General features: G+C 44.9%; 1 long non-coding RNA gene and 5 pseudogenes across 1 annotated transcript; 3 read left to right on the top strand and 3 right to left on the bottom strand.

The window, feature by feature from the left end:
• Positions 1–4,333: 4,333 nt before the first annotated feature.
• On the bottom strand, positions 4,334–5,068 carry LOC119175589 (cyclin-dependent kinase 1 pseudogene; annotated as a pseudogene).
• Positions 5,069–24,743: 19,675 nt separating this feature from the next.
• Positions 24,744–27,921, bottom strand: LOC142777456 (uncharacterized). Its single transcript, XR_012888104.1, has 2 exons — positions 27,648–27,921; positions 24,744–26,677 (listed from the first exon to the last, which is right to left on the bottom strand). It is a non-coding gene; the product is annotated as an uncharacterized LOC142777456 (long non-coding RNA).
• A 4,583-nt stretch (positions 27,922–32,504) lies between these two features.
• LOC119175588 (cyclin-dependent kinase 1 pseudogene) lies at positions 32,505–33,194 on the bottom strand (annotated as a pseudogene).
• Positions 33,195–37,585: 4,391 nt separating this feature from the next.
• On the top strand, positions 37,586–42,106 carry LOC119175587 (cyclin-dependent kinase 1 pseudogene; annotated as a pseudogene).
• A 9,096-nt stretch (positions 42,107–51,202) lies between these two features.
• Positions 51,203–51,937, top strand: LOC119175586 (cyclin-dependent kinase 1 pseudogene; annotated as a pseudogene).
• Positions 51,938–61,373: 9,436 nt separating this feature from the next.
• LOC142776797 (cyclin-dependent kinase 1 pseudogene) lies at positions 61,374–62,105 on the top strand (annotated as a pseudogene).
• Positions 62,106–72,089: the final 9,984 nt, after the last annotated feature.

The raw sequence follows: 72,089 nt of genomic DNA, 5'->3' as shown, positions 1-72,089 counted from the left end.
CTTTCCTTAGCGGTTAAGCTGTCAAAAATGTTGAAAATTAGCGCTCGTGTTGTGCACACTCTACCATTATCCTCGTTAGTTTTGCGACGTTTCGCTTATACGCTCGCTGGTAGCATAATCAGGTACTTTTCCAGATTGTATACATGTAATGTTGTTAGGACTAAGTTAATAGCGGACAGGCGTAGGTGGACTGTTCTGGCTTTGCACATTTCTTACTAATAATGCATGCACGTGTATACGCTTAGTTATTGTATTTTACGGGCTGCCGTATTGTGTTCACGCGGTCTGGTGTATGTCACAATTAGAGCGAGGTGTATCTGAGATTAAAAGTACACACACATGTGACCATGTTGGGTCACGTTTTCAAGGGCGTAGCCAGTGTTTATTTCTGGGTGAAGCATCGAACCCACAGTGTGGCTGAACCGGTATTATTGTATTGAACTGTATAGTTTGAACCCAACCTTGTGGCAATGCCTAGCACCTTATACTACCACTTAATTTAATTAGGACAAAAATTGTGCGCTTCTTCACCTCTTTACGGCCATCATTCTCGCTTGGTATTTACGCGTCATTCTCGCACGTACAACCGTGGCTTTTCACGCATGTTGAGTTCAAGACTACTGCAGCTGCATACCATCCGGAACTCCGGCATGGTGAAATGAAATATATGCTGCAATCGGATCAGCTGATGCTGGTTTTCACCATTTTGCGAGGATCGCCTGATTTTGCTTGCTGATGCTTTGTAACGGTGTCTTTTGATTGTGATCAGACCTCTCAGGTTGTGTTTGGCGCAGATCACGCAAACGTTTGGCGAAGACGTTTGCTAAATCACGGCCTGAGAGTCGGAAATTGCGATGCGCAGGTCGCAACCGCCTTATTTCCTCTGCTATGATAGGTGTCCGTGTGACACGCAACGCAAGCTTAGCACAGTCGTAAGAAGTAGTACGCTTGTTTTGTTGGTTATAGAGACAGCTGGTGCTGCATAAAAGCTATCAATTGCATGCTACTTCATTGAAAAAAAATTTTGTTTCACAGTTTTTTGCGCCAACCACGACCTTGGTCGTGATACCAGCTCGCCAAGCTGAGTGACCGTAGATTTTGACATTTGCTGGTTGTTTACGCCATCGCTGCCTTTCCGAGTGCTAAATATGACTTTTGTTAAGGAGGCTTGAAATAATTTTTAGTTTTTTTGTGAATAAATACTTCCCTGGCCACATTTCGGGTGATTTTGTCCGATTTCGTCGACGCTTCCTTACCAATACCTGGCAACACTGATTTTGTCATCTTGGTTTTGGGCAGAGAAAAGAAAATTTCAGCTGCCTCAGCAACGCTAGCGACGAGCCACATTAAATTTGTGAGTATAAGTTACTGTTATTCTGTACAAGTGCCTTCTTGTTCATACCTTTTTCGTGCACCGTAATCAACCGCTCGCCGTGTGCGAGTAGTCGGCGAGTCAGTAGGACGAACAGTTGCGGCTAGTCGCGTACGTACGACCCGAGTGATCGATCTTTTTTCTTTCGATTCGAAGGTATATAGTAGAGTACAAGTAATCTTTTAATTTGCAATTTGTCAAAGCTTACCGCAACATGACGGAAGCCTATGTCGTCTGCCTATGTCTCGGGTATCTTTTAGAAAAGTGCCTGCCTGTCATCAATGCTAATTTTATGTGCCTTGGTGTCAAACTTGTGCAGTGGATCGGCAGTGTGTGCTAAATGGTGCATGCACGTAGAACATGTCGCACCGTTTCGCATAACCGCATCTTTACGATGCACCTAAAACAAGGCCAACTACTGCAGTTTGCCGTGGGTTCAGCGTGGCCATTATGTGGAGCATGGCCCATTGCAACTAGAGGCAGTTCTCTGTGTAGGAGGTTACAGCGCTAGACAAGGCTAGTGTAACTTGCTAGCCACATTAGATAAAACAAGCAGTGACGTTTAAAAGCTTCGTGACATCAGTACGAGTAAATAAAAGTAGCATCAACATTTATGTCAGTTACTTCGCAGTAAAAAAAGTTGTGGTGGTGATTATGTTGCTTTTAGTGGGGTTAGCTTGGAAAACAACAAAAGGAGGTCTGAGTTACTTTTTAGTTTTTTCTTGCTTTGCAAGCCCAACCTTTCAGTTCGTTTTGAAAATTCACTCGTGGCGAGTCAGAAACAAAGTATGAAATTTCAAGTATTAATTCATCTGAATTCCTATGTTTGCCTTGTCAGTTTGCTTCATGTGGTTTTAATAATGTAAACGCCCCCCCCCCCCCACCTCCCTCATCGAGTGATGCTGCTTCTGCGCACAAATGTGCCGAACTAAGTTTCCTGCACCATCCTAATAAAATCAATGTAAATTATGCCATGCTGCACCAGAGTCGCACGTTTGACAGTGTGTAACAGTGGAAATATCATTGTTGGTATAAACATTTGCCGCTTGATTTGGAGGCCACCAATCTCACAGTCATACACCAAGGATTATTGTAATACCTGAACAGTGCTAGCACGCAATATGTGCTATACTGCATGCAGCCAGAAACGTGATGCAATATTTAACCACCTAGAGGTGGAAATTCAGTTGTGATTGATTGATATGTGGGGTTTAACGTCCCAAAACCACTATATGATTATGAGAGACGCCGTAGTGGAGGGCTCCGGAAATTTAGACCACCTGGGGTTCTTTAACGTGCACCCAAATCTGAGCACACGGGCCTACAACATTTCCGCCTCCATCGGAAATGCAGCCGCCGCAGCCGGGATTCGAACCCGCGCCCTGCGGGTCAGCAGCCGAGTACCTTAGCCACTAGACCACCGCGGCGGGGCGGAAATTCAGTTGTGGTGAAGAAGTTGTGCACAAGTGCACAGGAACCATAAAGCCGTTAAATTTTTGAAACGGTGCTGTAATAGCGGAGCTAAGTGCGTTTGATTATCTAAGCACAGTCATCACTCTTTCCACTCTTCTTTTTCACCACGCTCCGTTGGTACCTCTCCCGAAGTCGCTTTGCCCTCTTGCCGAGCACCTCTCCCAATTTTGCGCGGCATACATCATCGATGACATATTGCTTCAAACACTGTCTTGTTACGGTTGCCACGACTCCGCCCTCTGTCAACTGTGTGCTTTTTGGCGAATCGCTGTTGCTGTGCCAGCCGGTGCTTATACGAATAGTGTCGGTATAAACCCTGTCCTACGGATCACAGTACCTGATTTGCGAGCACGTGCATGCCTGCGGGCATCTCGACAAACGACGAGTGGCGTGGACAGCTTCTTGCAGGCTAACAGGAAGTCATAGGTGCTTGCTTGACCGATTGCAGCATATTTATTCTGCACGTCAGTTTCAACTTCTTGATGTCACGTGCCAGCCCGAAAGGCATGCGGGGATTGTTTCTTGGAATTTGTGGAGCACTGACGGCTTGTTGCGCTGCCACGTGGAGAATCATTGATCATGCAGCATTTTGCATATGATTCACGTGTTTACTTCAAACGTTTGAAAAAAATGATAGGAGGTAGTCTACGGGCCCTTTAAATAGACCGGAGCGGTCGCCGGATTTTAAGATAAGGATTGCTTTAGTTATTTGCTATTCATGAGGTGCAGGGTGGCTGAGAAGGGGCTATAGCGAGACACAGCTGGGGGCTAAGGAAGCTCTGTTACACCAGTGCAAAGCGTAATTTACTAGAAATGGCCTATGTCAACGTGGGGGTTCATTTGTAAGTGTTTTATTTACAATGGGAGGAGATAAAAGGAAAGAACAACAGGGATCAAAACTCTATGGTTTTCAAATTGTGTGGGCTCCAGAAATTTAGACCACCTGGGCACCTGGGGCTGCTGACCTTTCTTGAAACTATTTTTTCTTATGCCAGCGTGGCTCTGCTGAAGTGAGGCAGAACGTCCCACTTAACACTTCTGCAGCGCCCGTGCTTCAGCGTTTCTGATGATCATGAACATAACTTGGCTAAATCTAGCACACACTCAAGTGCACCATGAACAAGTGAACAACACACTGTTACAAATGCAGAAACGGCCAGCGGAGCCGGCGCGCAGCAATCCCACGTAACGTTTATTTCTGTTAATGCTCTTAGGTACTCCACTCAAGTGTTGAGTGAACCTGCGGGTCCAGCTGCCACCGCAGGAACGGTAGAGCAGGAGTTCCAGCTGCCAAAGCAATGTCTCATTGCCCTTCTTTGTCGGTGGTGTGTGCCGTCCGCTTTCAATCTCTCGATCCGGTGAGATAGGGGTGTGTTGTGGCATTTTTGCCCTAGATCCTCTCACCAGGGCTGTAAAAAGCATCTTCAAAAGCAGATCTACAGCCTCGCAGTCCCCCCTAGAAAGGAGCGTGGCCACAATGTTCTCTCTTCATGTGGGAAAGGTCGACTTGTACTTTTTCAATTGCATAACTTCGGGCCAGCTCTGTACTGTCGGTGTACAAAGGACGCGGAAGATTCGGAACAGCTGGTCGATCTCCGAATCCCCGAGGAACAGAGCTTTGCCTGTCAGCAGCTCGAAGAAGACACACCTGATACTCCACACGCCCACCGTTGTCGAGTAACGACTGACACCCAGGAGCGTCTCCAGCGCACGGTACCGGAAGGTGCCCACTTTGTGGGTGAAAATGCGCACTGGTGGCGTGAAGGCACGCGACAAGCCGAAGTCGCCCACCTAGACGTTGCCGTTTCCATCGACAAGCACGTTGGCTGGCTTGAGGTCACGATGCAGAACTCTTCTTTGATGGCAGAATAGAATGGCTGCAACAATCTGACCGAGGTACTTCGTAACGACGGCGTCATCAAAGGTCCTGTTCTTGGCATGAGAAGCTAAGAGCGCCGTCAGGTCCATGGTCATGTACTCGAAGACCAAGTGTACAGCCTTCGATGGTGGCATGATGACTTCTATGAGACGCACTATGTTCTAATGCTTTAACTCACGAAGGAGGGTCACCTCTTGTATCGTTGTGTCTGGAATCCCTTCGCCTCCAACCTCGACCCAGATCTTCTTTATAGCAACGACCTTGTTGGTCCCCTTGCACTTTGCTTTGTACACGGCACCGTACGCACCTTCGCCAATCTTCTCTAGGATGACGTAGTTGTTCATCATTCCAGGTACGGTATGCGATGCCAGAGAAGGCGGTGATACGTGTGGATGTTGTAGTGATCTGTAGCTCGTCGGATGTAGCGTGCGCCGAGGATTGTTTGGACAATAGCGGTACTGTTGGCAGCTCGCGAAAGCTGATCGCGCGCTTAGCCTGCTCGCGAAGGGCCACGTTTGCTTGCTTGCTTGCTTGCTTGTTCTGATGTTTGGCTCATACCCACTACGGGGGACTGGGCGTTATAACGACGACACGTTTCTTTATTTCATTCATCCTTTTATTTAAAATACTGCAGGCCAACATTTTGTCTCAAGCAGCATAGCCTTCAGGTACAATGCAAAAATTATATCCGAACAACGCTATGGTGAACACAAGAAACAAAACAAGCAATAAAGTTAGCACAAAAATTATTGAAAGATAGGGCCATAAAAACACGTAATAGTAGCAAGCAGTAAGGGTAACTAGAAGAGTGCTAGACTTTTAAAACATGGTATATAGAATATTGCTAAAAACTTCATCAGAGCTGAATATACTATTTCGCAGTGAATTCCAATCCACGACTGTGTCAAGGAAGAAACTGTAAAGAAGTGATTTTGTGGGAGCAAAGATTGGTGCTAACGAATGTTTCTGATAGTACCATATTCTTCCTGTACTGACACGCTTAACAGGTGTTGGGAGAGCTAAATTGATTTTACCTTTTAGGCAGTTGTGAAGGATGAAAGGCGCTAAACTTTTCTCCGGGCTTTCGGCGTTGGTATATTGAGCTTCGTCAACTATGTAGGGGAATCTCGACGTTTGTACTTCACTAATATAAATCTCACTGCTTTACGCTGAGCATTTAGTAGTCGGCAAAGTATCTTTTTCATAATGCTGATTCCACAGAATTGATGTTTACTCCAGTTTAGATCTTACGCAGGCATTTTTCGCCAGAAGTTTTATGCTACCGGGCGATTACGTGATGTCAATGGTTGACGAAGGTATATGAATGTTACAAACATGATATACATGATATACGTGTTATAAAGAGCATTTAGCCTACTACGCTTATGATATGCTCGTGGCCGTTTCGCTAGCTTCACATGTACCAAATTTATTATTGCGTGTCGTGAATGGACGACGAAGGTAATTAACACGTCCAAACTTGATAATCATGATAAGGTAGCTGTGGGCCTTTGTCATGCTGCCTCTTTTGGAGAGCAGCTTTTACCTGCAGCTGTCCTTCATGAAACTATTGATGAAAAATAAACCTTATTATTATTATTATTATTATTATTATTACTATTATTATTATTATTATTATATGCGTGTCATGCAAAAAGAACTACATGCTACGCTCATAACAAGTGTTCGCGGCCGTCTCGCTAGCTCCACACATAACAATATGGTATCACGTGACGTGAATTGACAGCGAACATAAATGACACGTCTGAACATAATAATCATGACGTGTAAGTCATGTACGGCATAATTATCTTCCACCTCATAACGTTGTGCTGATTTTAATGTGGCGTATGAACCTTCATCATCCGTGTTTCGCATAACATCGATTCCCACTGTACGTGGGATCTGCAAACTTTTAACAATAATATTATTAGTAGTAATAATAATGATATGGCTACAATACTGGGGGCGCGTGGAAGAAGAGGAGAACGAAGTTGGCACGAGCGGTGATTGGCCAGATCCCTGGACTCTCGCATCATCATCTGCTGTAAAGAAAGGCATCGCACTGTAACAAGATTGGTGGAAGATGCGGGGTACAGCGGAGCGATCCAAGGCGAACGATCACGGAAGCGCTACCTCAAGAACTACGCCGAAGCCGCCGACTGCCTGGTCTACCACCGCTCTCTATGGATCCGATTGCTGACGGCGACACCACGCACTCTTCGTCTGGCGCTGCGTGGCCCCGACACATGGTACCACGAAGCTTCTCTGGGAGGGTCGGAGAAGACGTCGACGAATGGCTGAAACACTTCAACCGTGTGAGTAAATACAACTGTTGGGATGCGGCCTCCCGGTTGTCCAACGTCGGATTGTTTCTTCAAGGAACGGCGTGTGGTTTGAAAACCACGAAAAAACAATAACGACCTGGGAAGCGTTTGAGAAAGAAATAGCGAGCTGCTTCGGGGTTCCATTGATGAAGAAGAAGCACGCTGAGCAAACTTTGATGCAGCGTGCTCAAGTCCCCGGTGAAACATGCACAACGTACATTGAAGAGATTCTGAAATTGTGCAAGTCTGTAGACCCACGCATGAAAGAAGATGACAAGGTAGGGCATCTTCTCAAAGGGGTTGCAGAGGATGTCTACAATTTCCTCATCGGCAAGGACACCTTGGCGTCTGTAGCGGACGTAATACAACACTGCCGCACGTTTGAGACCCTGAAGGCTAGGCGCATCACTCTCAAATTTGGTAGACTTGCCAACGTCACCACCATTGCAAGTGTCGACGTCCCTCCAACATCCTCCTGTGATCTTGCCTCAATGATCAGGCAAATCGTACGCGAAGAACTTGGACGACATGATGCTGTCAACCCGCCGAGAGCACCTGCTATCAACACCTCCTCGCCATACGACGCAATGTGTGCTTCCGTTGATGCCACGCTATAGATGTGCCCCAATCAAGAGCACCAGCGCCCCCAACCGACAACCTACGTCATCGCCGTGGTTTCCAGAACGCGTCCCACCAACCACCTACAATGGTGTCTTGGTGGGACGATCATGGGCACATGGCGCCTCGTGGAAGTTTGGCGACGTGCGTTAAGCCCCTGTGTGCTATAACTGCGGTTTCCGTGGACATGTGGCTCGATTCTGTGGTCAAAGGCGTCGCTCCCAGCAGCGCTACTACGAGGGATCATCAGCTTCTTCTCGACAAAACCGCTGGCGCGGTGGTATGCATTCAATGCGGGACGCGTACGTTGGGGACGGCTCCCAGCAAACGACCCACAGTGATGCACATGTAGGACGCAACTTCCACCGGAATTTACGCAACGACTCGCCTTCCTCCGTGCGAAGCTTGACGCCCCCCACAACACGCTGGTTCCGTTCCCCATCTCCTGGTCGACGCGTCACCTCCCCGCCTTCGGGAAGCTAGGTGGTGCGGCCAATGGAGGTGAGGTCGCCGAACATTTGTCACTACATCCGGCTATGCCTCCACCCGTTTTTATGACGCAATATAGGGTCCCCGTGCTTATTGATGGACTTCCTACGATGGCTTTGATAGATACTGGAGCAGCTGTTTCAGTGATGAGTCTTAACTTCAAATTGCGGCTAGGACATAAAGGGATGTTTCGCTGGGACAGTTGTGCATCATTTCGTGCAGTTAGCGGGGAGACATTGTGCCCGATCGGTGTGTGTGTTGTTAGTGTCACTTTGGGTGAGAAAGTCTTCGAGGCTGAAATCGCCGTCGTGACCAGCTCCACCCATGACATCTTCTTGGGCATCGATTTTCTACGCGAGTGCGGGGCTACTGTAGATTGCGGTGCTGGCGAGATTATGCTATCGGCATTTACTGACAATCCTAGGTGCTGTCAAGGATCTATCACCGTCATTGAGGATGTTGTCTTGCCGCCCAACTCGATGAAGACCGTACGCGTTGACGCCTCTGCCTCAGACGCCGAAAGTTTGATGTTCTTGTGGAGCCCATTCCTCTCAACTGCGCCAAGAAATATGTGCTCGTTCAACATTGTGTTCTGTCGATCAGTGATAGGCGATCGGCCTTATGGGTGTCGAACTATTCAAATGAACCTGTTATGCTACCCTGCGGAATGCGACTCGCGCGCTTCGAACAAAATGCGACCAGTTTTATTGCATCTTTAAGTGATGAGAGAGTAGATCCTATTCGTGCAACGTACCATACAGAAGCCAACTTTCTGAGTATGGTAAACAAGTCGCTATCATCAGAAAAACGTCAAGCTTTGGTCGAAGTCCTTGCGAAGCACGCTACTATATTTGACTTTGCGCAGAAAGAAGAGCAAATAAGTGTACCCGAGTCGCGTACTCGCCATGGGATTGACACAGGATCCGCTCACCCTATCCGACAGAAACCATACCGTGTCTCATCTGCGGAGCGCAAGGTCATTACTCAACAGGTAGAAGAGATGTTAAAGAAAAGGGTCATCCAAGAGTCGTGTAGCCCTTGGGCTGCCCCTGTGATTCTTGTCTGAAATAAGGATGGTACATGGCGATTCTGAGTGGATTACAGACGGCTCAACTCTGTTACTAAAAAGGATGTCTACCCGCTTCCCAGGATTGATGATGTCATCGATTGTTTACATTCGGCATCGTACTTCGTCTCCGTGGATTTGAGATCTGGTTATTGGCAAATCCCCATGCACCCGAATGACAAAGAGAAAACGGCCTTCATAACCCCAGATGGTCTATTTGAATTCAATGTAATGCCGTTTGGCCTATGCAACGCTGCAGCCACGTTTGAGCGCTTCATGGACTCTGTGTTACGTGGACTAAAGTGGGAAGTTTGTCTTTGCTACCTCGATGACATTATAATTTTTGGCCGTACATTCGATGAGCACAACCATCGTCTAGACATTGTTCTCACCTGCCTTGAGAGAGCTAAGCTGACCCTGAACTCTAAGAAGTGTCACTTTGGCAGCCGTGAGACTCTCGTTCTCGGTCACCTGGTGGACAAGCATGGCGTTCGACCCGACCCCCAGAAAGTCGCAGCAGTCAGCAGCTTCAAACAACCTCAGTCGGTACGAGAGTTGCGAAGCTTTTTGTGCCTATGCTCGTACTTCCGTCGCTTCGTGCCCAGGTTCGCCGACCTCGCTTACCCTTTGACGTCCCTACTCAACAAGAACGCACCTTTTCGGTTGTCAGCGGAATGCGAGTTGTCTTTTTCGCAACTCAAGTTTGTTCTTACGTCAGGGCCCATACTTCGCCACTATGACCCATCTGCTGCCACAAAAGTTCATACCGACGCCAGTGGTGTAGGTATTGGCGCCGTCTTGGTCCAATGCCATGGAGCTGCTGAACACCTCGTTGCCTATGCCAGTCGCTCTTTAAGTAAACCGGGGCGAAACTATACTGTCACAGAGCAGGAATGTCTCGCGGTCATATTCGCCGTGCACAAGTTTCGCCCTTATATCTATGGACGCCGATTCTCGATTGTCACGGACCACCATTCTTTATGTTGGCTCACTGGACTACGGGACCCATCTGGTCGTCTTGCTCGTTGGGCGTTACGATTGCAAGAACACGACTTTGAAGTCTGTTACAAGAGCGGTCGTCGTCATGCCGACGCCGATTGCCTTTAACGACTTCCCCTTCCGACAACCGAGTGTGACGCTGACAACTTTGATGAATATTTGGCTGTAGTGGATACTCCGTTTCCTGACCTAACAACTTTTCGAGCAGAGCAACGCAATGACAACAGTCTCGCTTCTTTCTTTATTTCCGGAACGAACGGTCAACGTGGTTTCGTCGTAAAGGATGGCGTTCTTTACAAAAAGAATTATTCTGGCGTAGGCCCTCGCTTACTTCTAGTTGTGCCTACAAGTCTTCGACAACACGTACTTCGAGCAATGCATGACGACCCAACTTCTGCCCATATGGGTTTTTCTAGGACATTTTATCGCACGCAAGAACGCTTCTGGCCGAAGATGCGTAAAAGTGTGACTGCATACGTTACGAGCTGTGAGCAATGTCAACGCCACAAGCGTCCTATAACTCCGCCAGCCGGACTACTTCATCCCATAGCACCCCCGAGTTCACCATTTGACGTCGTAGGTGTCAACCTGCTCGGCCCTTTTCTGCGATCAACGAACGGCAACCAATGGACTATTGCGGGCGTTGACCACCCCACACGTTACGCCGAAACTGGGGCGATTCCTGCGGCAACGGCCACTCAAGTTTCACAGTTCATGCTGTCACACGTTATATTACGCCATGGATCTCCCCGTGCCATCATCAGTGATCGCGGGCGGCAATTTGTTGCCAATGTAGTTGAAGATCTCCTTCGTTTTGCTTCGTGCCATTTTCGTCACACTACCCCGTATCACCCGCAGGCTAATGGTTTGACGGAACGAACAAATAGGACTCTCGTCAACATGATTTCCATGTATGTTGATTCTGGACACAAAACATCGGACGCGATTTTGCCATTTATAACTTTCGCCTACAACACTGCACAGCACGAAACAACGAGATACAGTCCATTTTATCTCCTCTACGAACGCCAACCCCTCACAGCTCTTGACACTATCCTTCCTTTCTCCGAGACTGATCAATCTACTCTCGCCGAAACCATTTGCCGCGCAGAAGAGGCCCGGCGCATTGCCTGTCTTGGAACTTTCGTCTCACAGAAACGCTTCAAGAACCGTTACGACAGAAGTCACCGGCACGTATGGTTTCAGAAAGAGGATTTGGTGTGGCTTTGGACGCCGCTTCGCATGTGCCGCCTCTGACAAAAGTTTCTGGCCAACTACACCGGTCCGTTTGTTGTCCTGGAACGTCTCAGAGATGTCACGTACGTGATATCTCAGCTGTTGTCAACTGGCCGCCGCACAAGCAAGACAAACGTCGTTCATGTTGCCCGTCTAAAACGCTATCATCTTCGCAACGAAGCCTAACTCGCCCGGTGGGCATCGTCTGCAAAGGGGGAAGTGCTACGATACTGGGGGGCGCATGGAAGAAGAGGAGAACGAGGTTGGCACGAGCGGTGATCGGTTATTATTATTATTATTATTATTATTATTATTATTATTATTATTATTATTATTATTATTATTATTATTATTATTATTATTATTATTATTCCAAGTGAGGTCAACACAGCAAATTTTTGCAGAGCCATTTGTTTCTTGAAGGTCAAAGTGGTGGTGGCACCAAACTTCGAGGCTGAAATTGGCCTCTTGTGGGTTTCCTCTGTATTCTAGACCACACCACACGAATCGCCGGATGCAGGTCGCGGGATCGAGTTCCGCCTGCGGCGGCAGCATTTTCGCTGGAGGCGAAAGTAATGTAGGCCCATGAGCTCAGATTTGGTTGAACGATACAGAATTCCAGGTGGTCGAAATATTGGAAGCCTTCCCCTCCGGCGTCTCGCATAATCATATGGTGGTTTCGGTGCGGTAAATCCCACATATAAATAAATCAATCAACGAATTTTCTGACACAGCAAACTTTGGAATGTATTTTCATACACCTCCAAAGTGTACCCAAGTGCTCATTCTCCCGACAGAAGCCCATCGCAAGCGCGTCCAGAACTGCCGTAGCCATAGCATTTCTCACAACTTCATAGTCGTAGCCAAGAGAGTTAAAAAAATTGCTGGAGTGGAAGCTCCCGCAATGCCTTGGCAACAAAAGTGAAGCAAGCTTTTGCCCTTTCCATGATGTCGGAAACATGTTCTTTTCTGGTAGTGCCCCCTTAGAGGTGAAGTGGTTTTGATATAAATGTGTAAATGCTACGGCAATTCTTGAAATATAGTTCTTCCCGACAAAACAAGGCACTGAAACACGTATGGGTAACTGAATCTCCAAGAAATAACCTGCAATTAGAGGCTTACTATGGAAAGTTAGAAACACTAAGACGGACTTTGAGCGCTATGTGACCCTAAAAAGTGTCCTCATGAAACTCGTTGGGGTAGCGAAGGAAACACTGCATTATCAGTTTTTAATCGCTGAACGGTGGTAATTTATCATGCCCCTGGTGAGACGGCTGCTGCATGCGCCATTTGCCCTAGGCATGGCTTCGTGCCTGGGCAATAATTTGTACTCCAGTAATATTGTAAAACCCTCCTTTGTCATAGCTAAGGTGATTTTAAGAAGGTGTCATATTTACATACATACATACATATATAAATATATTTTTGACAAGCAAGAAATTAAAATATATTATTCAGAAAAGGGCTCCCTCATGTGGAATTCGACGTGGGACCTCTGCATCATGATTGTGAGGCGTTTACAAGTGAGCCACAAATGTGCGCTTCCTCCGACATTTAATCGGCATTCTATTTATATCTACCACTTGCTGCTGGTGACGGGCATCTCGTGAGGAACTATCGTGTTTTCTGCATTACCAGCAAGTTGGTGCAATGAGAGCGCGTCATCACATCGTCACGAAGCGGCGTCACGCGCTCTAATCTCCCACGCGTACTTTGTCCCGCGGTAAGGTAGCAGGGGGAGCGCTAACGCGCGCAGTTATCTCGCGGTGGGGACAACCCGACGCCTTTGGTGGCCTTCGGCTTTCACAGCAACGATTCTTTTGTAATTACTGGGCGCACAAAGTTCACTGCAATTGTTGCATGGCCTCCGTTTGCGAACAGAGTGCGCTTTTCAAAGACAACGAAGTAACAACTGAGACGCTTATTCGCGATTATCTGTAGCTGTAAGTGCGTTTCGTGCGTTGTTACGTAGGTGCGACGCCAACATGGTCCCGTAGGAGCCACTGTTCTGAAATCCACCGCCAAGGTCATTAGACGTTTGGTAGCGTGTGTTACTCAGCTCGCGACTGCTTCTGCGCAGAGCTGATAGACGAGCGGATGAGACTATGGTGAGTTAAGTCAAGGATTATGTACAGCATAGAAATAGAGGTGTTACATATTCGGTACTGGGGTTGACAGCTTAGGGACTCGAAGAGCCGAGATGTCTTCTCTGACGCGTCCATCGGCTTCTTTCTTACCCATAGGTCAACTGCTAGCGACGCGCAGCTCGGCTTTTTTGTTTTTTTAGGAACCGGTACGACCTTTTTCGTCACCAACGCCCAACCAGGAGCGCCGCTGGCCGTGATGTCAGAATCCTCCAACGGGAACCTGCCACTGGGCTGCGTCATGATCATCAAATCCGGAGCCGCTGCGCATGGTTGCAACCTAGGACGAGTGATGTTGCCACGCATTGCGTAAGACTCGCCAGACTTGACGGCGCCGATTGCTTCATCGGGCTCGTGGGCGGAGAGGGCTCACTGTGCGTTGCGTAAGGTGACCGGCGCCGCTGCTTGATGACGTCGTTGAGCTGATCGCGTCAGGCGGGCTAGATCACTGGCCTTGATACAGATTGTCATTGCAGAAGCATTGACGTTCGTTGTGGACTCCCAGGCATAACAGCACCCCCCCCCCCCCACACACACCAGACAATGAGCCAGAAAGACGAGCTGCTTCCACGTGGCTCTGATGTCAGGTGCTCTCGTCCCAGGAATACCAGCTCTGTATTCCTGGCACAATATAGCTCTATTCTGCGATCACTCGCGTTGCATTGAATGACAAATCTCTTTGAGAAATCCAGTGCAATAAGAATGGGTTTTTCGCTTAGGACGTGTTTAAGCTTGCAAAACGCATTCTGCTTTTCCAAGTCCCATACTACTTTAACCGGCTCGGACTTTCGAAGTGCTTCAGTAAGAGGGCTGGTAATGCTAGAGTTGTTTTGCACGTAATTCAGATAGTATGCAGCTAGGACCAAGAATGCTGTTATCTCAGATTTCGTGGTTGGTCGTGGATAGTACGCGATGGTGGCTACCTTGATTTCTGAAGGTGGACGCCGGGCACGCCCCACAACGTGTCCAAGGTAAGACACCTCGCCATACCCTAAGTGATATTTAATAGGTTTCACGGTAACACCAGCTTCTTTCATCCTTTTCGGCATGACGCGTAAATACTCGACATGTTCTTCCCAGTTGTTTGAGAAGACGGCGACATCGTCAAGATACGACAGAGCGAACTAAGAAAGATCTTTAAAAACGCGGTCCATGAAGCCTGAAAAACAAAAGGGCACATTTTTCAAATCAAAGCTAAGCTTAAGTGGGCAATACATTCCGAATGGACGAAAGAATGTGGCATAGCGGCTAGCACAAAGTTAGTCACTTCATGTAGATTGTCAGGAGAAGCCGCATTTGGATTCATCTTCACACACAGACGCCTTGATCTTATTTAGAAGCAGAACTGTGGAAAGAAAACTGTGGGAAGTTGCATAGGAAAAAAAGAACGAAAGCGTAGATGCGCTCATTCGCGTAGGTCATGAATGATTTGGTGTGGGCTGAAAAGTTCTTAATACAGCATCGGTTGATTTTTTGTTAACAGGTGAACGGGCAGCAGTGACGCAGGGGCATCGGCGGCAGCACACATCTGTGATGGCGGCTCAGCTTCTACGTCAATGATTGCCGCGTCGGCATGTCGTTGACATGTCGTCGGCGCCATTCGAACTCCGCATGCCACTTATCGTGATGACGCCTTTCCTGGCGCTCATGCCTCGCAGCGTCTATAAGCTTGGAGCCATAGTCGAGTTGTAGAGACGGCGCCTAATCTGGGTTCATCTCGTTGAAAAACGCATGGGGCTTTCCTACGAACACAAGAGCATCTACGTTACTTATTGTCATCGTGCTTCCTCTCTAAATCGATGACCTTCTACGAATTAATTGAGCTCAACACACACACGAACGTTGTCGCTTGTTCCTCAAAATGTGCACGCTTTTTTATGCGTGCCAGTCCTCCAACGGCTCGTGCTGAACATTTTCGTACGCTCACACTTGTCTTCAATTACCTTCGGTATTTGAAAAAAGCTCGTACTAGTGGGCTGCTTCTTTCTTCCGCACCTGTTGCTACGATTAAAGCAGCCTACAATTTCGTCCATTACCATCGCGCAGGAAGAACCTCGTAGGTTCAACGAGAAGAAAGAATTGAATACTTATCCGCGATAAACTTATCTCACTCAGAGAAAAGTATATTGCCTAAGCCACCCTAGCTGTATCTACACAAAGCACCTGATTTACGACTCTAGTACTACGCTTCATAAACAAGAATAAACCATTATACTCGCGAGCGAAATGGATGGCGTCTGAGGATGACTGGAAGCGTTACAGTGAACATGCGCTGGTATGTAGAACGGAAATCAAATTTGCAAAAGACGAGTTTTATATCTATGATAATTCTACCATATAAAGAAGCAGTAGTGAGAAATTTTGGAAAGTTGTGGGTATGAGTTACGCGTTCAATGTACTATAGTATCAAGAGTGAAAGACGGAAAACTCCATTTCTCGTCAGATGCAGCGACAGACGTCGGTAATTTTTTTAGCTCTGTATTTACAGATGAAACTCTAATGTTACCTAACCTACGTAAAAATTTTCAACTTCTCAAATGAAAGACATTCTCATCACTTCGCAAGGCATCGCAGCAGCCATTGATCGCCTTCCTGAAAATTATGCACCAAGTCCTGACGAGATAGGTCCAAAGCTGCTTAAGATAGAAAAATTAGAATAATGTCCGATGTTGAGACCGTTTTCCAACAGTCTCTCGATACAGTATGCGTACCAGACGATTGGAAGCTAGCCCGCATAATACCTATATTTAAATCCCGAGACCGCTTTAACCCAAATAAGTACAGACCAATCTCTTCAACTAGTATTGGCAGCAAACTGCTCGAGCATAATATTTAATCGGCAGTCATGAATTACTAAGGGGAACAAAATTTCTTTTTGTTAACCAACATGGCTTCCTGCGTGGACGATCTTGTGTAACACAGTTTTTTGAGTTAATTATTGATATTCACATTGCCGCAAATGATTGATGACAGCTTGATGCCGTTTTTTGGAAGTTTTAAAAAAGCCTTTGGTAAAGTTCCTCAAGGCAGACTAATGAAAAAGCTTACCAGCCTTAACTGAGACTGTGACGTAATCAATTGGATATCGGAATTCCTAACTAACCGGTGCCAGTCCGTTGTGGTTAACGCCAAACATTCCCCATTAAAGCACGTGAAATCGGCAGTGCCTCTGGGATCTGGGCTGGGACCAATTCTATTTCTAATTTACATTAGTGGGATAGCTCAATTTATGACTCTCACAATAAGGTGGTTGGCGGATGAGTGCGTGATATATAGAAGGCTGTCTAGCAGTAAAGATGCTAATAATATTCAGAGGGACTTTAATGTGAACGTATGTGGTGCCATGACTCACAGATGGAAGTGAACGTTAACGAAACAAAGGTTCTTTCATTTACTACAAAAATAAATGTAAACGCTATAACTCATCAGTAGACCTTGAATGAGAAACAAGTAGAAAATGTATCCAACTTCAAGTATTTGGGAGTTCATTTACCGAATGACTTATCATGGAACCTACACATTACACTATCACTGACAGTGTGTATAAGAAACTCGGATTCATAAGACAAAACTTACATTCCGCCAATTCTGGTACAAATCTTTTATCTTACAATACGCTAGTGCGTTCTAAACTTGATTATGCTTCCCCAATATGAAGCTCTCACCAGGCTTACCTAATAAATAAAATAGAGTTCTTCAAAACAACAGTGACCGATTCATACCAAAAATTACTCTCAAAGTTCTAGCATAAATGAAATAAAAATGTCACTGAAGTTGCCGTCTTTGCAGTCACGTAGACTGTTCTCACTTCCACCTCTCTTTCAGAATCTCTCCCCTAATTATTCGTCATTGTCTGCCCTTTCCAATCTGCTCATCGAATATTCTCTCGCCTTGATCATGAATTCTATCTACACATTTGTTTGCCCGTACAAACCTGTTCCTATATTTGCCACTGGTTTTTGCTACTAATTCATGGAATGAACTGCCTAGGGATATTGTTCGTACAAAAAACCATGACAAATTCACCGACAAATTAAAACTTCATCATCATGCTTAAGCAACCCTGTATAACTGCCTCAGATGTACATGTGCGCATAATGATACTTCTAGCTCACTGTATAGCTTGGTCACTTTACCACTGTGTGGAGAAAATGTTCAGTATCGTTGTTTTCTTTATTTTCGGTGCAGTTTGTCCTTGAAATTACTTTCCATGTACTTTTTCTAACTACATTTCATTGTTCTTTATGTTTGCACGATGATATTAAGATTTTCAAACCTTTTAATTATTTTGTGCATGTGTGGATTCTATGTATGTATACTATTAACTCCCCTAGGTAATGCCCTCGGGACTTTAGGATACATGGATAAATATATAAATGTATAGATGCAGCTGAACAAGGCCTGACTGTGGTTCATAAAAATGGTCGACTTGCACCAACCAGTGACGTCGGGTGACGTAGGTGCAAGCAATGTATACACTATTCTAGGCGCCAAATTGTAAAATAACAAACATCCACGCTATAGGGGACACAGCAGGCTGCCCGATACTTTCAGTGTACGTATGGCAACACAAAGAGACAGCGTAAACGCAGTTAAGCACTCTGCACACACTCTATCCGGCTCACGTGGCTGGACTTGCGGATGCGTGCTGCGACAGCTGCGCCACTGTTCGCCACAGCTTGCGGCGGCGCCAAGCAACTGGCGCAACATCGCCAAGTTTTCAAAGTCTGTATATTAACTACATGGTTTTCAAATTGTGCAGGCTCCAAACATTTAGACCACCTGGGCACCTGGGGCTGCTGACCTTCCTTGAAAGTATCTTTTTCTCATGCCAGTGTGGCTCTGCTGAAGTGAGGAAGAAGGTCCCAGTTAACACTTCTGCAGCGGCCAGGCTTCAGCGTTTCTGATAATGTCGAACATAATTTCGCTAAATCTAGCACACACACAAGTGCACCATGAACAAGAGAACAACACACTGTTACAAATGCAGCAACGGCCGGCGGAATCAGCGCGCAGCAATTCCACGTATCTTTTATTTCTGTTAATTCTCCTAGGTACTCCACTCAGGTTTTGAGTGATCCTGCGGGTCCAGCTGCCGCCGCAGGAACGCTAGAGCAGGAGTTCCAGCTGCCAAAGCAAAGTTTTATTGCCCTTCTTTGTCGGTGGTGTGTGCCGCACGCTTGCGATTTCTCGATCCAGCCAGATAGGAGTGTGTTGTGGCGTCTTTGCCCTATATCCTCTCGCCAGGGCTGTAAATAAGCATCTTCTTCAAAAGCAGATCTACAGCCTCGCAGTCCACCCCAGGAAGCAGCGTGGCCAGAATATTCTCTCTTCATGTGGGAATGTTTGACTTGTACTTTTTCAATTGCATAACTTCGGGCCGTCTCTGTACTGTTATGTACCAAGGACGCGGAAGATTCGGAACAGCTGGTCTATCTCCGAATCCCAGAGGAACAGAGTTTTGCCTGTCAGCAGCTCGAAGAAGATGCACACGATACTCCACACGCCCACCGGTGTCGAGTAACGACTGGCACCCAGGAGCGTCTCCTGCGCACGGTACCAGAAGGTGCCCACTTTGTGGGCGAAAATGCCCACTGGTGGCATAAAGGCACGGGACAAGCCGAAGTCGCCCACAATATAACAATATTATTATTATTATTATTATTACTATTATTATTATTATTATTATTATTAATATTATTAATATTATTATTATTATTATTATTATTATTATTATTATTATTATTATTATTATTATTATTATTATTATTATTATTATTATATGCGTGTCATGCAAAACAGAACTACATGCTACGCTCATAACGTGTTCGCGGCCGTCTCGCCAGCTAACTTATACCAATTTTGTTAAAACGTTATGTGAATGAACGACAAAATAATGACAATTCAACCATGATAATCATGATATATGTGCCATGTAAAACATGACTACATGCTACGCTCATAGCACGCTCGCAGCCGTTTCGCTAGCTCCACATATAACAATTTTGTATCACGTGACGTGAATTCACGGTGAACGTAAATGACACGTCCGAACATGATAATCATGACGTGTAGGTCATGCGCGGCATATATATCTTCCACCTCGTATCGTTGTGCTGATTTTAAAGTGGCCTATGAAACTTCATCATCCAATGTTTCGCATAAGATCGATTCCCACTGTACGTGGCATCTGCAAACTTTATTATTATTATTATTATTATTATTAATATTATTATTATTATTATTATTATTATTATTCGAAGTAAGGTCAACACAGCAAATTTTTGCAGAGCCATTTGTTTCTTGAAGGTCAAAGTGGTGGTGGCACCAAACTTCGAGGCTAAAAGTGGCCTGTTGTGGGTTTCCTCTGTATTCTAGGACACACCACACGAATCGCCGGACGCAGGTCGCGGGATCGAATTCCACCTGCGGCGGCTGCATTTTCGCTGGAGGTGAAAGTGATGTAGGCCCGTGAGCTCAGATTTGGTTGAACGATACAGAATTCTAGGTGGTCGAAGTTTTCGAAGCCTTCCCCTACGGCGTCTCGCATAATCATATGGTGGTTTCGGTACGTTAAATCCCATATATCATTAAATCAATCAACGAATGTTCTGATAGAGCAAAAGTTTGAAATGTATTTTCATGCACCTCCAAAGTGTTCCCAAGTGCTCATTCTCCCGACCGAAGCCCATCGCAAGCGCGTCCAGAACTGCCGTAGCCATAGCATTTCTCACAACTTTATAGTGATAGCCAAGACGGTTCGAAAAAAATCGCTGGAGTGGAAGCTCCCGATGCCTTGGCAGCAAAAGTGAAGCAAGCTTTTGCCCTTCCAAAATGTCGGAAACAAGCTCTTTTCTGGTAGTGCTGCCTTAGAGGTGAAGTAGTTTTGATATATATGTGTAAATGCTACGTGAATTCTAAAAATATAGTTCTCTCGACAATACAACGCACTGAAATAAGTATAGGTGACTGAATCTCCAAGAATTAACCTGAAATTAGAGGCTTACTATGGAAAGTTAGAAACACTAAGACGGCCGTTGAGCACAATGCGACCCTAAAAGTGTCCACATCAAACTCGTTGGGGTTGCGAAGGAAACACTGCATTATCAGTTTTTATTCGCTGAACGGTGGTAATTTATCGCGACCCTGGTAAGACGGCTGCTGGATCCGCCATCTTGCCATAGGCACGGCTTCGCACCTGGGCAATAATTTCTACTTAAGTAATTTTTCAAAATCCTCCTTTGTCATAGCTAAGGTGATTATAAGAAGGTGTCATATATATATATATATATATATATATATATATATATATATATATATATATATATATATATATATATATATATATATCTATATATATATATATATATATATATATATATATATATATAGATGAAATAGATGATCAGAGTTTCTTCCGGCTACCGTGAAAAAGTTATAAACTTCGAGAATAGTGCAGTATAGGAAACAAAACAATAAAATATTTATTTAATCCTAGCAGTTTCGGCTGGTGGACCAGCCTTCTTCGGAGGATGTAAGTGAAATGATACTGAGGATGAAGTTCCCGTAGCAGAGGGCCACCCTCACAGTTTAAAGACCCTCCAAAAAAAGATATATATATATATATATATATATATATATATATATATATATATATATATATATATATATATATATATATATATATATATATATATATATATATATATATATATATATATATATATATATATATATATATGAGAAGCAAGAAACAAAAATATATATTTCAGAAAAGGGCTCCCGCGTGTGGAATTGAACGTTGCACCTCTGCATCGTGATTGCGAGGTGTTTATGACTGAGCCACAAATGTGCACTTCCTCCGACAGTTAATTGGCAAGCTATTTATCTCTACCACTTGCTGCTGGTGACGGGAATCTCGTGACGAACTATCGTGTTTTCAGCATTACCAGCAAGATGGCGCAACAAGAACGCGTCACCACGCGGCGGCTCGCGCTCTAATATCCCACGCGTACTTTGCCCTACGGTAAGAGAGCAGGGGGAACGCTAACGCGCGCAGTTATCTCGCGGTGGGGACAATCCAACGCCTTGGGTGGCCTTGGGCTTTCACAGCAACGATTCTTTTGTGGTTACTGGGCGACAAAGTTCACTCAATCGTTGCACGGCCTCCGTTTGCGAAATAAGCGCGCTTTCCAGAGACAGTGTAGTAACAACTGAGACGCTTATTCGCATTCATTTGTAGCTGTGAGTGCGTTTCGTGCGTTGTTACGAAGGAGTGACGCCAACACAATCCTGAAGGCGCCACTGTTCCGAACTTCGCCGCCAAGGTGATTAGCCGTTTGGTAGCGTGTGTTACTCAGCTCGCGACTGCTTCTGCGCAGAGCTGATAGATGAGCGGACGAGACGACGGTGAGTTAAGACAACGTTCATGTACAGCATAGAAATAGAGGAGTTACATATTCGACATTTGGGCCGACAGCTTAGCGACTCGAACAGCCGAATTGTCTTCTCTGACGCGTACGTCGGCTTTTTTATGACTTGTAAGTCAATAGCTGGCGACACGCCGCTTAGCGTTTTTGCTTTTTTATACGAAACTGGAGGACCTTCTTTGTCACCAACGTACAACCAGAAGCGCCGCTGGCCGTGATGTCAGAATCCTCCAACGGGCACCCGCCACTGGGCTGCGTCATGATCATCAAATCCGGAGCCGCTGCGCGTGGTCGAGCTCTAGGACAAGTGACGTTGCCACGCATTGCGTAAGACTTGCTATGCTGGAAGGCGCCGATTGCTTCATCGGGCTCGTATGCTGAAGGAGCTCACTGTGCGTTGCGTAAAGCAGACCGGCGCCGCCGCTTGATGACGTCATTGAGTTGGTCGCGTCAGGCGGGCTCGATCGCTGTCCTTGACTCAGATTGCCTTTGCAGAAGCATTGACGTACGTTGTGGATTCCCAGGCGTAACAGCACCCAAGCCACCAGACAATGCACCGGAAAGATGAGCTGCTTCCACGTTTCTCGAAAGTCGGGTGCGCTCGTTTACCAGGTCCCTCCAGGTTCGCCTCCAGGGCCATAAGGAGAATGTCAGTTCCGTGAACGCATCCCATTCTTGAGGACGGATCCCAGCTACACTGGCTTGTCGCCACAACTTGTTGGCCATCTTCGCTCGTCTCTTCTGACGATTTTTGGTCTCAACACTTGTCGATCGTTCTGCATTTTGTCAAGAACGGTTCAACAACAGACAGCACACGACACAAGCAAGTGCTCTTGGTTACCCGACTGAACACCGGACGAAGTATAGTAAAACATATACCTAGCTACGTGTGTATCGGTATTTCGTTCCATCTACATCAAGAGGCACATGTGGGACACAAGACTCCTAAAATGAGAACTGAAATGTTCACACGTACAACAACGCACTGAAATAGAATGCAACCTAAAGTTGGGTTTTGAGATCACTCTGGTCGAGAGCGCTCAGCTAATGCCATGATGTGGACAAAACTTTGCCCCGACTCGCCAGCCAAAGACCGAACGGTGGAGAAGGTACTAGCTAAAACGCACGGCTCAATGCGTCTGCATTGGGGTTTAGCTTTCTTTTTTTGGAGCAAACGTCAAAGTTGTCCTGTTGGAGTATCGTGCTCCACCTCAGTAACCGACCACTTTATGGCGACATGTTATTTAACCAGTCTAGATGACAGCAGTCCGTTTCGACAACAAAACTCGAACCACAGACATAACAGGCTAGCAGTTGAACAGCCCACACAAGGAGAGCACATTCCTATTTAGAGGTACTGTGTGCCGCTTCCCTGCAGCTGAGTTTTCGACTTGAATACAAATCTGGCCTTTTGTTACCAGCACCATCTTCCTGGCACAATATAGCTCCCATGCTGCAAACCCTCGCGTCGCATTTAATGACAAATATGTTAGAGAAATCGGGTGCCATGAGAACGGGTTTTTCGCTTAGGACGTGTTTCAGTTTGCAAAACGCATTCTCATTTTCCAAGTCCCATACTATTTTAACCGGCTCGGAGATTCGGAGTGCTTCAGTTAGAGGGCTGGCAATGCTAGAGTAGTTTTGCTTGTAATGCTGATAGTATCAAGATAGGACCAAGAATGCAAGAATCTCAGATATTGTGGTTCGTCGTGGATAGTTCACGACGGCGGACCTTAATTTCTGAATGTGTATGCCAGGCACGACCCACAACGTGTCCCAGGTAAGACACTTCGCCGCACCCTAGGTGATATTTAATAGGTTTCACGGTAAGGCTAGCTTCTTTCATCCTGTGCAGCACGACGCGTAAATACTCGACATGTTCTTCACAGTTGTTTGAGAAGACGGCGACATCGTCAAGATACGACACAGCGAACTCAGAGAGATCTTTAAGAATGCGGTCCATTAAGCCTGAAATATAAAAGGGCGCCTTTTTTCAATTCAAAGGTAAGCTTAAGTGGGCAATACGTACCGAATGGAGGAACGAATGTGGCATAGCAGCTAGCACGAATTTAGTAACTTCATGTAGAATGTCAGGAGAAGCCGCATTCAGATTCATCTTCACGAACAGACGCCTTGATCTCATTCAAAAGCAGAAGTGTAGGATGAAATTTCCAAGTGGCAGAGGAGAAAATGAGGAATGAAAACGTAGATGTACTCATTCGCGTAGGTCATGAACGAATTGCTATGAACAGAAGCGTTCGTAATGCAGCATTGCACTCTAAGCCAAAACGGAGCAACAGGGGTATAGGGGTTGCTCCTTTCAGGGAGCAATTGCATTGCCACTCCCATTACTCTCCTAAAAGGAGTAACTGCAGAGGGAGGAACCGTTGCTCTCCTTTCAGTTCCTCCTTCGGGGGATGAACAGTTACTCCCTCCAGTTCCTCCCTGCAGACCAACAGTTACTCCCACCAGTTGCTCCCTGCCGACCAACCATTACTCCCACCAGTTGCTCTTCTAAGAGCAACAGTTACTCTTTACCGTTCCTCCCACGTGTTCGCAGTTACTCTCTGAAAACCAACTGCACATGCTTCCAGTTACTCCTTGGGGAAATGAGTATTTATCTCGAGTATGCTTGTCACACGCTTAACACATGGCGAGAGCTCCTTGGAAGAGCACTGCTTGGGTGCTTCTAACACAAAAAGTGGACAATATTGAAAGGAAAATAAATGCTTTATTGTTCTTTTTATGAGGCGACGTGTGACCACACGTAAAAGTAGACTTCGCCACACCACAGCCAGCACTAAACAAACACAATACATCAAAGGTTTTCTGCGTCATCCGTGGAAAAACAATCTTGAATTTCTAGCATAGGGCAGTCTGTGTCATCATTGGTGAGAGAAGGGCAACTTCTCCAATTCTGAAGAACTCAAGTTTCGCAGCTGGTGTTTACATCAGGCTAGCGCAGCGGAACGTCACCGCAGGCATATGTGAAGCATCTCATTGCTGCAAGAAAAAAAATAGAAGTGTGAGGTTAAACATGCCAGAATCAATTCATAACAATGAGTCACACACACTGCAGCAGCGCTTACATTCTAGGATGTCTACTGCAAAACGAAATGTGAAAAAAAGGAAGGTTCGGCCAAACGTTACTTGGCAAGCCATATAAATGCTGATGTGATAGACGCTCTTCACATGATGTCTCCGACAGCAATATTCTGGAAGAAAATGTGCAGCACCTCAACAAGGCATATTTGTAGCAGTTAAAGATACCCTTAGGTTCAGCTAACTTGTTTCCTATACACAGCTGAGTGACATTTCTATGAGCCCATTCACCAATGGGCATTCTAAGTGTGGTCATGTGTGTGGCAAATAACACGTACTGTCCGCTCATGTTAAAATACTTATTTAGCTCGTGCACATAGATGCTCTCGATTCTACTGTTCTATCATACGCTGCTGCGTCTTGAATTGTGCAATACCTGTAGGCACAAGCCAAGCAGGCAAAGCCTGCTTGAAAGCAACCATTTGCAGAGGCTACATGATAATCTTCAGTATATTTCTTTGTACCTGACGCAAACGGCTGGACAAAACTATAGACAAAAAATGTAGACCGTGCTACCTTGAAAAAATGCTTTAAATTCAGTAAACTAGGGTGCATTTGTTCACTCGGTTGTCGAGGAAGCAATATATCTTAAGGCATGCACAGATATTCTGATTCTTTGTTTGACAGTGTCACAGATAGGTTGCCAATACATATATATTTGAGAGCAACAAGATGTGATGCTTCTATTAGTTCAACGTCTTGTTGGTTCACAGCCAAACAGGTTACTGCTTGTTAGACAAATTGGAATAAGCACACCGTGGTTTCCAAAAAAAAAAAGCATTATTAGAAGTTAGCTCCCGGTGTGAATGTCTGCCTATTTATTTTGTACTGCCTTCTACATGTGCCACAAAGACATTTGTTGAGGATGTGCTACCAGTCAAGCCAAGATCGCATACTTGGTGAATGTGATGGAAATACAAACATTAGAAACACTGCCACCTCTAGTAAGAGCATAACACTTCAGTATCTTGGACTAGCAAAGAGGTGCACAAGAAAGTTAAGCCCACTCTAGCGGAACTTTGAACGCGAATATTTCAGAGTGGGGGAGGTCAACATGCTGTGGCACTTTTAAACCCTCGAAACATCTGCAGAAAACAGGGTAAAGGCAAGTCAAGAAACGCTGTTATGAAGGCCTGCGCATGGACAGCTTTGTGAATCTAGGCCCAAGTGTTATGCTTTGTGCAAGCCAAAATCCATGTAAATAGGGAAAGCATACTTTTAGGAGTACCAGCGTAAGCAAATCTTGGCAGTTGGCTTTTTAGTACAAACAGCAATCCCTGCAATGAAAACATAAACATTTTATCTTAACGGTAACAGTGTGAGCACACACACGGGCCAGCGGAGCCATGTCGAATTGTCAGTGCCAGTGTAACCATGTGGCATGATGAACTATTCTCTGGCCAACACATGCACAGTTTGCCCCTAAAAAGCGATGCTTTCATATACGTAGTACAAAAAGTCTGCACTTACCAAAATTCACTTGCTTTCTGTACTTTAGCATCGTTGGGAGCATCTGCAGTATAACCAAATTTGTGTCATATCCCTGAAAAAAAAGTAAAAGACATGCATCAAATATTGTTTCATTTGGTAGCAGTGAAGTCAGGTTAAGAACAGCCAAGTGGAAATCAGCCTAATTATGTGCATGCGGCAAATCCCAAACGGTGTTATTGAGGTTGTCGAAATTTTCGTCGATTGGTATTAACGTCGATATGCGACTTCAACGGCATGCCAAGTTTTCACAGCGCATAAAGATTTCATGATGCAGAATAATGACAACGCTAACGAGAACATACAGCATTTATGATTGTCTTTTACAATATTCAGTTTTGCTAAGGTTTTGCATCTCTAAAGAAATCTGAAAGATTTGGGTCATTCCTCCTCCAATTGTTCTGTCAATATGTAAACTGCTCGCTTGATGGTGCGCTTATAAAACAGTACGTTCAGCGCAGAGGTGAAGCAAGTGACGCAGTGATGTGGGCAGATTTTTTTTTTTTTAGGCGTGTGGGGAGGGGGGGGGGGGGTCCGCTTATCTGAATAGGCCGGGCAAGCGAATATGGTCGTCAATTTGGGCTCCCTACGCCCGGCCTAAAAAAATTCTGTGCGCAACCGCCTGGCTATGCCAGTGAAGTGATGCGACAATGATTTGTTCACTTACTGATTTACATACACTTTACAGCTCTAAAAAATGCGGCCCAAGGCCCCAACACTCAGCCGTTAACATTACATGAAGCCAATGGTAGAAAAGTGCCAGTATGAATGCAGCTACAACCCCGCCCCAATGTTTTTTCAAGCGAGGTAGTGTTGCGGAAATGAACTTTTAACTGCAAAAGTACACTGGCACTGCAGTGGTGACAGGGGAAGCAAGAGGGTATGCAGGCGGTAATAGAGGTAATTTAGTCCGATACGGCAAGCAATGGATACGGCGAATAAGAGCAAATCATTTCTCTTTCAATAGCGCAACCACTCAACAATGTATTGTAAGAGCATTAAATGTTGCTGGAAATGCCACTCACCTGCACGCTGACGCATGCACAGTCCTTTGTCCGACGAGCGAACAGGCTTGCAGATAGCTGAAGACGTGTTTACGATGTGTTTGTTCCACCCGGCAGCAAAATCCACAACTACTTCGCGCTCCATAAAGATAAATATACACTAACCTTTATCACGAATAAGTAGAAACGCAAATCTGCGACACACACACACGATCAAAACATAGCTCACAAGCCCGCACGTCCATGTGCTCGCCGACTACAGACCAAATGAATATGAGTAGTGCGAACGCGAACCTAGTTGCACCGAAAAAAAAAACGTCGAGCAGTGGCAGCACAGGCGTCAGCGCAATGATTTCAGTGTGTTCTCCTAATACAATTATAAAAAAAAAACTGAGGTACACTAAAACCCATAAATAAACATAAAAAGTTGAGTATAATTTTTATTCAGTGCTAGTCAACATAAACACTGAATAAAAATTACTTTGTAACTTACATCGTTTGCTACGCTAGCGCCACACTTGTCGTGCGGGCGCAGATGGCGCAGATTTGTCATTCTGCCCTCAAACTACACGGTGAAGCGTGCTACTAAGTGTATGGCTGATGAGAAGCGCGTCTGGGTCCGCTTTTTTTTTTTTTTCTTCTCCGATATATCTGGGCGGGGGAGGGGGGGGGGGGCTCCTTATGCACGTGTTTCGGTGCTTGATCGACTTTGACGCCTTTACTTCGCGGACGAACGGCGTGTCTAGGCTATTTTTATCGTTGTTTTGCACGTGTGTCGGCGTTCGGTCCGCTTTGACGTGCCAACTCTCCATTCTGCTGCTCTGTGTGTTAGGTATTTGCCGTACTGTATTCTCAGGCCTTCTGCGTTCAGCCAGCGCTGCTATCTTTTATCTACGGATGCTAAAATAAATCACTGTTTTGGTTTGGTGAAGCTTGGCACACAGAACAAACAATAATCTAGCCCATGAATATCAATGTGGGCGGCATGCATATTTGTGTGCGGTGTCCTGCCGGGGAGTAACCGTTGCGTGACGAGAGCATTTACAGCGGTTCCTCCTTCCGTTGCTCCCTTACAAACTTAAGATGAATACAGTTGCTCCCCCATTCTCGAACAAGTCGGCCATCTTGTTCCGCTTGGTCTTTTCTGAGAGTAACAGTGGGTCTGAAGGAGTAAAAACAGCCGTTGCTCCCATTTCGGCCATTTTTGGCTTAGAGTGTGGTTGCTTTCTCGTTAACAGGTGAACGGGCAGCAGTGACGCGGGGGCATCGGCGGCAGCACACATCTGCGATGGCGGCTCAGCTGCGGCGTCCATGATCGCCTCGTCGGCATGTCGTCGACATGTCGTCGGCGCCGTTCAAACTCCGCTTGCTCCTTATCGTGACGCCACCTTTCCTGGCGCTCATGCCACGCAGCGTCTGTAAGCTTGGAGCCGTAGTCGAGTGGCAGAGACGGCGCCCAATCTGGGTTCATCTGGTTTAAAAACGCGTACGGCTTTCCTACGAACACAAGAGCATCTACGTTAATTATTGTCATTCCTCTCTCAGTCGATTGCCTTCTACGAATTAAGTGAGCTCCACACACACACGAACGTTGTCGCTTGTTCGTCAAAATGTGCACGCTTTTTTTATGCCTGCCAGTCCTCCAACGGTTCACGCTGAACATTTTCGTATGCTCACACTTGTCTTCATTAACCTTTGGTATTTGAAAAAGCTCGTACTAGTGGGCTGCCTCTTTCTTCCGTACCTGTTGCTACGATTACATCATCCTACAATTTCGCCCATTACCATCGCAAAGGAAGAACCTCGTAGGTTCAACGAGAAACAAGAATTGGACACTTATCCGCGATAAACTTATCTCACTCAGAGAAAAGTATATTCCCAAAGTCACCATAGTTGCATCTACACAAAGCACCTGGTTTACGACTCTAGTAATACGCTGCATAAACAAGAAGAAACGATTATACTCGCGAGCGAAATTGACGGCGTCTGAGGATGACTGGAAGCGTTACAGTGAACACGCGCTGGTATGTAGAACGGAAATCAAAAGAGCAAAAGACGAGTTTTATATCTATGATATTTCTAGCATATTAAGAAGCAATAGCGAGAAATTTTGGAAAGTAGTGAGCACGAGTTACGGGTCCAAGGTCCTATAGTATAAAAAGCGAAAGACGGAAAACTCCTTTTTTCTTCAGATGCAGCGACAGACTTCGGTAATTTTTTAGCTCTGTTGTTACAGATGAAACTCTAATGTTACCTAACCTACGTAAAATTTTTCAACTTCCCGAATGGAAGAGATTCTCATCACTTTGCAAGGCATCGCAGCAGCCATTGATCGCCTTCCTGAAATTTATGCACCAGGTCCTGACGAGATATGCCCAAAGTAGCTTAAGATAGTAAAATTAGAATTATGTCCCATGTTCAGGGCCGTTTTCCAACAGTCTCTCGACACAGGATGTGTACCCGACGATTGGAAGCTAGCCCGCGTAATACCTACAATAAAATCCGGAGACCACTTTAACCCAAATAACTACAGACGAATCTCTTTAACTAGTATTGGAAGCAAACTGCTCGAGCATATATTTAATCGGCAGTCATTAATTACTAAGGAGAAAACGATTTATTTCTTGTTAACAAACATGGCTTTCAGCGTGGACGATCATTTGACACACAGTTATTGGAGTTAAATTAGACATTCGCATTGCCGCACATGATAGATGACAGATTGATGCTGCTTTTTGTAAATTTAAATAAAGCCTTTGATACAGTTCCTCATGGCAGACTATTGAAAAAGCTTACCAGCCTTAACTTAGACATCGGCGTAATCAATTGGATACGGAATTCCTAACTAAGCGGTGCCAATCCATTGTGGTGAACGCCAAACATTTCCCATTAGAGCACGTGAAATTGGCAGTGCCTCAGGGATCTGGGCTGGGACCACATCTATTTCTAATTTACGGTAATGATATAGCTAATTTTAAGACTCTTACAGTAAGGTTGTTGGCGGACGACTACGTAATACATAGAAGGTTGTCTAGCAGTAAAGATGCTAATATTCTGCAGAGGGACTTTATTGTGTTAGGTATGCGGTGCGAGGACTCGCAGATGGAAGTCAAGGTGAACGAAACAAAGGTTATTTCATTTACTACAAAAATAAACGGAATAACTCATCACTAAAGTTTGAATGAGAAACAAGTAGAAAATGCATCAAATTTCAAGTATTTGGGAGTTCATTTACCGAGTGACTTATCATGGAGCGTACACATTACACTATCATTAGCAGTGAGTACAAGACACTCGGATTCACAAGACGAAACTTACATTTTGACAATTCTGCTACAAAACTTTTATCTTGCAATACGCTAGTCCACTCTAAACTTGATGATGCTTCTCAAATATGACGCCCTCACCAGGCTCACCCAATAAATAAAATAGAGTCCCTTCCAAACAAAAGTGCCTGATTCATACCGAAATTACTCTCGAACTTCTAGCATAAATGAAAAAAAGTGTCGCTGAAGTTACCATCTTTGCAGTCAGTTGCGGTCACGTAGACTGTTGCAGTCACGTAGACTGTTCTTACTTCTATCTCTCTTCCAGAATCTCTATCATAATGAGTCATCATTGTCTACCCTTATAAATGCGCCCATGGAATATTCTCTCGCCTTGATCATGAGTTCTAACTACAACAATTTTTTGCCCGTACAAACCTGTTCCTATATTTCCCACTGGTTTTTGCTACTAATCAATGGAATAAACTGCCTAAGGATATTGTTTGTACAAAAGCCATTACAAACTCACCGACAAATTTAAACTTCATCATCATCCTTAAGCAACCCTGTATAACTGCCTCGGATGTACATGTGCCCTTAATTATACTTCCAGCTCAATGTATAGCTCGGTCACTTTACCACTGTGTGAGAAAAAATGTTCAGCCTCGCTGTTCTTTTTTTATTTTTAGTGCAGTTTGTCCTTATAGATGCTTTCCATGTACTTTTTCTAACTACATTTTATTGTTATTTATTTTTGCTTGATGATATTAAATTTTTAAAACCTTTTATTACTTTGGTACTTGTGTTGATTCCATGTATGTATTATTATTACCCCCTCCCCCATGTAATGCCTTTGGGTCTTTAGGCTACATGGATAAATGATTAAATAAATAGATGCGGCTGAACAAGGCCTGACTGTGGTTCATTAAAATGGTCGACTTGCGCCAAGCAGTGACGTCAGGTGACGTAGATCCAAGCAATGTATACAACATTCTAGGCACTATATTGCAAAGGAACAAACATCCACGTTATAAGGAACACAGCAGCACGCCCGATATTTTCAGTGTACGCATGGCAACACAAAGAGACAGCGTAACCGCAGTCAAGCACTCTGCACACGCTCTATCCGGCTCACGTGGCTGGACTTGCCGAAGCATGTTGCGACAGCTGCGCCACTGTCAGCCACCGCTTGCGGCGGCGCCAAGCAACTGACGCAACATCGCCAAGTTTTCAAAGTCTGTGTATTAAATCCATGGTTTTCAAATTGTACGGGATCTGGAAGTTTAGACCACCTGGGCACCCGGGGCTGCTGATCTTTCTTGAAACTATCTTTTCTCATGCCAGCGTGGCTCTGCAGAAGTGAGGCAGAAGGTACCACTTCAGCAGAGCCACCCACGTAACACTTATTTCTTTTAATTCTCTAATGTACTCCACTCAGGTGTTGAGTGATCCTCGGGTCCAACTGCCACCGCAGGAACGGTAGAGTAGGAGCTCGAGCTGCCAAGGCAAAGTCTCATTGCCCTTCTTTCTCGGTGGTGTGTGCTGCCCGCTTGCAATCTCTCGATCCGGCCACATTGGGGTGTGTTGTGGCATCATGCCCTAGATCCTCTCATCAAGGCTGTAGATAAGCATCTTCAGAAGCAGATCTAACCCCACAGTCCACCCCAGAAAGCAGCGTGGCCACGATGTTCTCTTTCCATATGGGAAAGGCCGCCTTGTAGTTTTTGAGCTGCATAACATCGGGCCAGCTCTGTACTGTTGGTGTACCAAGGACGCGGAAGATTCGGAACAGCTGGTCGATCTCCGAATTCCAGCAGAGCAGAGTTTTGCCTGTCAGCAGCTCGAAGAAGATGCACCCGATTCTCCACACGTCCACTGGTGTCGAGTAACGACTGGAACCCAAGAGCATCTCCAGCGCACGGTACCAGAGGGTGACCACTTTGTGGGTGGAAATGCCCACTGGTGGCGTAAAAGAACGGAACAAGCCGATGTCAGTAAACTTTAGGTTGCCGTTTCCGTCGACAAGCATGTTGGCTGGCTTGAGGCCGCGGTGCAGAACTCTTCTTTGATGACACAATATAATGGCTGCAACAGTCTGACGGAGGTACTTCTTAACAACGGCGTCATCAAAGGTCCTGTTCTTGCCATGAGGATCGAAGAGTGCCCTCAGGTCCATGGCCATGTACTCGAAAACCAAGTGTACAGCCTTCGAAGGTGGGATGAGGACTTCAAGGAGACGCACTATGTTCTCATGCTTCAACTCACGGAGGAGGGCCACCTCTCGTATCGTTGTGGCTGGCATCCCTTCGTCTGCTTCCTCGACCCGGGTCTTCTTTTAGCGACGATCTTGTTGGTGGCCTTGCACTTCGCCTTTTACACGGCACCGTACGCACCTTCGCCAATCTTCTCTATGATGAATTAGTTGTTCATCATTCCAAGGACCCTATCCGATGCTAGAGAAGGCGGTGATACGTGCGGATCTGTAGTGATCTGTACTCGCTGGATGTAGCGTGCGCCGAAGATCGTTTCGACAATGGCGGTATGGTTGGCAGCTCGCAAAAGCTGACTGCGTGCTTTGCCTGCTCGCGAAGGGCCACGTTTGCATGCTTGCTTGCTTGCTTGCTTGTTCTGATGTTCGGCTCATACCCACTACGGGGGACTGGGCATTAAACCGACGAAACGTTTCTTTATTTCATTTATTCCTGCATTTAAAATACTGCTGGCCAACATTTTGGCTCAAGCACGATCGCCTTCAGGTACAATGCAAAAATTATATCCAAACAACGCAATGGTGAACACAAGAACCAAATGAAACAACAATGTTAGTTGAAAAATCATTGAAAAATAGGGCCAGTAAACATGTAAATAAAGCAAGCAGTAAGAGTAACCAGAAGAGTGCTAGACGTTTAAAACATGGTGTAAAGAATATTGCTAAAAATACCATCGGAGCTGAATATACTATTTCGTACTGAATTCCAATCCACGACTGTATGAGGGAAACAACTGTAATGAAGTGATTTTGTGCGAGCGAAGATTGGTGCTAACGAATGTTTCTGATAGTGCCGTATTTTGTTTTTTTTGCTGAGACGCTTAACTGATGCTGGCAGAGATAAATTGATTTTACCTTTTAGGCAGTGTTGAAGGAATGAAAGGCGGTAAACTTTTCTCCGGGCTTCCAGCGTTGGTATATAGGGCTTCGTCAACTGTGTAGAGGAACCTAGACGTTTGTACTTTACAAATATAAGTATCACTGCTTTTTGCTGAATATTTGCCAGTTGGGAAATAACTTTTATAATGCGGATTGCACACAATTGATGCGTACTCCAGTTTAGATCTTACGCAGGCATTGTGCGCTACAACTTTTATGCTACCGGGTGCTTACGTGATGTCAACGGTTGACGAAGGTATATAACTGGCAAAAACATAATAAACATGACTTACGACTTATAAAGAGCACGTTAACGTACCAAGCTCATGATGTGCTGGAGGCCGTTTCGCTAGCTTCACATGTACAAAATTTGTTATTGCGTGTCGTGAATGGACGGCGAAGGTAATTGACACGTCCAAACATGATAATCATGATATGCGTGTCATGTAAAACTCAACTACATGCTACGTTCATAACGCGATCGCGGCCGTATTGCTAGCTACACATATACCGAATTCTTTATAATGTTACGTGATTGGACGGCAAAATTAACGACACGTCCAACCATGATAGTCATGATATGCGTGCCATGTAAATAATGACTACATGCTACGCTCATAGCACGCTCGCAGCCATTTCGCTAGCTCCACATATAACAATTTGGTATCACGTGACGCTAAGTGACGGCGAACGTAAATGACACGTCCGAGCATGATAATCATGACGTGTAAGTCATGTACGGCATAATTATCTTCCACCTCATAACGTTGTGCTGACTTAAAAATAGCGCATGAACCTTCCTCATCCGTGCTTCGCGTATCATCGATTCCCACTGTACGTGGCATCTGGAAGCTTATTATTATTATTATTATTATTATTCCAAGTAAGGTTAACACAGCCAATTTTTGCAGGGCCATTTGTTTCTTGAAGATCAAAAGAGTGTTGCCACCAAACTTCGAGGCTAAAATGGGCCTCTTGTGGGTTTCCTCTGTATTCTAGGACACACCACACAAATCGCCGGGCGCACGTCGCGGGATCGATTTCCGCCTGCAGCGGCTGAATTTTCGATGGAAGTGAAAGTGACATAGGCCCGGAAGCTCAGATTAGGTTGAACGTTACAGGACCCCAGGTGGTCGAAATTTCCAAAGCCTTCCCCTACGGCATCTCGCATAATCTTATGGTGGTTTTGGTACGCTCAATACCACATATCAATAAATCAATCAACCAATGTTCGGACACAGCAAAAGTTTGGAATGTACTTTAATTGACCTCCAAAGTGTACCCAAGTGCACATTCTCCCGACTGAAGCCCATCGCAAGTGCGTCCAGAAACAATTACCGAATTCTGTGGCGGCGTCTAACGAGAAAAGCAGTTTTCCGTCTTTTGCTTTTGATACTATAGGACCTTGGACCCGTAACTCGGACTCACTACTTTCCAAAATTTCTCGCTATTGCTTCTTAATATGCTAGAAATATCATATATATAAAACTCGGCTTCTGCTGTTTAAATTTCCGGTCGAAATACCAGCGCGTGTTCACTGTAACGCTTCCGGTCATCTTCAGACGCTGTCAATATCGCTAACGACTATAATCATTTCTTCTTGTTAATGCAGTGTATTACTGGAGTCGTAAACCAGGTGCTTTGTGTAAATGCAACTATGGTGACTTTGGGAGTATACTTTTCTCTGAGTGAAATAGGTGTATCGTGGATAAGTGTCCAAATTTTGTTTCTCGTTGAACCTACGAGGTTCTTCCTTTGCGATGATAATGGCCGAAATTGTAGGCTGCTCTAATCGTAGCAACAGGTGCGGAAGAAAAAAGCAGCCCACTATTACGAGCTTTTTTCAAATACCGAAAGTTATTAAAGAGAGGTGTGAGCATACCAAAATGTTCAGCGTGAACCGTTGGAGGACTGGCACGCATAAAAAAAGCGTGCTCAATTAGACGAATCAGCGACAACATTCGTGTGTGTGTGAAGCTCACCTAATTCGTAGAAAGTAATCGACTGAGAGAGGAATCACAATGACAAGAATTAACGTAGATGCTGTTGTGTTCGTAGTAAAGCTGTCCGCGTTTTTCAACGAGATGAACCCAGATTGGGTGCCGTCTCTGCAACTCGGCTACGGCTTCAAGCTTACAGACGCTGCGTGGCATGAGCGCCAGAAAAGGCGGCGTCACGATAAGTGGCAAGCGGAGTTCGAATGGCGCCGACGACATGTCGACGACATGCCGACGCGGCGATCATAGACGCAGCAGCTGAGCCGCCATCACAGATGTTTGCTGCCGCCGATGCCCCCGCGTCACTGCTGCCCGTTCACCTGTTAACGAAAAAGCAACCAATGCTGCATTACGAACCCTTCTGTCCACAGCAAATCGTTCATTACCTAAAGGAATGAGTACACCTACGCTTTCATTCTGCATTTTCTCCTTCCCCAGTTTGAAATTTCATCCCACAATTCCGCTTCTGAATAAGATCAAGCCGTCTGTTCGTGAAGATGAATCTGAATGCAGCTTTTCCTGACACTCTACATGAAGTGACTAAATTCGTGTTAGCCGCTATACCACGTTCGTTCCTCCATTCGGAACGTATTGTCCACTTAAGCTGAGCTTTATATTGAAACATGCACCCTTTTGTTTTTCACGATTAATGGACCACGTTCTTATAGACCTCTCTGAGTTCACTCGGTCGTATCTTGACGATGTCGCCATCTTCTCAAACAACTGGGAAGAACGTGTCAAGAATTTGCGCGGTGTGCTGAACAGGCTGAATGAAGCTGGTCTTACCGTGAAACCTATTGAATATTACCTAGGGTTCGGCGAGGTGTCTTACCATGGACACGTTGTGGGGCGAGCCCGGCGTACACCTTCAGAAATTATCGTAGCCGCCATCGTGAACTGTCCACGGCAAACCACAAAATCTGAGATAACGGCATTTTTGTTTCTAGCTGGATACTATCAGCATTTAGTGAAAAACTACTCTAGCATTGCCAGCCCTCTAGATGAAGCACTTTGAATATCCGAGCTGGTTAAAGTAGTGTGGGACTTAGAAAAGGAGAATGCCTTTTGCAAGCTGAAACACGTCCTAAGTGAAAAACCCGTCCTCTTGGCAACCAATTTCTCTAAGAGATTTGTCATTCAAAGCGATGCCAGTGATCGCAGCATGGAGCTATATTGTGCAAGAGAGACAGTGCTGGTCTTCCTGGCACGAGTGCACCCGATATCAGAGCCACGTGGAAGCAGCTCGTCTTTCCGGTGCATTGTCTGTTGGTGGGTGCTGTTACGCCTGGGAGTCCTCAACGAACGTCAAGGCTTCTGCGAAGACAATCTGTATCAAGGCCAGCGATCGAACGCGCCTGACGCGATCAGCTCAACGACGTCATCAAGCGGCGGCGCCGGTCTGCTTTACGCAACGCACAGCGAGCCCCCTCCGCCCACGAGCCCGATGAAGCAATCGGCGCCTTCCAGCATAGCAAGTCTTACGCAATTCGTGGCAACGTCACTTATCCTAGGGCTCAACCACGCGCAGGGGCTCTGGATTTGATGATCATGACGCAGCCCAGTGGTGGGTCCCCGTTGGAAGATTCTGACATCACGGCCAGCGGCACTCCTGCTTTGACGTTGGTGACGAAAAGGTCCTCTCGGTTCCTAGAAAAAAAGCAAAAAAGTCCAGCGGCGTGTCCCCAACAGTTGACCTATGAGTCAGAAAGAAGCTCACGTACGCGTCAGAAACATCTCGGCTCTTCAAGTCCCTAAGCTGTCGGCCGCAATGCCGAATATGTAGCGCCTCTATTTCTAGGCTGTACATAAACCTTGCCTTAACTCACCATCGTCTCGTCGGCTCGTCTATCAGCTGTGCGCAGAAGCAGTCGCGAGCTGCGTAACACACGCTACCAAACGGCTAATGACCTTGGCGGTGGAGTTCGGAACAGTGGCGCCTTCGGGACCGTGGTCGCGTCGCACTTTCATAACAACGCACGAAACGCACTCACAGCTACAGATGAACGTGAATAAGCATCTCAGATGTTACTTCGCTGTCTCTGAAAAGCGCGCTCTTTTCGCAAACGGAGGCCGTGCAACAATTGCAGTGAAATTTGTGCGCTCAGTAACTACAACAGAATCGTTACTGTGAAAGCCCAAGGCCACCCAAGGCGTCGGATTGTCCACACCGCGAGATAACTGCACGCGTTAGCGTATCCCCTGCTCCCTTACCGCGGGGCAAATACGCGTGAGAGTTCAGAGCGCGTTACGCCGCGTCATGATGATGTGGTGACGCGCTCTCAGTGCGCCATCTTGCTGGTAATGCTGAAAACACGATAGTTCCTCACGAGATTTTCGGCACCAGCAGCAAGTGCTAAATATATTTAGCTTGCCAATTAAATGTCGGAGGAAGTGCACATTTGTGGCTCAGTCGTCAACGCCTCGCACTCACGATGCAGAGGTCCAACTTTCAATTCCGCATGCGGGAGCCCTTTTCTGAAATAACTATTTTTCTTTCTTGCTTGTCATATATGTATGTATGTATGTATGTATGTATGTATGTATGTATGTATGTATGCATGTATGTATGTATGTATGTATGTATGTATGTATGTATGTATGTATGTATGTATGTATGTATGTATGTATGTATGTATGTATGTAAATATGAGACCTTCTTAAAATCACCTTAGCTATGACAAAGGAGGGTTTCTAAAAATTACTGGAGTACAAATTATTGCCCAGGCGCGAAGCCATGTCTATGGCAAGATGGCAGATGCAGCAGCCGTCTTACCAGGGGCATGAAAAATTACCACCGTTCAGCGAATAAAAACTGATAATGCAGTGTTTCCTTCGCAACCCCAACTAGTTTCATGTGGACACTTTTAGGGTCACATAGCGCTCAAGGTCCGTCTTAGTGTTTCTAACATTTCATAGTAAGCCTCTATTTGCAGGTAAAGTTCATTGGAGATTCAGTCACCCATACTTGTTTGAGCGCGTTGTATCGTCGGGAACAACTATACTTTAAGAAGTCACGTAGCATTTAAACATATATATCAAAACCACTTCACCTCTAAGTGGGCACAACCAGAAAAGAGCATGTTTCCGGCTTCTTGGAAGGGCGAAAGCTGGCTTCACTCTTGCTGCCAAGGCATTGCGGGAGCTTCCACTCCAGCAATTTTTTTAACCTCCTTGGCTATGACTATAAAGGTGTGAGAAATGCTATGGCTACGACAGTTCTGGACGCGCTTGCGATGGGCTTCTGTCGGTAGAATGAGCATTTGGGTACAATTTGGAGTTGAATGAAAATACATTCCAAACTTTTGGGTTGTCGAACATTCGTTCATTGATTTATTGATATGTGGGATTTATAGTACCGAAACCACCATATGATTGTGCGAGACGCCATAGGGGAAGCCTTCGGAAATTTCGAATACCTGGGTTTCTGTTGTGTTCAACCAAAGCTAAGCTCATGGGCCTACATCGCTTTCACCTCCAGCGAAAATGCAGCCGCCCCTGGCGAAATTCAATTCCGCGACCCTCGTCCGGCGATTTGTGTGGTGTGTAATAGAATAGAGAGGAAACGCAAAACAGGTCAATTTTAGCCTCAAAGCTTGATGCCACCACCACTTTGACCTTCAAGATACAAATTGCTCTGCAGAAATTTGCTGTGTTGGCCTTACTTGGATTATATTGATATTATTATTATTATTATTATTATTATTATTATTATTATTATTAATAATAATAATATTAGTATTATTATTATTATTATTATTATTATTATTATTATTATTATTATTATTATTATTATTATTATTATTATTATTATTATTATTATTATTATTATTATTATTATTAATCTTCCAAACGCCACGTACAGTGCGAATCGATGATATGCGTAGCACGGATGAGGAAGGTTTATGCGCCAATTTAAAGTCAGCAAAACGTTATGAGGTGGAAGATAATTACGCTGTACATGACTTACATGTCATGATTATCATGTTCGGACGTGTCATTTAGGTTCGCCGTCAATTCACGTTACGTGATACCAAATTGTTATATGTGGAGCTAGCGAAACGGCTGCGAGCGTGCTATGAGTGTAGCTTGTAGTCACTATTTACATGGCACATATATCATGATTATCACGGTTGGACGTGTCATTAATTTTGTCGTCCATTCACGTAACGTTATAACGAATTCGGTATATGTGGAGCTAGCGAGGCGGCCGCGAACGTGTTATGAGCGTAGCAAGTAGTTCTGTTTTACATGACACGCATATCATGATTATCATGTTTGGACGTGTCAATTACCTTCGCCGTCCATTCACGACACGCAATAACAAATTTGGTACATGTGAAGCTAGCGAAACGGCCTCCAGCACATCATGAGCGTGGTATGTTAACGTGCTCTTTATAACACGTAAGTCATGTTTATCATGTTTGTACCAGTTATATACCTTCGTCATCTATTGACATCACGTAAGCGTCCGGTAGCATAAAACTTCTAGCGTGCAATGCCTGCGTAAGATCTAAACTGGAGTACGCATCAATTGTGTGGAATCCACATTATCAAAAAGATATTTCCCAACTAGCAAATGTTCAGCGTAAAGCAGTGAGATTTATATTTGTAAAGTACAACTGTCTAGATTCCCCTACACAGTTGACGAAGTTCAATATACCAACGCCGAAAGCCCGGATAAAAGTTTACCGTCTTTCATTCCTTCACAACTGCCTGAAAGGTAAAATTTATTTATCTCGCGCAGCATCTGTTAAGCGTCTCAGTACAAGAAATTTACGGCACTATCAGAAACATTCGTTAGCACCAATCTTCACTTCTACAAAATCACTTCATTACAGTTTCTTACCTCATACGGTAGCGGATTGGAATTCTGTGCGAAATAGTTAATTCAGCTCCGATGACGTTTTTAGCAATATCCAATATACCATGTTTTAAAAGTCTAGCACTCTTCTAGTTACCCTTACTGCTTGCTTCTATTACATGTTTTTATGGTCCTATCTTTCAATGATTTTCGTACTAACTTTATTGTTTGTTTTGTTTCTTGTGTTCACCATTGCGTTGTTTGCATATATTTTTTGCATTGTATTTAAAGGCCATCCTGGTTGAGCCAAAATCTTGGCCTGCAGAGTTTCAAGTGAAATAAAGAAACGTGTCGTTGGTTTAATGCCCAGTTCCCCGTAGTGGGTATGAGCCAAACATCAGAACAAGCAAGCAAGCAAGCAAGCACACGTGGCCCTTCGGGAGCAGGCAAAGCGCGCGGTCAGTTTTCTCGAGCTGCCAACCGTACCGACATTGTCCAAACGATCCTCAGCGCACGCTACATCTGGCGAGCTACAGATCACTACAGATCTGCACGTATGACAGCCTTCTCTGGCATCGGATAGGGTTCCTGGAATGATGAGCTACTGCGTCATCATAGAGAAGATTGGTGAAGGTGCGTACGGTGCCATGTAAAAGGCAAAGTGCAAGGCGACCAACAAGATCGTCGATATAAAGAAGATCTGGGTCGAGGATGGAGACGAAGGGATTCCAGACACAACGATACGAAAGGTGGCCCCCCTCCGTGAGTTGAAGCATGAGAACATAGTGCGTCTCATAGAAGTCTTCATGCCACCATCGAAGGCTGTACACTTGGTCTTCGAGTACATGACCATGTACCTGAGGGCGCTCTTAGATTCTCATGCCAAGAACAGGACCTTTGATGACGCCGTCGTTAAGAAGTACCTCGGTCAGATTGTTGCAGCCATTCTATTCTGTCATCAAAGAAGAGTTCTGCATCGTGACCTCAAGCCAGCCAAAGTGCTTTTCGACGGAAACGGCAACCTCAAGGTTACCGACTTCAGCTTGTCCCGTGCCTTTACGCCACCAGTGGGCATTTTCACCCACAAAGAGGGCACCTTCTGCTACCATGCGCAGGAGAGGCTCTTGGGTGCCAGTCGTTACTCGACACCGGTGGGCGTGTGGAGTATCGTGTGCATCTTCTTCGAGCTGCTGACAGGCAAAACTCTGTTCCTCTGGGATTCGGAGATAGACCAGCTGTTCCGAATCTTCCGCGTCCTTGGTACATAACAGTACAGAGACGGCCCGAAGATATGCAATTGAATAAGTACAAGTCAAACTTTCCCACATGAAGAGAGAATATATTGGCCACGCTGCTTCCTGGGGTGGACTGCGAGGCTGTAGATCTGCTTTTGAAGATGCTTATTTACAGCCCTGGCGAGAGGATATAGGGCAAAGATGTCACAACACACCCCTATCTGGCCGGATCGAGAGATCGCAAGCGGGCGGCACACACTACCGACAAAGAAGGGCAATGAGACTTTGCTTTGGCAGCTGGAACTCCTCCTCTACCGTTCCTGCGGCGGCAGCGGGACCCGCAGGATCACTAAAAACCTGAGTGGAGTACCTAAGAGAATTAAAAGAAATAAACGATACGTGGGATTGCTGCGTGCCGGTTCCGCCGGCCGTTGCTGCATTTGTAACAGTGTTCTCTTGTTCATGGTGCACTTGTGTGTGTGCTAGATTTAGCGAAATTATGTTCGGCATTATCAGAAACGCTGAAGCCAGGCCGCTGCAGAAGTGTTAACTGGGACCTTCTGCCTCACTTCAGCAGAGCCACACTGGCATGAGAAAAAGATACTTTCAAGGAAGGTCAGCAGCCCCAGGTGCCCAGGTGGTCTAAATTTCTGGAGCCTGGACAATTTGAAAACCATAGAGTTGATATACAGACTTTGAAAACTTGGCGATGTTGCGCCAGTTGCTTGGCGCTGCCGCAAGCGGTGGCTGACAGGGGCGCAGCTGTCGCAACACGCTTCGGCAAGTCCAGCCACGTGAGCCGGATAGAGTGTGTGCAGAGTGCTTTACTGCGGTTACGCTGTCTCTTTGTGTTGCCATACGTACACTGAAAATATCGGGCAGCCTGCTGTGTTCCCTATAGCGTGGATGTTCATTCTTTTACAATATGGTGCCTAGAATATTTTATACATTGCTTGAACCTACGTCACCCGACGTCACTGCTCGGCGCAAGTCGACCATTTTTATGAACCACAGTCAGGCCTTGTTCAGCTGCATTTATTTATTTTTATATTTATCCATGTATCCAAAAGTCCCGAGGGCATTACCTAGGGTGTTAATAGTATACATACATAGAATCCACACAAGCACTAAATTATTAAAAGGTTTGAAAAGCTGAATATCATTGTGCAAACATAAAGAACAATGAAATGTAGTTTAAAAAAGTACATGGAAAGTAATTTTAAGGACAAACTGCACTGAAAATAAAAAAAGAACAACGAGGCTGAACATTTTTCCCCACACATTGGTAAACTGACCGAGCTAAACAGTGAGGAAGAAGTATCATTATGCGCACATGTACATCTGAGGCAGTTATACAGGGTTGCTTAAGCATGATGATGAAGTTTTAATTTGTCGGTGAATATGTCATGGCTTTTTGTACAAACAACATCCTTAGCAGTTTATTCCATTGATTAGTAGCAAAAACCAGTGGCAAATATAGGAACAGGTTTGTACGAAAAAACAAATGTGTAATTAGACTTCATGATCAAGGCGAGAGAATATTCGATGGGCAGATTTATAAGGGCAGGCAATGGCGAATAATTATGAGAGAGATTCTGAGAGAGAGATAGAAGTGAGAACAGTCTACGTGACTGCAAAGACGGCAACTTCAGCGACATTTTATTTCATTTATGCTAGAAGTTTGAGAGGAATTTTTGGTATGAATCGGGCACGTTTGTTTTGAAGGGACTCTATTTTATTTATTAGGTAAGCCTGGTGAGAGCTTCATATTAGGGAAGCATAATAAAGTTTAGAACGCACTAGCGTATTGTAAGATAAAAGATTTGCACCAGAATTGGCGAAATGTAAGTTTCGTCTTATGAATCCGAGTTTCTTATACACACTGCAAGTGGTAGTGTAATGTGTAGGTTTTATGATAAGTCATTCGGTAAATGAACTCCCAAATACTTGAAGTTGGATACATTTTCTACTTGTTTCTCATTCAAGGTCCATTGATGAGTTATCGCGTTTATTTTTGTAGTAAATGAAACAACCTTTGTTTCGTTCACGTTGACTTCCATCTGTGAGTCATGGCACCACATACGTTCACACTAAAGTCCCTCTGAAGATTATTAGCATCTTTACTGCTAGACAGCCTTCTATATATCACGAACTCATCCGCCAACAACCTTACTGTGAGAGTCATAAATTTAGCTATTCCTCTAATGTAAATTAGAAATAGAATTGGTCCCAGCCCAGACCCCTGAGGCACTGCCAATTTCACGTGCTTCAATGGGGAATGTTTGGCGTTAACCACAACGGACTGGCACCGGTTAGTTAGGAATTCCGATATCCAATTGATTACGTCACAGTCTCAGTTAAGGCTGGTAAGCTTTTTGATTTGTCTGCCTTGAGGAACTTTATCAAAGGCTTTTTTTAAACTTCCAAAAAATGGCATCAATCTGTCGTGAATAATTTGCGGCAATGTGAATATCAATAATTAACTCAAATAACTTTGTTAAACAAGATCGTCCTATGTTGAGAAGCTGTTGGTTAACAAAAAGAAATCATTTTCCCCTTACTAATTCATGACTGCCGATTAAATATTATGCTCGAGCAGTCTGCTGCCAATACTAGTTAAAGAGATTGGTCTGTAGTTATTTGGGTTAAAGTGGTCTCTAGATTTAAGTATAGGTTTTACGCGGGCTAGCTTCCAGTCGTCGGGTACGCATCCTGTGTCGAGAGACTGTTGGAAAACGGCCCTTAACATGGGACATAATTGTAAATTTACTATCTTAAGCAGTTTCGGGCATATCTCGTCAGGACCTGGTGCATAATTTTCAGGAAGGCGGTCAATCACTGCTGCGATGCCTTGCGAAGTGATGAGAATGCGTTCCATTTGAGAAGGTGAAAAATTTTTCGTAGGTTAGGTAACATTAGAGTTTCATCTGTAAATACAGAGCTACAAAATTACCGAAGCCTGTCGCTGCATCTGACGAGAAAAGGAGTTTTCCGTTTTTCGCTCTTGATACTATAGTACATTGAACGCGTAACTCGTACCCACTACTTTCCAAAATTTCTTACTACTGCTTCTTCATATGCTAGAAATATCATAGATATAAAACTCGTCTTTTGCTGTTTTGATTTCCGTTCTACATACCAGCGCGTGTTCACTGTAACGCTTCCAGTCATCCTCAGACGCCATCAATTTCGCTCGCGAGTATAATGGTTTCTTCTTGTTTATGCAGCGTATTACTAAAGTCGTAAACCAGGTGCTTTGTGTAGATGCAGTTTTGGTGGCTTAGGAAATATGCTTTTCTCTGAGTGAGATAAGGTTATCGTGGATAAGTATCCAATTCTTTCTTCTCGTTAAACCTACGAGGTTCTTCCTTCGCGATGGTAATTGACGAAATTGTAGGCTGCTCTAATCGTAGCAACAGGTGCGGAAGAAAGAAGCAGCCCACAAGTACGAGCTTTTTTCAAATACCGAAGGTGATTGAAGACAAATGTGAGCATACGAAAATGTTCAGCACGAGCCGTTGGAGGACTGGCACGCATAAAAAAGCGTGCACATTTTCAGGAACAAGCGACAACGTCCGTGTGTGTGTGGAGCTCACTTAAATCGTAGAAGGTAATCGATTTAGAGAGGGTGCACAATGACAATAAGTAATGTAGATGCTCTTGTGTTCGTAGGAAAGCCGCATGCGTTTTTTAAACGAGATGAACCCAGATTGGGCGCCGTCTCTGCAACTCGACTACGGCTCCAAGCTTACAGACGCTGCGTGGCATGAGCACCAAGAAAGGTGGCGTCACTATGAAGGGCAAGCGGAAATCGAATGGCGCCGACGACATGTCGACGACATGCCGACGCGGCGATCATGGACGCAGCATCTGAGCCGCCATCACAAATGCGTGCTGCCGCCGATGCCCCCGCGTCACTGCTGCCCGTTTACTGTTACAAAAAAGCAACCGATGCTGTATTACGAACTTTTCTGCCCGCACCAAATCATTCATGACCTAAGCGAATGAGCACATTACGCTTTCGTTCTTCTTTTTCTCCTATGCAACTTTGCAATTTCTTCCCACAGTTCTGCTTCTGAATAAGATCAAGGCGTCTGTTTGTGAAGATGAATCCGAATGAGGCTTCTCCTGACATTATACATAAAGTGTCTAAATTTGTGCTAGCCGCTATGCCACATTCTTTCCTCCATGCGGTGTAGATTGCCCACTTAAGCTTAGCTTTGATTTGAAAAATGCGCCCTTTTGTTTTTCAGGCTTAATGGACCGCGTTCTTAAAGATCTCTGTGAGTTCGCTCTGTCGTATCTTGACGATGTTGCCGTCTTCTCAAACAACTGGGAAGAACAAGTCGAGTATTTATGCGTCATGCTGAACAGGATGAAAGAAGCTGGTGTTACCGTGAAACCTATCAAATATCACCTGAGGTGTCTTACCTTGGACACGTTGTGGGGCTTGCCCGGCGTACACCTTCAGAAAAAAAGGTAGCCGCCGTCTTGAACTATCCACGACCAACCACGAAATCCGAGATAACGGCATTCTTGGTCCTAGCTGGATACTATCTGCATTACGTGCAAAACAACTCTAGCATTACCAGCCCTCTTACTGAAGCACTTCGAAAGTCCGAGCCGGTTAAAATAGTATGTGACTTGGAAGAGGAGAATGCCTTTTGCAAGCTGAAACACGTCCTAAGCGAAAAACCCGTCCTCATGGCACCCGATTTCTCTAAGATATTTGTCATTCAATGCGACGCGAGTGATTGTAGCATGGAGCTATATTGTGCCAGAGAGACAGTACTGGTCTTCCTGGCACGAGCGCACCCGAGATCCGAGCGACGTGGAAGCAGCTCGCCTTTCTGGCGCATTGTCGGTTGGTGGGTGCTGTTACGCCTGGGAGTCCTCAACGAACGTCAACGCTTCTGCGAAGACAATCTGTATCAAGGCCAGCGATCGAGCCCGCCTGACGCGATCAGCTCCACGACGTCATAAAGCGGCGGCGCCGGTCTGCTTTACGCAACGCACAGTGAGCCCCCTCAGCCCACGAGCCCGATGAAGCAATCGGCGCCTTCAAGTCTGGCGAGTCTTAGTCAATGCGTGGCAACATCACTCGTCCTAGGTTGCAACCACGCGCAGCGGCTCCGGATTTGATGATCATGACGCAGCCCAGTGGTGGAATCCCGTTGGAGGATTCTGACATCGCGGCCAGCTGCTCTTCTGGTTGGGCGTTGGTGACGAAAAAGGTCCTACCGAGTCCTAGAAAAAAAAACAAAAAAGCCAAGCTGCGCGTCATCAGCAGTTGACCTATGAGTAAGAAAGAAGCTGATGTACGCGTCAGAGAGGACATCTCGGCTCTTCGAGTCCCTAAGCTGTCGACCCCAGTGCCGAATATGTAACGCCTCTATTTCTATGCTGTACATAATACTTTGCCTTAACTCACCATCGTCTCATCCGCTCGTCTATCAGCTCTGCGCAGAAGCAGTCGCGACCTGAGTAACACACGCTACCAAACGGCTAATGACCTTGGCGGCGAATTTTGGAACAGTGGCGCTTTCGGGACCGTGTTGACGTCGCGCCTTCGTAACAACGCACGAAACGCACTCACAGCTACAGATGATCGCGAATAAGCGTCTCAGTTGTTACTTCGCTGTCTTTGAAAAGGGCACTCTTTTCCCAAACGGATGCCATGCAACAATTGCAGTGAACTTTGTGCGCCCAGTAATTACAACAGAATTGTTGCTGTGAAAGCCGAAGGCAACCAAAGGCGTCGGATTGTTCCCAGCGCGAGGTAACTGCGCGTGTTAGCGCTGCCCCTCCTACCTTACCGCGGGACAAAGTACGCGTGGGAGATTAGAGCGCTTGACGCCGCTTCATGACGATGTGATGACGCGCTCTCATTGCGCCAACTTGCCGGTAATGCAGAAAACACGATAGTTCCTCACGAGATGCCCGTCACCAGCTGCAAGTGGTAAATATAAATAGCATGCCAATTAAATGTCGGAGGAAGTGCACATTTGTGGCTCACTCGTAAACGCCTCACAATCACGATGCAGAGGTCACACGTTGAATTCCACATGCGAGAGCCCTTTTTGAATTATATATTTTATTTTCTTGCTTGTCAAATATATAATGATGTATGTATGTATGTATGTATGTATGTATGTATGCATGTATGTATGTATGTATGTATGTATGTATGTATGTATGTATGTATGTATGTATGTATGTATGTATGTATGTATGTATGTATGTATGTATGTATGTATGTATGTATGTTTGTATGTATGTATGTATGTATGTATGTATGTATGTATGTATGTATGTATACATGTATGTATGTAGGTATGTATGTATGTATGTATACATGTATGTATGTATGTATGTATGTATGTATGTATGTATGTATGTATGTATGTATGTATGTATGTATGTATGTATGTATGTATGTATGTATGTATGTATGTATGTATTTATGTATGTATGTATGTAGGTATGTATGTATGTTAATATGACACCTTCTTAAAATCACCTTAGCTATGACAAAGGAGGGTTTCTAAAAATTACTGGAGTACAAATAATTGCCAGGCGCGAAGACATGCCTAGGGCAAGATGGCGAATGCAGCAGCCGTCTTACCAGGGGCATGATAAATTACCACCGTTCAGTGATAAAAACTGATAATGCAGTGCTTCCATCGCAACCCCAACAAGTTACATGTGGACACTTTTAGGGCCACATAGCGCTCAAAGTCCGTCTTAGTGTTTCTAACTTTCCATAGTAAGCCTCTATTTGCATGTACAGTTCATTGGAGATTCAGTGACCCATACTTGCTTCAGTGCGTTGTATCGTGGGGAAACACTATATTTCAAGAATTTACGTAGCGATTACACATATATATCAAAACCACTTCACCTCTAAGTGGGCACTACCAGAAAAGAGCATGTTTCCGACATGTTGGAAGGGCCAAAGCTGGCTTCACTTTTGCTGCCAAGGCATTGCGGGAGCTTTCATTCCAGCAACTTTTTTTGAACCTCATTTGCTATAACTATAAAGTTGTGAGATATGCTATGGCTAGGACAGTTCTGGACGCGCTTTCGATGGGCTTCGGTTGGGAGAATGAGCACTTGGGTACACTTTGGAGGTGGATGAAAATACATTCCAACCTTTTGCTGTGTCAGAACATTCGTTGATTCATTTATTGATATATGGGATTTAAGGTACGAAACCACCATATGATGATTCGAGACGCCGTAGGGGAAGGCTTCGGAAATTTCAACCACCTGGGGTTCTGTAACGTTCAACCAAATCAGAGCTCACGGGCCTACATCGCTTTCACCTCTGGCGAAAATGCAGCCGCCGCAGGCGGAATTTGATCCCGCAACCTGCGTCCGGTGATTAGTGTGGTGATTCCTAGAATACAGAGGAAACCCACAAGAGGCCAATTTTAGCCTCGAAGTTTGGTTGCACCAACACTCTGACCTTCAAGAAGGAAATGGCTCTGCAAAAATTTGCTGTGTTGCCCTTACTTGGAATAATATAAAATAATAATAATAATAATAATAAAAATAATATAATAATAATACGCCACTTTAAAATCAGTAGAACGTTATGAGGTGGTAGATAATTATGCCGTACATGACTTAGACGTCATGATTATCATGTTCGGACGTGTCATTTACGTTCGCCCTTAATTCACGCGATGTGATACCAAATTGTCATATGTGTAGCTAACGAAACGGCGGCGAGCGTGCTATGAGCGTAGCATGAAGTCATGTTTCACATGGCACTTATATCATGATTATCATGGTTGGAAGTGTCATTAGGTTTGTCTTCCATTCATGTAACGTTATAAGAAATGTGGTATATGTGGAACTAGCGAAACGGTCGCGAACGCGTTATGAGCGTAGCGTGCAGTTCTGTTTCCCTTGACACGCATATCATGATTATCATGTTTGGACGTGTCAATTACCTTCGTCGTCTGTTCACGACTCGCAATAACAAATTTTGTACATGAGAAGCTAGCGAAATGGCCGCGAGCACATCATTAGCGTGGTATGTTAACATGCTCTTTATAACACGTATGGTATGTTTTTCATGTTTGTACCAGTCAAATACATCCGTCATATATTGTAATAATACTTATGCTACCGGGCGCTTACGTGATGTCAAAGGATGACATCCGTCATCCTTTGACATCACGTAAGCGCCCGGTAGCATAAAACTTCATGCGTACAATGCCTAAGATCTTAACTGGAGTACGCATCAATTGTGTGGAATCCGCATTATCAGAAAGATATTTCCTAACTAGCAAATGTACAGCGTAAAGCATTGAGATTTATGTTTGTAAAGTACAAACGTCTAGATTCCCCTACATAGTTGACGAAGCTCAATATACCAACGCCGGAAGCCCGGAGAAAAGTTTACCGCCTTTCTTCCTTCACAACTGCCTAAAAGGTAAAATCAATTTATCTCTCCCAGCATCTGTTAAGCGCCTCAGTACAAGAACAATATGGCACTATCGGAAACATTCGTTAGCACCTATCTTCGCTCCCACAAAATCACTTCATTACAGTTTCTTCTCTGATACAGTCGTGGATTGGAATTCAGTGCGAAAAAGTATATTCAGCTCTGAAGACGTCTTTAGCAATATCCTATAAACCATATTTTAAAGGTGTAGCACTCTTCTAGTTACCCTTACTGCTTGCATCTATTAATTGTTTGTATGACCCTATCCTTCAATGATTTTCGTACTAAATTTATTGCTTGTTTTGTTTCTTGTGTTCACCATAGCGTTGTTTGGATATAACTTTTTGCATTGTACCTGAAGGCCATGGTGCTTGAGACAAAATGTTGGCCTGCAGTATTTCCGGTAAAGGGATAAATGAAATAAAGAAGTGTGTCATCGGTTTAATGTCCAGTCCCACTTAGTGGGTATGAGCCAATCATCAGAACAATCAAGCAAGCAAGCAAACGTGGCCCTTCATGAGCAGGCAAAGCGCGCGGTCAGCTTTCGCGAGCTGCCAACCGTACCGCCATTGTCCAAACGATCCTTGGCGCACGCTACATTCGGCGAGCTACAGATCTCTACAGATCCGCACGTATCACCGCCTTCTCCGGCATCGGATAGGGTCCCTGGAATGATGAACGACTACGTCATCATAGAGAAGACTGGCGAAGGTGCGTACGGTGCCGTGTACAAGGCAAAGTGCAAGGCGACCAAGAAAATCGTCGCTATAAAGAAGATCTGGGTCGAGGATGGAGACGAAGGGATTCCAGTCACAACAATATGAGAGGTGGCCCTCCTCCACGAGTCGAAGCATGAGAACATAGTGCGTCTCATAGAAGGCCTCATGCCACCATCGAAGGCTGTACACTTGGTCTTCGAGTACATGACCATGGATCTGAGGGCGCTCTTGTCTTCTCATGCCAAGAACAGGACCTTTGATGACGCCGTCGTTAAGAAGTACCTCGGTCAGATTGTTGCAGCCATTCTATTCTGTCATCAAAGAAGAGTTCTGCACCGCGACCTCAAGTCAGCCAACGTGCTTGTCGACGGAAACGGCAAACTCAAGGTAGGCGACTTCGGCTTGTCCCGTGCCTTTACGCCACCAGTGCTGATTTTCACCGACAAATTGGGCACCTTCTGGTACCGTGCGCCGGAGACGCTCCTGGGTGCCAGTCGTTACTCGAGACCGGTGGGCGTGTGGAGTTTCGGGTGCATCTTCTTCGAGCTGCTGACAGGCAAAACTCTGTTCCTCAGGGATTCGGAGATCGACCAGCTGTTCCGAATCTTCCGTGTCCTTGGTACACCGACAGTGCAGAGCTGGCCTGAAGTTATGCAATTGAAAAACTGCAAGTTGACCTTTCCCATATAGAGAGAGAACATCGTGTCCACGCTGCTTCCTGGGTTGGACTTCGAGGCTGTAGATCTGCCTTTGCAGATGCTCATTTACAGCCCTGGCGAGAGGTACTAGGGCAAAGATGCCACAACACACTCCTATTTCACCGGATCGAGAGATTGCAAGAGGACGGCACACACCACCGACAAAGAAGGGCAATGAGACTTTGCTTTGGCAGCTGAAACTCCTGCTTTACCGTTCCTGCGGCGGCAGCTGGACCCGCAAGATCACTCAACACTTGAGTGGAGTACCTAAGAGAATTACCAGAAATAAAAGTTACGTGGGATTGCTGCGCGCCGGCTTCACCGGCCGTCGCTGCATTTGTAACAGTGTGCTGTTCACTTGTTAATGGTGCACTTGTGTGTGAGCTAGATTTAGCCAAATTATGTTCAACATCATCGGAAACGCTGAAGCCTGGCCGCTGCAGAAGTGTTAAGTGGGACCTTCTGCCTCACTTCAGCAGAGCCACACTGGCATGAGAAAAAAAAAGTTTCAAGAGAAGTCAGCAGCGCCAGATGCCCAGGTGGCCTAAATTTCCGGAGCCCGTACAATTTGAAACCCATACATGTAATATACAGACTTTGAAAACTTGGCGATGTTGCGCCAGTTGGTTGGTGCTGCCGCAAGCGGGGGCTGACAGTGGCGCAGCTGTCGCAACACGCTTCGGCAAGTCCAGACACGTGAGCCGGATCGAGTGTGTGCAGTGTGCTTGACTGCGGTTACGCAGTCTCTTTGTGTTGCCATACGTACACTGAAAGTATCGGGCATGCTGCTGTGATCTCGATAGCGTGGATGTTCATTCTTTTACAATATGGTGCCTAGAATATTTTATACATTGCTTGAACCTACGTCACCCGACGTCACTGCTCGGCGCAAGTCGACCATTTTTATGAACCACAGTCAGGCCTTCTTCAGCCGCATCTATTTAGTTAATTACTTATCCCTGTACCCTAAAGTTCCGAAAGCATTACATAGTGGAGGGGGGTAATAGTATACATACATAGAAGGAACACAAGCACTAAATAATATAAGGTTTGAAAAACTGAATATCATCCTGCAATTATAAAGAACAATAAAATGTAGTTATAAAAAGTACATGGAAAGTAATTATAAGGACAAACTGCACTGAAAATAAAAAAAAGAACAACGAGGCCGAACATTTTTTCCCACACAGTGGTGAAGTGACCGAGCTATACAGTTTGCTAGAAGTATCATTATGCGCACATGTACATCTGAGGCAGTTATACAGGGTTGCTCAAGCATGATGATGAAGTTTTAATTTGTCGGTGAATTGGTCATGGCTTTTTGTACAAACAACATCCTTAGCAGTTTATTCCATTGATTAGTAGCAAAAACCAGTGGCAAATATAGGAACAGGTTTGTACGGGAAAACAAATGTGTAATTAGACTTCATGATCAAGGCGAGAGAATATTCGATGGGCAGATTTATAAGGGCAGGCAATGGCGAATAATTATGAGAGAGATTCTGAAAGAGAGATAGAAGTGAGAACAGTCTACGTGACTGCAAAGACGGCAACTTCAGCGACATTTTATTTCATTTATGCTAGAAGTTTGAGAGGAATTTTTGGTATGAATCGGGCACGTTTGTTTTGAAGGGACTCTATTTTATTTATTAGGTAAGCCTGGTGAGAGCTTCATATTAGGGAAGCATAATAAAGTTTAGAACGCACTAGCGTATTGTAAGATAAAAGATTTGCACCAGAATTGGCGAAATGTAAGTTTCGTCTTATGAATCCGAGTTTCTTATACACACTGCAAGTGGTAGTGTAATGTGTAGGTTCCATGATAAGTCATTCGGTAAATGAACTCCCAAATACTTGAAGTTGCATACATTTTCTGCTCGTTTCTCATTCAAGGTCTAGTGATGAGTTATTGCGTTGATTTTTGTAGTAAATGAAAGAACCTTTGTTTCGTTCACGTTGACTTCCATCTGCGAGTCATGGCACCACATACGTTACATATTAAAGTCCCTCTGCAGATTATTAGCATCTTTACTGCTAGACAGCCTTTTACATGTCACACACTCATCCGCCAACAACCTTACTGTGAGAGTCATAAATTTAGCTATACCTTTAATGTAAATTAGAAATAAAATTGGTCCCAGCCCAGATCCCTGAGGCACTGCAAATTTCACGTCCTTTAATGGGGAATGTTTGGCGTTAACCACAACGGATTGTCAACGATTAGTCAGGAATTTCGATATCCAATTGATTACGTCACTGTCTCAGTTAAGGCTGGTAAGCTTTTTGATTAGTCAGCCACGAGGAACTTTATCAAAGGCTTTTTTAAAGTTTACAAAAAACGGCATCAATCTGTCATCAATCATTTGCGGCAATGTGAACATTGTGAGCATTATTCATGCGCGTCATCTCGTGATATGTACATACTCATCATAATCATTTTGACCTGTGTTGTGGGGCAGAGGCTCGGCAAGTAAAAAGAGTGTGTTGCAGCAAAAACGTTGCTTTACAAGTGGTGTAGAGTGTTTTTCGGTCCCCTGGTCCTCTCCCTGCAGCCCTTTTTCGTTATCTTCGACTACCAACCACCACTGGAACTCCGGTCGGGTCGCCGTCTGCGCAGTCAGCCTACGGTCATGTTGCAATACGAGCACAACAACACGGCTCAATCCATCCCGCATCATAATTAACTCAAATAACTGTGTTACACAAGATCATCCACGCAGGAAGACATGTTGGTTAACAGAAAGAAATCCTGTTCCCCTTAGTAATTCATGACTGCCGAATAAATTTTATGCTCGAGCAGTTTGCTGCATATACTAGTTAAAGAGATTGGTCTGTACTTATTTGGGCTAAAGCGGTCTCCGGATTTAAATATAGGTATTACGTGGGCTAGCTTTTAATCGTCGTGTACACATCCTGTGTCGAAAGACTGTTGGAAAACGGCCCTCAACATGGGACATAATTTTAATTTTACTATCTTTAGCAGCTTTGGGCATATTTGGTCAGGACCTGGTGCATAATTTTCATGAAGGCGATCAATGGCTGCTGCGATGCCTTGCAAAGTGATGAGAATGTCTTCCATTCGGGAAGTTGAAAAATTTTACGTAGGTTAGGTAACATTAGAGTTTCATCTGTAAATACAGAGCTAAAAAAATTACCGAAGTCTGTCGCTGCATTTGACGAGAAAAGGAGTTTTCCGTCTTTCGGTATTGATACCATAGGACCTTGGACCCGTTATTCGTACTCACTACTTTCCAAAATTTCTCGCTATTGCTTCTTATTATGCTAGAAATATCAAAGAAATAAAACTCGTCTTTTGCTGTTTTGATTTCCGTTCTACATACCAGCGCGTGTTCAATGTAACCCTTCCAGTCATTTTCAGACGCCGTATATTTCGCTCGCGAGTATAATCGTTTCTCCTTGATTATGCAGCGTATTACTAGAGTCGTAAACCAGGTGCTTTGTGTAGATGCAACTATGGTGACTTTGGGAATATACTTTCCTCTGAGCGAGATAAGATTATCGCGAATAAGTGTCCAATTCTTGTTTGTCGTTGAACCTATGAGGTTCTTCCTTTGCGATGGTAACGGGCGAAATTGTAGGCTGCTCAAATCGTAGCAACAGGTGCGGAAGAAAGAAGCAAACCACTAGTACGAGCTTTTTCAATTACCGAATGTTATTGAAGACAAGTGTGAGCATACGAAAATGTTCAGCGTGAACCGTTGGAGGACTGGCACGCATAAAAAAAGCGTGCACATTTTGACGAACAAGCGACAACGTTCGTGTTTGTGTGGAGCTCACTCAATTCGTAGGAGGTAACCGACTGAGAGATTAAGCACAATGACAATAATTAACGTAGATGCTCTTGTGTTCGTAGGAAAGCCGCATGCGTTTTTAAACGAGATGAACCCAGATTGGGCGCCATCTCTGCAACTCGACTACGGCTCCAAGCTTACAGACGCTGCGTGGCATGAGCACCAAGAAAGGTGGCGTCACTATGAAGGGCAAGCGGAAATCGAATGGCGCCGACGACATGTCGACGACATGCCGACGCGGCGATCTTGGACGCAACATCTGAGCCGCCATCACAAATGTGTGCTGCCGCCGATGCCCCCGCGTCACTGCTGCCCGTTCACTGTTACAAAAAAGCAACCGATGCTGTATTAGGAACTTTTCTGTCCGCACCAAATCATTCATGACCTATGCGAATGAGCACATTACGCTTTCGTTCTTTTTCTCCTACGCAACTTTGAAATTTCTTCCCACAGTTCTGCTTCTGAATAAGATCAAGGCGTCTGTTTGTGAAGATGAATCCAACTGCGGCTTCTCCTGACATTCTACATGAAGTGTCTAAATTTGTGCTAGCCGCTATGCCACATTCTTTCCTCCATGCGGAGTAGATTGCCCACTTAAGCTTAGCTTTGATTTGAAAAATGTGCCCTTTTGTTTTTCAGGCTTAATGGACCGTGTTCTTAAAGATCTCTGTGAGTTCGCTCTGTCGTATCTTGACGATAATGCCGTCTTCTCAAACAACTGGGAAGAACAAGTCGAGTATTTATGCGTCATGCTGAACAGGATGAAAGAAGCTGGTGTTACCGTGAAACCTATCAAATATCACCTAGGCTATGGCGAGGTGTCTTACCTTGGACACGTTGTGGGGCTTGCCCGGCGTACACCTTCAGAAAAAAAGGTAGCCGCCGTTGTGAACTATCAACGACCAACCACGAAATCCGAGATAATGGCATTCTTGGTCCTAGCTGGATACTATCTGCATTACGTGCAAAACAACTCTAGCATTACTAGCCCTCTTACTGAAGCACTTCGAAAGTCCGAGCCGGTTAAAATAGTATGTGACTTGGAAAAGGAGAATGCGTTTTGCAAGCTTAAACACGTCCTAAGCGAAAAACCCATTCTTATGGCACTGGATTTCTCGAAGATATTTGTCATTCAATGCAACGCGAGTGATCGCAGCATAGAGCTTTATTGTGCTAGGAAGACAGAGCTGGTATTCCTGGGACGAGAGCACCCGACATCACAGCCACGTGGAAGGAGCTCGTCTTTCTGGCCCATTCTCTGGTGGGGGGGGGGGGGGTGCTGTTACGCCTGGGAGTCCACAACGAACGTCAATTCTTCTGCAATGACAATCTGTATCAAGGCGAGCGATCGAGCCCGCCTGACGCGATCAGCTCAACGACGTCATCAAGCCGCGGCGCCGGTCTGCCTTACGCAACGCACAGTGAGCCCCCTCAGCCCACGAGCCCGATGAAGCAATCGGCGCCTTCAAGTCTGGCGAGTCTTACGCAATGCGTGGCAACATCACTCGTCCTAGGTTGCAACCACGCGCAGCGGCTCCGGATTTGATGATCATGACGCAGCCCAGTGGCGGGTTCCCGTTGGAGGATTCTGACATCACGGCCAGCTGCTCTTCTGGTTGGGCGTTGGTGACGAAAAAGGTCCTACCGGTTCCTAGAAAAAAAAAAACAAAAAAGCCAAGCTGCGCGTCATCAGCAGTTGACCTATGAGTAAGAAAGAAGCCGATGTACGCGTCAGAGAGGACATCTCGGCTCTTCGAGTCCCTAAGCTGTTGACCCCAGTGCCGAATATGTAACGCCTCTATTTCTATGCTGTACATAATACTTTGCCTTATCTCACCATCGTCTCGTCCGCTCCTCTATCAGCTCTGCGCAGAAGCAGTCGCGACCTGAGTAACACACGCTACCAAACGGCTAATGACCTTGGCGGCGGATTTCGGAACAGTGGCGCCTTCGGGACCGTGTTGACGTCGCGCCTTCGTAACAACGCACGAAACGCACTCACAGCTACAGATGATCGCGAATAAGCGTCTCAGTTGTTACTTCGCTGTCTTTGAAAAGGGCACTCTTTTCCCAAACGGATGCCATGCAACAATTGCAGTGAACTTTGTGCGCCCAGTAATTACAACAGAATTGTTGCTGTGAAAGCCGAAGGCAACCAAAGGCGTCGGATTGTTCCCAGCGCGAGGTAACTGCGCGCGTTAGCGCTCCCCCTCCTACCTTACCGCGGGACAAAGTACGCGTGGGAGATTAGAGCGCTTGACGCCGCTTCATGACGATGTGATGACGCGCTCTCATTGCGCCAACTTGCCGGTAATGCAGAAAACACGATAGTTCCTCACGAGATGCCCGTCACCAGCAGCAAGTGGTAAATATAAATAGCATGCCAATTAAATGTCGGAGGAAGTGCACATTTGTGGCTCACTCGTAAACGCCTAACAATCACGATGCAGAGGTCCCACGTTGAATTCCACATGCGAGAGCCCTTTTTGAATTATATATTTTATTTTCTTGCTTGTCAAATATATAATGATGTATGTATGTATGTATGTATGTATGTATGTATGTATGTATGTATGTATGTATGTCTGTATGTATGTATGTATGTATGTATGTATGTATGTATGTATGTATGTATGTATGTATGTATGCATGTATGTATGTATGTATGTATGTATGTATGTATGTATGTATGTATGTATGTATGTATGTATGTATGTATGTATGTATGTATGTATGTATGTATGTATGTATGTATGTATGTATGTATGTATGTATGTATGTATGTATGTAAATATGACACCTTCTTAAAATTACCTTAGCTATGACAAAGGAGGGTTTCTAAAAATTACTGGAGTACAAATTATTGCCCAGGCGCGAAACCATGTCTATGGCAAGATGGCGGATGCAGCAGCCGTCTTACCAGGGGCATGATAAATTACCACCGTTCAGCGAATAAAAACTGATAATGCAGTGTTTCCTTCGCAACCCCAACTAGTTTCATGTGGACACTTTTAGGGTCACATAGCGCTCAAGGTCCGTCTTAGTGTTTCTAACATTCCATAGTAAGCCTCTATTTGCTGGTAAAGTTCATTGGAGATTCAGTCACCCATACTTGTTTCAGCACGTTGTATCGTCGGGAACAACTATATTTTAAGAAGTCACGTAGCATTTAAACATATATATCAAAACCACTTCACCTCTAAGTGGGCACAACCAGAAAAGAGCATGTTTCCGGCTTCTTGGAAGGGCGAAAGCTGGCTTCACTCTTGCTGCCAAGGCATTGTGGGAGCTTGCACTCCAGCAATTTTTTTTGAACCTCATTTGCTATGACTATAAAGTTGTGAGATATGCTATGGCTAGGACAGTTCTGGATGCGCTTGCGATGGGCTTTGGTTGGGAGAATGAGCACGTGGGTACACTTTGGAGGTGGATGAAAATACATTCCAACCTTTTGCTGTGTCAAACATTCGTTGATTCATTTATTGATATGTGGGATTTAAGGTACGAAACCACCATATGATGATTCGAGACGCCGTAGGGGAAGGCTTCGGAAATTTCAACCACCTGGGGTTCTGTAACGTTCAACCAAATCAGAGCTCACGGGCCTACATCGCTTCCACCTCTAGCGAAAATGCAGCCACCGCAGGAGCAATTTGATCCCGCAACCTGCGTCCGGCGATTAGTGTGGTGATTCCTAGAATACAGAGGAAACCCACAAGAGGCCAATTTTAGCCTCGAAGTTTGGTTGCACCACAACTCTGACCTTCAAGAACGAAATGGCTCTGCAAAAATTTGCTGTGTTGCCCTTACTTGCAATAATAATAATAATAATAATAATAATAATAATAATAATAATAATAATAATAATAATAATAATAATAATAATAATAATAATAATAATAATAATAATAATAATAATAATAATAATAATAATAATAATAATACGCCACTTTAAAATCAGTACAATGTTATGAGGTGGTAGATAATTAGGCCATACATGACTTACACGTCATGATTATCATGTTCGGACGTGTCATTTACGTTCGCCCTTATTCACGCGATGTGATACCAAATTGTCATATGTGTAGCTAACGAAACGGCGGCGAGCGTGCTATGAGCGTAGCATGAAGTCATGTTTCACATGGCACTTATATCATGATTATCAAGGTTAGAAGTGTCATTAAGCTTGTCTTCCATTCATGTAACGTTATAAGAAATTTGGTATATGTGGAGCTAGCCAGACGGTCGCGAACGCGTTATGAGCGTAGCGTGCAGTTCTGTTTCACTTGACACGCATATCATGATTATCATGTTTGGACGTGTCAATTACTTTCGTCGTCCGTTCACGACTCGCAATAACAAATTTTGTACATGAGAAGCTAGCGAAATGGCCGCGAGCACATCATTAGCGTGGTATGTTAACATGCTCTTTATAACACGCATGGTATGTTTTTCATGTTTGTACCAGTCAAATACCTCAGTCATCCTTTGACATCACGTAAGCGCCCGGTAGCATAAAACTTCATGCGTACAATGCCTGCGTAAGATCTTAACTGCAGTACGCATCAATTGTGTGGAATCCGCATTATCAGAAAGATATTTCCTAACTAGCAAAGGTACAGCGTAAAGCAGTGAGATTTATATTTGTAAAGTACAAACGTCTAGATTCCCCTACATAGTTGACGAAGCTGAATATACCAACGCCGGCAGCCCGGAGAAAAGTTTACCGCCTTTCATCCTTCACAACTGCCTAAAAGGTAAAATCAATTTATCTCTCCCAGCATCTGTTAAGCGTCTCAGTACAAGAACAATATGGCACTATCGGAAACATTCGTTAGCACCTATCTTCGCCTTACAAAATCGCTTCATTACAGTTTCTTCTCTGATACAGTCGTGGATTGGAATTCAGTGCGAAAAAGTATATTCAGCTCTGAAGACGTATTTAGCAATATCCTATATAGCATGTTTTAAAGGTCTAGCACTCTTCTAGTTACCCTTACTGCTTTCTTCTATTAATTGTTTGTATGGCCCTATCTTTCAATGATTTTCGTACTAAATTTATTGCTTGTTTTGTTTCTTGTGTTCACCATTGCGTTGTTTGGATATAAATTTTGCAGTGTACCTGAAGGCCATGGTGCTTGAGACAAAATGTTGGCCTGCAGTATTTCCGGTAAAGGAATAAATGAAATAAAGAAGTGTATCATGGTTTAATGTCCAGTCCCACTTAGTGGGTATGAGCCAATCATCAGAACAATCAAGCAAGCAAGCAAACGTGGCCCTTCACGAGCAGGCAAAGCGCGCGGTCAGCTTTCGCGAGCTGCCAACCGTACCGCCATTGTCCAAACGATCCTCGGCGCACGCTACATCCGGCGAGCTACAAATCTCTACAGATCCGCACGTATCACCGCCTTCTCTGGCATCGGATAGGGTTCCTGGAATGATGAACGACTACGTCATCATAGAGAAGACTGGCGAAGGTGCGTACGGTGCCGTGTACAAGGCAAAGTACAAGGCGACCAAGAAAATCGTCGCTATAAAGAAGAGCTGGGTCGAGGATGGAGACGAAGGGATTCCAGTCACAACAATATGAGAGGTGGCCCTTCTCCGCGAGTCGAAGCATGAGAATATAGTGCGTCTCATAGAAGTCCTCGTGCCACCATCGAAGGCTGTACACTTGGTCTTCGAGTACATGACCATGGATCTGAGGGCGCTCTTGTGTTCTCATGCCAAGAACAGGACATTTGATGACGCCGTCGTTAAGAAGTACCTCGGTCAGATTGTTACAGCCATTCTATTCTGTCATCAAAGAAGAGTTCTGCACCACGACCTCAAGTCAGCCAACGTGCTTGTCGACGGAAACGGCACACTCAAGGTAGGCGACTTCGGCTTGTCCCGTGCCTTTACGCCACCAGTGCGGGTTTTCACCGACAAATTGGGCACCTTCTGGTACCATGCGCCGGAGACGCTCCTGGGTGCCAGTCGTTACTCGAGACCGGTGGGCGTGTGGAGTTTCGGGTGCATCTTCTTCGAGCTGCTGACAGGCAAATTTCTGTTCCTCAGGGATTCGGAGATTGACCAGCTGTTCCGAATCTTCCGTGTCCTTGGTACACCGAGAGTGCAGAGCTGGCCTGAAGTTATGCAATAGAAAAACTGCAAGTTGACCTTTCCCATATAGAGAGAGAACATCGTGTCCACGCTGCTTCCTGGGTTGGACTTCGTGGCTGTAGATCTGCCTTTGAAGATGCTTATTTACAGCCCTGGCGAGAGTTACTAGGGCAAAGATGCCACAACACACCCCTATCTCACCGGATCGAGAGATTGCAAGAGGACGGCACACAGCACCGACAAAGAAGGGCAATGAGACTTTGCTTTGGCAGCTGGAACTCCTGCTCTACCGTTCCTGCGGCGGCAGCTGGATCCGCAAGATCACTCAACACTTGAGTGGAGCACCTAAGAGAATTACCAGAAACAAAAGTTACGTGGGATTGCTGCGCGCCGGCTTCGCCGGCCGTCGCTGCATTTGTAACAGTGTGCTGTTCACTTGTTAATGGTGCACTTGTAGTGAGCTAGATTTAGCCAAATTATGTTCAACATCATCGGAAACGCTGAAGCCTGGCCGCTGCAGAAGTGTTAAGTGGGACCTTCTGCCTCACTTCAGCAGAGCCACACTGGCATGAGAAAAAAAAAGTTTCAAGAGAAGTCAGCAGCGCCAGATGCCCAGGTGGTCTAAATTTCCGGAGCCCGTACAATTTGAAACCCATACATGTAATATACAGACTTTGAAAACTTGGCGATGTTGCTTGGTGCTGCCGCAAGTGGGGGCTGACAGTGGCGCAGCTGTCGCAACACACTTCGGCAAGTCCAGCCACGTGAGCCGGATCGAGTGTGTGCAGTGCGCTTGACTGCGGTTACGCTGTCTCTTTGTGTTGCCATACGTACACTGAAAGTATCGGGCATGCTGCTGTGATCTCGATAGCGTGGATGTTCATTCTTTTGCAATATGGTGCCTAGAATATTGTATATATTGCTTGAACCTACGTCACCCGACGTCCCTGCTCGGCGCAAGTCGACCATTTTTATGAACCACAGTCAGGCCTTCTTCAGCCGGATCTATTTATTTAATTACTTATCCCTGTACCCTAAAGTTCTGAAAGCATTACATAGAGGAGGGGGGTAATAGTATACATACATAGAATGAACACAAGCACTAAATAATATAAGGTTTGAAAAACTGAATATCATCGTGCAAACATAAAGAACAATAAAATGTAGTTATAAAAAGTATATGGAAAGTAATTATAAGGACAAACTGCACTGAAAATAAAAAAAGAACAACGAGGCCGAACATTTTTTCCCACACAGTGGTAAAGTGACCGAGCTATACAGTTTGCTAGAAGTATCATTATGAACACATGTACATCTGAGGCAGTTATACAGGGTTGCTCGAGCATGATGATGAAGTTTTAATTTGTCGGTGAATTGGTCATGGCTTTTTGTACAAACAATATCCTTAGCAGTTTATTCCATTGATTGGTAGCAAAAACCAGTGGCAAATATAGGAACAGGTTTGTACGGGAAAACAAATGTGTAATTAGACTTCATGATCAAGGCGAGAGAATATTCGATGGGCAGATTTATAAGGGCAGGCAATGGCGAATAATTATGAGAGAGATTCTGAAAGAGAGATAGAAGTGAGAACAGTCTACGTGACTGCAAAGACGGCAACTTCAGCGACATTTTTATTTCATTTATGCTAGAAGTTTGAGAGGAAATTTTGGTATGAATCGGGCACTTTTGTTTTGAAGGGACTCTATTTTATTTATTAGGTAAGTCTGGTGAGAGCTTCATGTTGGTGAAGCATAATCAGTTTTAAAGCGCACTAGCGTATTATAAGATAAAAGTTTCGTACCAGAATTGGCAAAATGTAATTATGAATCCGAGTTTTTTATACACACTGCCAGTGATAGTGTAATGTGTAGGTTCCATAATAAGTCACTCGGTAAAGGAACTCTCAAATACCTGAAGTTGCATACATTTTCTGCTTGTTTCTCATTCAAGGTCTAGTGATGAGTTATTGCGTTGATTTTTTTAGTAAATGAAAGAACCTTTGTTTCGTTCACGTTGACTTCCATCTGCGAGTCATGGCACCACAAACGTTACATATTAAAGTCCCTCTGCAGATTATTAGCATCTTTACTGCTAGTCAGCCTTCTATATATCACACACTCATCCGCCAGCAACCTTACTGTGAGAGTCATAAGTTTAGCTATACCTTTAATGTAAATTAGAAATAGAATTGGTCCCAGCCCAGATCCCTGAGGCACTGCCAATTTCACGTGCTTTAATGGGGAATTTTTGGCGTTAACCACAACGGATTGGCAACGATTAGTTAGGAATTTCGATATCCAATTGATTACGTCACTGTCTCAGTTAAGGCTGGTAAGATTTTTGATTAGTCAGCCACGAGGAACTTTATCAAAGGCTTTTTAAAGTTTACAAAAAAACGGCATCAATCTGTCATCAATCATTTACGGCAATGTGAATATTGTGAGCATTATTCATGCGCGTCATCTCGTGATATGTACATACTCATCATCATCATTTTCACCTGTGTTGTGGGGCAGAGGCTCGGCAAGTAAAAAGAGTGTGTTGCAGCAAAAACGTTGCTTTACAAGTGGTGGAGAGTGTTTTTCGGTCCCCTAGTCCTCTCCCTCCAGCGCTTTTTCGTTATCTTCGACTTCTAACCATCCCTGGAACTCCGGTCGGGTCGCCGTCTGCGCAGTCAGCCTACGGTCATGTCGCAATACGAGCACAACAACACGGCTCCATCCATCCCGCATCATAAATAACTCAAATAACTGTGTTACACAAGATCGTCCACGCAGGAAGACATGTTGGTTAACAGAAAGAAATCCTGTTCCCCTTAGTAATTCATGACTGCCGAATAAATTTTATGCTCGAGCAATTTACTGCACATACTAGTTAAAGAGATTGGTCTGTAGTTATTTGGGCTAAAGCGGTCTCCGGATTTAAATATAGGTATTACGTGGGCTAGCTTTTAGTCGTCGTGTACACATCCTGTGTCGAAAGACTGTTGGAAAACGGCCCTCAACATGGGACATAATTTTAATTTTACTATCTTTAGCAGCTTTGGGCATATTTGGTCAGGACCTGGTGCATAATTTTCAGGAAGGCGATCAATGACTGCTGCGATGCCTTGCAAAGTGATGAGAATGTCTTCCATTCGGGAAGTTGAAAAATTTTACGTAGGTTAGGTAACATTAGAGTTTCATCTGTAAATACAGAGCTAAAAAAATTACCGAAGTCTGTCGCTGCATTTGACGAGAAAAGGAGTTTTCCGTCGTTCGGTATTGATACTATAGGACCTTGGACCCGTTATTCGTACTCACTACTTTCCAAAATTTCTCGCTATTGTTTCTTATTATGCTAGAAATATCAAAGATATAAAACTCGTCTTTTGCTGTTTTGATTTCCGTTCTACATACCAGCGCGTGTTCAATGTAACCCTTCCAGTCATCCTCAGACGCCGTATATTTCGCTCGCGAGTATAATCGTTTCTCCTTGATTATGCAGCGTATTACTAGAGTCGTAAACCAGGTGCTTTGTGTAGATGCAACTATGGTGACTTTGGGAATATACTTTTCTCTGAGCGAGATAAGATTATCGCGAATAAGTGTCCAATTCTTGTTTCTCGTTGAACCTACGAGGTTCTTCCTTTGCGATGATTCATTGATTGATTTGTGGGGTTTAACCTCCCAAAACCACCATATGATTATGAGAGACGCCGTAGTGGAGGGCTCCGGAAATTTCGACCATCTGGGGATCTTTAACGTGCACCAAAATCTGAGTACACGGGCCTACAACATTTCCGCCTCCATCGGAAATGCAGCCGCCACAGCCGGGATTTGAACCCGCGACCTGCGGGTCAGCAGCCGAGTACCTTAGCCACTAGACCACCACGGCGGGGCTTCCTTTGCGATGGTAATGGGCGAAATTGTAGCCTGCTCAAATCGTAGCAACAGGTGCGGAAGAAAGAAGCAGCCCACTAGTACGAGCTTTTTCAATTACCGAATGTTATTGAAGACAAGTGTGAGCATACGAAAATGTTCAGCGTGAACCGTTGGAGGACTGGCACGCATAAAAAAAGCGTGCACATTTTGACGCACAAGCGACAACGTTCGTGTTTGTGTGGAGCTCACTCAATTCGTAGGAGGTAATCAACTGAGAGAGGAAGCACAATGACAATAATTAACGTAGATGCTCTTGTGTTCGTAGGAAAGCCGTACGCGTTTTAAACGAGATGAACCCAGATTGGGCGCCGTCTCTGCAACTCGACTACGGCTCCAAGCTTACAGACGCTGCGTGGCATGAGCACCAAGAAAGGTGGCGTCACGATGAGGGGCAAGCGGAAATCGAATGACGGCGACGACATGTCGACGACATGACGACGCGGCGATCATGGACGCAGCATCTGAGCCGCCATCACAAATGTGTGCTGCCGCCGATGCCCCCCCGCGTCACTGCTGCCCGTTCACCTGTTAACATAAAAGCAAGCGATGCTGTATTACGAACTTTTCTGCCCACACCAAATCGTTCATAACCTACGCGAATGAGTACATCTACGCTTTCATTCTTCATTTTCTCCTCTGCCACTCTGAAATTTCATCCCACAGTTCTGCTTCTGAATAAGATCAAGGCGTCTGTTCGTGAAGTTGAATCCGAATGCGGTTTCTCCGGACATTCTACATGAAGTCACGGTGGCACTGGGCAGTATGCGGTGGTCTTACAATCCACTGATCGCCCCGCCGCGGTGGTCTAGTGGCTAAGGTACTCGGCTGCTGACCCGCAGGGCGCGGGTTCGAATCCCGGCTGCGGCGGCTGCATTTCCGATGGAGGCGGAAATGTAGGCCCGTGTGCTCAGATTTGGGTGCACGTTAAAGAACCCCAGGTGGTCGAAATTTCCGGAGCCCTCCACTACGGCGTCTCTCATAATCATATAGTGGTTTTGGGACGTTAAACCCCACATATCAATCAACAATCCGCTGATCTTCTTTACGCAGCTTCTCGGCTTGTTCAGGTGTGCGAATGCCAGTCACCCGGGATCGTTTGTCGGCGGCCTATCTGCGCATGACCACCATTCAAAACAGCACGTGTCTTGCCTGCCGCTACCAACGTCGTTGGATGGACTATCTCACGGATCGTCTACGTCGTTGCTTACAGCGGAGGATGTCAGCCTGCAGGCGGTGCCATCGTGCATCTGGACTACATATAAGCTACCTCCGTTCCTCAAGCTCAGTGGGCACGGCGGCACTGGCAGTATGCGGTGGTCTTACAATCCGCTGATCTTCTTTACGCAGCTTCTCGGCTTGTTCGGGCGTGCGAATGCCAGTCACCCGGGATCTTTTGTCGGAGGCCTATCTGCGCATGACCACCATTCAAGACAGCACGTGTCTTGCCTGCCGCTACCAACGTCGTTGGATGGACTATCTCACGGATCGTGTACGTCGTTGCTTACAGCGGAGGATGTCAACCTGCAGGCGGCGCCATCGTGCATCTGGACTACATATAAGCTACCTCAGTTCCTCAAGCTCAGTGGGCACGGCGGCACTGGCAGTATGCGGTGGTCTTACAATCCGCTGATCTTCTTTACGCAGGTGAGATTACAAAACGAGAAGTGTATCCGTACTAGCGCCCCTTTTTTGCTTGTGCTGCCGTGCCCACAATTGAGTGTCATGATGTGTACCACCACGTCTGTACTAAAGAAATTGTTGTTACTACTCGGTGGAGATATTGAAACAAACTCTGGCCCGGAATTGACGCAAATCTGTAAGCAGCTAGAAGCAATTGCTAGCGATATAAAGGAAATAAAAGAGACCCGATTGGTCAACATAGAAAGCAAAATGGATACCCTCACGCGACTAGAACAAAAGCTCGAGGCATACCAGGAACAAGTGGCCTCTATGAGTGCTCAAATCCTGGTTCTAGAGAATAGAATTGATGAATTGGAAAACTACAGCAGGAGGTCAAATTTGATTGTTTACGGCATACCTGAGGTTGAAAGAGAGACCAACGAAAGGCTAGAGCACGTAGTGAACAGTGAAATCATTGAGGGCACTCTGGAACTGAATCCGGTTGCAATTGAACGGATTCATCGTTTAGGAAGGCCGGATCCAAACAAGACACGACCTGTAATCTTCAAACTGCTTGACATGAGAGATAAGAGCAGTATACTAAAGAACGGTCATAAACTGAAAAATACTAATTTTTCAATTGGGGAGGATTTTTCAAAAAAAGTATGAAATGTACGTAAGAAACTGTGGGAAAGTGCCAAACCGAATCGCGATAAAAAGGAGAAAGTTGCATTAGCATTTACCAAATTGTACATAAACGACAAAGCCTATGTCTGGGACAGCGATAAAAATGAACGAGTACCACTACAAAAAAAAAAAAAACGACGCCATTAACAGGAGCCGCCCAATGACACGGCTCCATGCATTGGCAATAGGGTCATCACACTAGGCAAGAGTAAACACCAAACGAACCATTCCATACCCTTTAACAAACACGGTGCACAAAATAACATAAACATTTGCAAGGAACGACAGCTGCGAATCATCAATTTAAATGCACGAAGTGTCAATAACAAATCAGAACAGTTCGAAATTCTGTTACTTCAACATGACCCTCACATTGCGGTAGTCACTGAAACCTGGTTGCGCAGTGATGTAAGTGACGACCACGCTTTCCCCCCTGGTTACAATATATACCGGAAAGATAGGGAATCTAGGGGGGGGGGGCGGGGTTGCCGTTTTGATCAAGAGATCAATAGAAGCCGCCTTTGTTGATAATCCTTTTGGGCTTGAGTGCGCATGTCTTAGATTGTCTTGTTGGGGCTTCAGTTTCATTCTTTATGCTCTTTATAGACCGCTGGATGCCGGAATTGATTATGTTGCCAAATTACGGGATCACATGCTCCAGTTCCAAAGTAGCAAAATAATACTGATTGTTGACTTCAACTTCCCAGGAGTCAACTGGGAGCGGTTCCACACAGACTATGAAGCCAACAAACAAATACATATTTTGTTTGATATAATGCTTACTCATGACTTGATCCAATTAGTTAAAGAACCCACTCGTGTCAACGCTACATCCAGTTCTGTACTAGATCTTGTATTCGTTCACCGCGACTTTAGAGAGAGTACAGTAACAGTAGAAAAGGGCTTGTCAGATCATCATCTTGTTTGTACCTCTCTGCCATTGGGTCGGTCTGTCAGTACTGATAAATGTTCATCACGTTCTTTCAAGGATTATTCACAAGCTAAGGATGAATGTATAATTGAGCATTTGGAATCTTCCCTTGATGATTTTGATGGGGATGACGTATGCGCCCTTTGGAATAAATTTAAAGAAATGCGCCAACAGTGCGTACAAAATTTTGTGCCAAACAAGCGCAAACGAGTCTATAAACACACGCCTTGGGTAACCCGGAAGATAATTCACCTTAAGCGAAGAATTAAATGCTTAAAAAAGACATGTACAATCGCCCGTTGTAGAATAGATAAAGAATACTTTGACACGTGAGGTTCGTGGCTCCAAAGACTATTATTTTAAAACATTGTTGCCTAATTTTATTAAAAATGACTCCAGTAAATTTTGGAATTATATTTCTGAAAAAAAGAAGCCGGTGAAGGAAATTGTAGTGGGTGGTTCTGTTATTTCAGACCCGCAGGCAACTGCTCAGCATTTTAACCAGTACTTTCAAAGTGTATTCTCTGATTCTTGCGCATGTATGTTGGCGCATACCGCAGTGTATCGTCCTAGTGATGTTGGCTTTATTTCTAACTCTGGTGTGTTATCTATGCTTTTGAACCTTAATACGAAAAATCATGTGGTCCCGACAGCATTCCAAACATATTTCTTCGTCGCTATGCTGAGTCACTGGCTAAATTTCTTGTTGTTTTATTTCGTACTTCTTTAATGTATGGCGAGCTCCCCGAAGACTGGAAGATAGCTCTGGTTGTACCTATCTTTAAAAAGGGCGACCGCCTATGTTTTAAAAATTACCGTCCAATATCACTAACATCTTCTTGTTGCAAACTAATGGAACACATTGTCGCCACTCGCATTCTTGAATACTTAAACGACCATAATATTCTAACAGGTTTCCAGCACGGGTTCAGGAAAGGGTACTCCACCGTGACACAATTAGTTACAGTATTTCATTCGTTTGCACACACCTTAGACAACACCGGTCAAATAGATGCAATATTTCTAGACTTCAGTAAAGCATTCGATAAGGTACCACATGACAAATTAATTCTTAAGATGCGAAATATTGGCCTCCCCGAAATTCTGGTCACATGGGTTGCAAATTACTTGACAAACCGCAAAAAACTGGTCATAATAGATGGAATAGGGTCCGGCTATCTTGATGTCACTTCAAGAGTTCCTCAGGGAAGTGTGCTGGGTCCATTGCTTTTCATACTGTATATAAATGATATTGTTAATGAAATTACAACTGGTGTGCAAATTCGGTTGTTCGCGGATGATGCAGTCTTGTTTCGGGATGTTTCGTGCTGTGCTGATCAGTTTGAACTTAATACCAATCTTACTAATATACTTGAACGGTGCAAGAACTGGAGAATGGTGCTGAACACCGACAAAACACTGTATCTTCGTATAACACGAAAGAAAGTTCCGTACGACTATCAATACACACTAGGAACATCGCCATTGAAACAAGTCACCAGTCATAAATACCTCGGTGTCACACTAACCAGCAATCTCTCGTGGAATTTACACATTGACAATATTTGCTCATCTGCCTTTCGTAAGCTATGCTTCTTAAAACACAAACTCAGAAATTCCCCTTCTAACGTCAAGCTCCTCAGCTACTTTACTTTTATTAGACCTAAGCTCGAATATGCCTGTATAGTCTGGGACCCCTACACTAATCACAACATCCGTAAAATAGAAAGAATTCAGAGACAAGCTGTAAGGTTTATTTACTCTAAATACTCACGTACTGATTCTCCCTCACAAATAATGCTTGCTAACAAAATCCCCAGCCTTGAATCCAGGAGAAAGTGCTTCCGTCTTGATTTCCTTTCTTCACTAAGTAAAGGTGCACTGTCCATTGACCCATCTCCGTTCTTGTCACCGTTACAAACAAGACCTACTAGGCACCACAACCCGAATGCTTTCGCCCTATATTTTGCTGCTACTGACACCTTCAAGTACTCGTTTTTTCCGCGTACGATACAAGAGTGGAATGAATTACCCCCTGTATGAGTGCCTTGTTTGCTTGTATTGTTTGTATTTTTGCATTTTATCTTCTTGTGCCCCCCTGCTTGGACCTAACCATGGTCTGCAGTATGTATTAAATAAATAAAGTGAATAAATTCGTGCTAGCCGCTATGCCATATTCGTTTCTCCATTTGGAACGTACTGTCCCCTTAAGCAGAGCTTTGGATTGAAAAATGCGCCCTTTCGTTTTTCAGGCTTAATGAACCGCGTTCTTAATGGACTCTCTGAGTTCGCTCTGCCGTATCTTGACGATGTCGCCATCTTCTCAAACAACTGGAAGGGCATGTCTAGCATTTACACGTCGTGCTAAACAAGTTGAAGAAGCTGGTCTTGCCTTGAAGCCTAATAAATATCACGGAGGGTGCGGCGAGGTGTCTTAACTGGGACACGTTGTGGGGCGTGGCCGGCGTAGACCTTCAGAAAAATAAGGTAGCCGCCGTCGTGAACTATCCACGACACACCACAAAATCTGAGATAACAGAATCTTGGTCCTAGCTGGATACCATCAGCATTACATGAAACTACTCCTGCTTTGCCAGCCCTCTAACTGAAGCACTTCGAAAGTCCGACCCGGTTAAAATAGTTTGGGACTCAGAAAAGGAGAATGCGTTTTGTAAGCTGAAACAGGCCCTGAGCGAAAAACCCTTTCTCATGGCACCCGATTTCTTTAAGAGATTTGTCATTCAGTGCGACGCAAGTGATCGAAGCATGGGAGCTATAAAATTCAGGAAGACAGTGCTGGTAACGAAAGGCCAGTTTTGTATTTAAGTCGAAACGTCAGCTGCAGGGAAGAGGCATACAGTACCTCTGAAAAGGAATGTGCTTACCTCGTGTGGGCCGTTCAAAAGCTAGCCTGTGATGTTCGAGGATTGTGGTCGAAAAGAACCAATGTCCTCTAACCTGGTTAAATAACATGTTGACTAAAAGTGGCCGGTTACTAAGGTGGAGCATTATACTCAAAACAGCACCTTTTTGACGTTTTCTAAAATAAAAGAAAGCTAAACG

Source organism: Rhipicephalus microplus, chromosome X, assembly GCF_043290135.1.
Source record: "Rhipicephalus microplus isolate Deutch F79 chromosome X, USDA_Rmic, whole genome shotgun sequence".
Classification (NCBI taxonomy): domain Eukaryota; kingdom Metazoa; phylum Arthropoda; class Arachnida; order Ixodida; family Ixodidae; genus Rhipicephalus; species Rhipicephalus microplus.
The sequence above is the reverse complement of the archived record's forward strand: the minus strand, read 5'-3'. Positions and strand labels throughout refer to the sequence as shown.